Genomic DNA, 60,948 nt, shown 5'->3' with positions numbered 1-60,948 from the left:
TTTCTGACTCTTTTATAATAACATTTACCTTAAAATACATGTTACAGCTCTATATTCTTTCTTCATATCCTTATTCTATAAGCTTTATTCTATTACTTTTTTAACTTTTAAAACTTTAAAAAAATACTAAGGCACAAATGCACACATTAGCCTAGGTCTACATACGGTCAGGATCATCCATGTCTGATAGGGTATAACTGTGTCCCCACCCAAGTCTCATCTTGAATTGTAGCTCCCATAATCCCCATGTGTTGTGGGAGGGACCTGGTGGGAGGCCGTTGAATCGTGGGGGTGGATCTTTCCCATGCTGTTCTTGTCACAGTGAATCAGTCTCATGAGATCTGGTGGTTTTATAAAGGGAAGCTCCCCTGCACACGCTCTCTTGCCTGCCACCATGTAAGATGTGTCTTGCTTCCCCTTCGCTCTCCACCATGATTGTGAGGCCTCCCCAGCCATGTGGAACTGTGAGTCCATTAAACCTCTTTCCTTTATGAATTACCCGGTCTCGGGTATGTCTTTATTAGCAGCATGAGGACAGACTAATATGACGTCACTGTCTTCCACCTCCACCTCTTGTCCCACTGGAAGGTCTTCAGGAGCAGTAGCACACATGGGATTGTTCTCCCCTGTGGTAATGATGCCTTCTTCTGGATACCTCCTGAAGGACTTACCTGAGGCTGTTTTACAGGTATCTATTTTTTTTTATAAGTAGGAGGAGTACACTCCAAAATTATGATAAAAAGTATAGTGTACTAAAAATATAATCCAGAAATATCGTCAGTTATTTTCATCAGTATTATGTACTGTACATAATTGCATGTGCTAGACTTATATATGACTGGCACACAGTAGGTTTGCTTACACCAGCCTCATCACAGACAAGCTATGACATATGCTGGCTACCGTGTCACTAGGGGATAGGATTTCTTCAGCTTCATTATAGTCTCATGGGACCACTGTAGCATATTTGGTCTGTTGTTGACTGAAGCATTGTATGCTAGTTTTTTCTGTTTATTGCTGAGCTCACATTACCAGTGTACCACAGTTTGTTTAACCATTCACCCATTGAAGGAAATTGACATCGTTTCCAGATTTTGACAATTATGAATAAAGCCGCTATGAACATTGATATACAAGTTTTTGTGTAGACAGAAAGTTTCATTCCTCTGGCGTAAACGCCCAGAAGTGTAATTGCTGGATCGTAGGGTAAGTGTATGTTTAATTTTTTATCAGAGACTCCAAAATGTTTCCCAGAGTGGGGTACCACCTTACATTCCCACCAATGATGTGTGAAGGACACAATCTCTCAGCATCCTCGTCAGGATTTGGTGTGGTCTCTATTTTTAATTTTAGTTGCTCTGAAAGATGTATAGTGATATTTCATTGTGGTCTTCATTTCTCTAGTGACTGGTGATGTTAACATGTTTTCATGTGCTAGTCTGTATATCCTCTTTGTGAAATATCTGTTCATGTCTTTTGCACATTTTCTAACTGGACTGAGCTGATCATTGTTGAGATTTGAGACCTTCTTTATGGATTTCAGATTTTGTCCTCTGCCAGGTGATCTCCCACTTTGTAGCTTGTCTTTTTATTCTGTCACTAGGGCTTTTCACAGAGCAAAAACTTAAATTTGCATGAGGTCCAATTTTATGTATATTTTTTAATTGATAATACTTTACGAGTCAAGTCTTAAGAATTCTTCACCTAACCCTAGATCTCAAAGATGACCTTCTCTGTTGTTTTCTGCAAGTTTAGTAGTTTTACACTTTACATTTAAGTCTGTGGTCCATTGTGAGTTAATTTTTGTACATAAAGGGAGACTTAGGTCGCAGTTCATTTCTTTTGCCAATGGATGTTCACTCACTCCAGCACCATTTATTTTTAGAAAGACTATCCCTTCCCCATTGAATTGCTTTTGCACCTTTGTCAAACATCAATTGGAAGTACTTGTATGGATCTGTTTCTAGGTTCTTTATTCTGTTCTCTTTTCTCTCTGTTTCTCTATAGTCTTGATTACCGTAATGATGGAGTAAAAATTAAAATCAGGTAGAGTGATTCCTCCCACATTTTTCTTCTTTTTCAAAATTTGTTTAAGCTAGTCTACTTTATTTTCCTTTCCATATAAAATATAAGATATGCTTATTCACATCTGCAGATTTCTGCTAGGATTTTAATAGGAACTACACTAAGACTATAGATGAATTTAGGGAGAATTGAGTTTTCCAATTCATGAACGTGATATTTCTCTCCATCTATTTAGATCTTATTTTACTTATCTCATTAACATTTTGTAGTTTTCAACATACAGATCCTGCACATGGCACGTTTATTTATACATAGGTAATTTTTTGAGTTATTGTAAATACACTGCATTGTATTTTTAATTTCAGTTTCTATGGGCTCATTGCTATTATACAGAAATACAATAATTTTTATGTGCGTTGTTCTTGTATCCTGCAGCCTTGATGAACACGCATTAGTTCTAAGAATTTTAAAATAATTGAGGGGAGATAATTTCTATGTATACCATCATGTCATCTGCAAATAAGAAGAGTTTTTCTTTATTTTTTTCCAATCTCTATGCCATTTGTTTTCCTTTCTTGACTTACTACTCTAGTTAGGATTTTTGGTCCTACATTGAATAGGAGTGGTAATAGTAGACATCTCCAACTTCTTAATGATATTCAGGATCCGAGTCTTTTATCATTAAGTGTTATGTTAGCTGTGATTTCTTTTTTTTGGTAAATGTTCTTTATCGAGTTGAGGAAGTTCCTCTCTCTACCTGTTTGCCGAGAGGTTTTTTTTAACATCATAAATGAGTGGGTTGACTTTTGTCAAGTACATTTTCTACATCATCAATTGATATGATAATGTGAGTTTTTCTTCCTTACCTGTTTACCTGTTGATGGTGTATTATATTATTTTCAATGAACCCTACTTTGCATTCCTGCAATAAAACCCACTTGATTGTGGGGTATGATTCTTTTTTTAATGTGATGTTTGATTGAATTTGCTAGTGTTTTGCTGGGGATGTTTGTATCTAAGTTCATGAAGGATATTGATATTTTTCATTTTTGTGCTTTCTTTTTCAGGTTTTTATTAAGGTAATACCAGTCGCATAAAATGAAAAAGGATATGCTTTTTTTCTTTTATTTTCTGGAAGAGACTGTGTATAATTGGCACTAATTCCTCTTTGAATGTTTGGTAGAATTCTCCACTGATACCACCTGGGCATGGAGACTTTTAAAGAAGCTTTTAAATTAAAGATTAAATGCATTTTATATTGGATGAGGTGTAGTTTTCAAGTAATTGATCCATGTCATCTAAGTTGTGAAATTTATGTGTGCAGTAATGTTTGTAATATTTGCTCCTTTTAATGGCTACAGGGTCTGTAGTAATATCACCTGTTTCATTTCCAGCATTGGTAATTTGTGTCTTCTCTCTTTTTCCTTTGTCTGTCTTGCTAGAGGTTTATTAATTTTATTGATATTTTCATGGAAACAAGTTTTTATTTTCTTGATTTCCCTTATTTTTCTGTTTTCAATTTCATTGATTTCTGCTTTTTAATTTTCTTTTTCTTTTTTTTCTTGCTCTGTGTTTATTGTGCCCTTTTTCCTAGCTTATTTGTGTAGGAATTCAGATTATCTTGGCACTTAAATTATTGATTTGGGACTCTTCCTCTTTTCTAATGTAAGCATTTAATACGCACCCCACAAATTTTGATGTGTGTGTTTTTATTTATATTTTTTCTGTATTATTTACTTTTCTTCTAGGATATTTCTTGAACCCATGTATTATTTATAAATCTGTTGTTTAATTTTCAAGTGCTTTGAGATACTCCTGTTATCTTTTTGTTATTGATTTCTTCTTTGGTTTCCTTATGGTCAGAGAACATATTTTGTATGGTTTCAGTTTTTTTTATGAACCAGGATATGGTCTATTTGGGGAATTTTTCATAGGAATAGAATGTATATTTTGCAGTTTGAAGTGCAGCAGTCTAGAATATTAGATACTTTTGTTTGATAGTGCTCAGTTTTTATGCATCTTTGCTGATTTTGTGTCTAGCAGTTGTATTGCTGAGAGAAGGGTATTGAAGTCTACAACTTTATTTGTGGATTTGTCTATTTCTACTTTCAGTTTTTGTGTTATGTATTATGAAGCTGTGTTGCTCAGTGGCTATGTATTTTGGATTGCTGTGTCTTCTTGCATATTGACCCTTTCATCATGATGTATGTAATGGCCTCTTTTGTCCCTGGTAATTTTCTTTGCTCTGACACCTACTTTATCTGATAACGTATATAGCTACTCATACTTCTCTTCTTTTAAGCCAACATCTGCCTCCATCCTTTACTTCTAATTTACCAGACTTTGATGTTCTTGAGCCCTGGCAATGCCAGTTGCTCCTTGGTTTGCAGCCTCATGGTAATCATTGTCCTTTCTACTTTGCAAAGGTGTGGTATACGTACCCTACCATCTTACCTGCTGGCACACTGCACACCTGTGATGGGGCCGGGGATTCTTAGGGTGCTTACAGCTCCAGGATGACACCTGGGGTGGAAACCCACTTCACTCTCCCTCAGTCTGCCTCATCAATTTTAAACCAGGTGTCCCTGGAATCATAGCTGTCATATCATGTTGGTACAGGGGCTGGGATGAGCCCAAGGACCAAGGCATTGTGGTGTAGGAAAGTCAACCTGATGGACGACAGTGGTAACGGCAATGCCCAGCCTCTGGTTTTTCCCAGGTGGCACCGCCTCTATCCCCTGAGAAGTCATTGTCCTGTCTAGAGGAACACATGGTCACTATCCGAGAAAGACATCCATGTGTGGGAGAAAGACCTGTCTCTGTGTACCTGTCATGGAAGGTGGAGGTAGGGCATGGTCTGTGAGTGCTCCTCTCTGTCCTGGGGTCCCTGATGCCTTGGCCTGCAGCTCACTGCCTGCCTTGAGCCCCTCTGAGACTGGGTGGTGGCATCGAGGGCTCCCAGGCTGCCCAGCCATAGTCAGCAGAAAGGCAGACTGTGGGGTTGGCCAGCTGAGGTGCCTAGCTGCCTTTCAGCACAGAATCCAAGTCACCCAAAGATAACTGGCCACTCCAGAGCAGAAGTGGGTATAAAGACAAAGGGACACTCAGGACATTTAGCAGCAAGGTAGGAAAAGCTCATTTAGGGGCAACTGCTTATAATTGAGGGGAAAATGGAAGGAAGGGAGGAAGGGAGGAAGGAAGGAAACAAGCAAGGAAGGAAGGAAAGAAGGAAGGGAGGGAGGGAGGGAAGAAGGGAAGGAAGGAAAGAAGGAAGGAGGGAGGGAGGGAAAGAAGGAGGAAAGGAGGGAGGGAGGGGAGGAGGAAAGGAAAGAAGGAAGGAAGGACAGAACAATGGAGGAAAGGAGAAAAGGAAGGAGAGAGGGAAGGAGGGAGGGAAGAGGGTGAGGAGGATGGACCTGCGCAAAGAGCCAGCAGAGTCCCGTCCCCACCCTGCCCCCAGATCTGGCTGAGCCTGGTTCCGTGAGGCCTCACCCAGAGGGAACTGGAGCTCCATCCATAGAACCTCACTAATGCCTGACCCGGCCTCATCCCGGGTCTCCTCGGCCTGGCCTTACAAGGGGATTGTAAAATGCGCCAATCAGTGCTCTGTAGTAGCAAGAGGTTTGTAAAATGCACCAATCAGTGCTCTGTAAAAACACACCAATCAGTGCCCTGTAGCTAGCAAGAGGTTTGTAAAATGGATCAATCAGTGCTCTGTAAAATGGACCAATCAGTGCTCTGTAAAATGGACCAATCAGCAGGGATCCTAAAAGTAACCAATCACGGGGAAGATTGAAAAAAGGGCACTCTGATAGGACAGAAATGGAACATGGGCAGGGACAAATAAGGGAATAAAAGCTGACCACCCAAACCAGTAGCTGCAACCTGCTTGGGTTCCTTTCCATGCTGTAGAAGCGTTGTTCTTTCCTTCTCCACTCTTTGGGTCAGTGCCACCTTTAAGAGCTATAACACTCACGGCAAAGGTCCGCGGCTTTGTTCTTGAAGTCAGTGAGACCACAAACCTACCAGAAGGAACCAGCTCTGGACACAGCAGGGTTGGGCCCAATGAGGTGCAGCTCACTCGCCTACCTACACGGCTCATGCCCCGGTTCCTGCAGGTTGTGACCTGCCCTAAAGTTTCCTTAGGTTCGAGCCACCATATTGATTTGCAAATAATATTGGTTGATTGACAAACTATCACACAGTCCTGTGGGACAGGGGCTCTGGCTCTTGGTTGCTCTGTCCACAGAACCCTGTGGCTGTGTGGAAGATGCTACTTCCTGGACAATCATCTCTAGGCATTCAGCCTTCCCCAGGATACCTGAGGAGAGACAGGAGAAACCTGCCCACCTGGGGAGACTCAGAGGGGTTGCCCAAGGATTAAAGGGGGCAGCCAATGACCAGGCACCTCAGACGACCCCACCCCTCCGCCTTCTAGGAACTGTGCTCATCTGCATCTGCCAGTCTTTCTTTCAATAGCAGGTGTGGCTGGGGCTGATTCTGCAGAAAAACCAAGAAACAAAACCACAGCGCCTCCATCGCTGTCACGCAAAAGGCCTGGGAGCCCTTCCCTTAAAGGCCACGTCCCTTCCTTTACCTTCAGAGTTGCTTCCTTCCAGAAACTGTGTGGAGCAGTTGGATGTTGGGCTCTAGGGAAGTTAAGGAGACGGAGACACAGCTCCTTTTGGCAAGTGGGGATGCTATTTAAGGACTCCCGTTCTCAATTTTTAGCTTAGGAGAAAACACTTTAAAAATAGTCTGCGGCTCCAGCCCCAAACTGGCTGTCTGGCTGCTGAAGCCTTTTGATTATCGCCCCCTCGGATGCTCCTGTCCCTGGGGCCTCAGCCTCCAGGATCTGCCCCAGGACGGGGCTGAGCAGGCACTGTGCCCAGTCCCCATGGCAAGGGGACCTTATCCACGTGTCAGTCTGGGCTGCTGTACAAACTGCTGCTGATGGGATGTCTCAAAGGACGTTCCGTTCTCAGCTCTGCAGGATGGCAGTTCCAGGTCAGGGTGCTGAGGTGTTCTGTTCCTGGGGAGGGCCCTCTCCCCACCTTCCTGCTGAACCCTCACACGGGGTTGGAGAGAGAGGAAGCAGCATTCTGCTGTCCCAGTCCCATCATGGGGCCCCACCCTGTGACCCCACTGAACCCTGACCACCCCTCAAAGGCCCCACCTCCAAATCCCATTATGCTGGGACCAGGGCTTCAACATATGAATGGGGGGGAAGCACCCTGGGAGCAGGGTGAGGGGGCCCCCAATCTCACAGGTGCTGGGGCACACACAGTACTGCACCTTAATTTCAGGCCTTGGACCGTGGCTATACTGATGGGGAAGGACTGGCGTAGGCAGGGGCACCGGCCTCCTTGCCTCCCTATGGCAGAGCTGGGCGGCCCCACCCCTCCTTCCGTAGGGGCCGTGTCTTCCCCCACGTTCTCTCCAAATGGCAGGAGAACTCAGAGTTCATGGAAGATGTGTTCAGGGAGGGGTGAAGTGTGGAGAGAGGCTGCAGGTGGAGAAGCCCTTTGGAAAACGAGGTATTCTCAGGGATGGTTTTGTTTGTGTGTCAGGTTTTCTGAGAATGTGATCCTCTTAGGATGGGGCCTCAGTTTCACAGGAATTACTTGGATTACTGTAGGAAGAATGCTAAAATCACCCATAACCCCACACCCAGTGGCGGGCACTGCAGGTGTTTTGGTGAATCTGTTTCTGTATGAGCCTTAAGGCTACGTTTGGTTATTCCTTCACTCACCCCGTTCCGCATGCCCACTGCGTGTTAGGAATCATCCTGGGAGCTGTAAGTGCATCAGAGAACAAAGCCGTGAGGACGCCCCTGCCCTCGAGGAGCCAGCATTCTAGAAGGAGACAGAAGTAGGCTAGTTGAGTAATTCAAGGAGCCATGAAGGTCAGGGAGGGGCAGAGAGTGAGGAGGGAGGGGTGATTTCAAGCAGGGGTGGGAGGCCCCAGTGCAAAGGGGGCATGAGACAAACCAGGAGAAACAAACCATCAAGAGAAAACAGCCCGAAGAGGGGCAGGGCTGCTGTTGTCAGTGGCTCCAGAGCTGCATGCTGTCTATGCCACCGAAGGTCCACATGGTGGCTGGAGCAGGGACTGGAGTCCTGATCTGGCTTCCTCCTCAGCAGTGGGTGTCAGTCTGTCCCACCTCGGCCCCTCTGCTGCCTCCCAAGATGGTGCTCAGACCTGGAGAGAGAAGTGCCACCTCCCATCCCTGCTGTCTTCAGATCTTGTCAGGAGTCTGCCCTTCATGGGGTGGAAGCATCCGGTTACTGTGTCCCTGCCGTTGGCCTCCCACCTGCCGTGAGTGGGGACGGGAAGACGGACACTGGATGAGCAGGAGGAGGGTGAACTCCATCAGAGGCAGCTGGACCCAGACCTGGAGGAGACCCTGCCACACGGGCCACCCCTTCCTGAACTGGCTGTGTCCTTGGCAAGCCCTCAGCGTGGAGAGCGAGGACACAGGGGTGGGAGCTGACGTGGGTAACCAGTCATCATGCGTGGTCCCAATGCTGGATTTCCATCTTTGTTCTGTGAGGGTGAGGCACCAACTCCACCCCTACCCACACCTGGGAATAAAGTGGAGGAGAGAGAACTTGTGAATGGTGGAGAGCTGTTCTCCAGAGCTGGGGGCTTTCTTAGGGTCTGTGGATGAGGCTGCCACTGCAGGAGGGGAGGGAACTAAGGTATGAGATTGTGTTCATGGGTGGGAAAGTGATTTTGCCAAGTCAGGTTTTCCTTGGCCTCTGTGTCAGGGTCTGTCCTGGGGAGACAGGATTGGGTTAGCACCGGGGTGGAGGGGCTCAAGAGGAAGTCTCCGCTGGTACTGAGTGCCAGGCCTGGCGTGCGGGGGCACCTGAGGAGGCCTCGGGTTCAAGGCTCCTACAAGGGTGGGCTTCCTGAGAGCAAGGGTGATGGGGCGCATGTATGTCCTGTGTCCAGTCCTCCTTGGTGAGGGCCTCCCTGGCCTGTTGCTGCCCAGGGCTGTGGGACCTCAGTGGAGAATACCCAATGGTGGGTTTTCCTGGCAACATGGCAGGTGCTGGCCATGTGCCAGAGCATGCATGGTCCATCTGTGGCACCCTCCTTGATGCAGAGGGTCCCTCAGGCCCCAGAGCAGGTCCAAGGAGGGCAGAGATCCCATAATTCAGGCCCAGGCAGCAGAGACAGAGGCCCTTCCCCTGAGGACCAGGAGCAGGCCACCTGGACAGCCCAGGCCTCCTCTCCCCACCTGGAGTCCAGGGCTGCTGGGCTGCCGCCACACCGTGACTGGCCCTGTGGCTCCCATTCTGCACCGCAGCCCAGGGCTGGGGGTGCTGCTCCTCTGCTGAAACCTTCTCAGGGCTCACATGTCACTGGTACCTGCCATAGCTGCCATCTTCCCAGAGGGGCTCTTGTTGTGGGAATCAGGAGGATGAGAGAGACCTTGGGGTAAAGCAGGAGGATCTTTACTGAGTGCATTCAGAGCCAGCGGACTTAACATCTGGAAAACTGGGCCTGGAACAAAGACAGCACATGACTTTTATATACACTTCAGAAAGGGGGTGGGCTAGCTTGAAGCAGGCTTACAGTTACAGTGGTGTGGAAGCAAGGATACAGAGGCAAAACAATTAGTCAAATTGTGACAGGTTCATAACTCAGGATTACACATGACTGTTGCTATGCAACCCAGATGTCTGTTATCTAGGTTTTTCTCTTGTGCCTAGCACGGCTTATTCCATGACCTTCACTGTGGTGTCCAGGTGGCTGGATCTCAGGCCTGCCCAGATAGTTTATGATCTTCACTCCACTGCTTAGATAAAACAGAATGCTTGAAGTTACTAGTTACAGAGAACAGGAATCTATAAACTCATACCATAAGAGACAGGAAAATTTGTTTTTTTTCTCCCTATGTTGAGGGAGTGCTGGGAGAGTCTTCAGAGCACATTCCTTTTTGTCCTAGCTTCTTAAGACAGTGTTTATCAGACTTTTCATGGGTGTGGGCCTTGGAGCACATTCCTTTTTGTCCTAGCTTCTTAGACAGTGTTTATCAAGACTTTTCATGGGTGTGGGCCTTGCCTGCTACTGCCTTTGGGATGAGTCAGCCTAATCCAGGAAAGCCTACTTCTTTCTCTCTTTAATTTTATTTTTATTTATTTATTTAATTTCCCACCTCACTCTGGCTTCCTGGACCCTTCCCTTCCTTGGTGCTCAGTGTCAGCCCCTCCCTGGCCTAACCTGAGACCCCACCCCCAGGCATTCCTGCCTGGATGTGCTCAGGGCCTCACTCTGGCTGGCGACTGTGACAGGTGTGTGTGTCTCTCTGGGTGTGAGCACACTGGAGCAAGTGTTATGTCCACAGTGTTTCATGTCTGCCCTGTAATGCTGGAGCCTGGGATGGTGCCAGCACCCCATGGCTCCTGGTCAGATCTTGGGCATCAAGTCTGAGTCTGACCCCAGGGGTTGAGACACAATGGCCAAAGGGATGGTGCAAAAAGGTGGGGCCACCAAGAGCTGGTGAGGCCATGAGGGCTGCTCCTCCTGAGGGAATCAAGGCTCTCGTGAAGGCGGCTCACACAGCGCCTGTTCCGCGCCTGTCCCTCACCTTCCACCCCAGAGGTCGCAGCACAAGGTGCCATCCTGGGAGCAGAGAGCAGCCCTCGCAGACACCAAACCTGCTGGCGCCTGCACCCTGGACTTCTCAGCCTCTGGAATGGGGAGGAAATAAATGTTTGCTCTTTATCACTTGTGCAGCGTTGGTATTTTGTTAGCTGCATATGCAGATGAGGATGTGGTCTTTGCTGGATCTGGAGATGTCAGGGAACTGAGCTTGGCCTGTGACGGGCATTTGGGCTCTTCCTGCAGGATTCAGTGTGGTGCATCTCTGTGTCTCTGTGTGTGTCTGGCTGTGTCTGTGTCTGTGTGTGTGCACTACTGTGTGTGTTTGTATGTGTGTCAGTGTGTGTGTATCTGCATGTCTGTGTATGTGTGTCTGTGTGTGTTCTGTGCATGTGTGTATGTTTGTGTATCTCTGTGTCTGTATATTTGTATCTGTGTATGTGTGTGTGTTTGTGTGTGTGTGTATCTCTGTGTGTCTGTTTGTATCTGTATATTTGTGTGTGTCTGAGTATGTGTGTGTGTATGTATGTGTGTGTTCTGTATGTTTGTGTGAGTATCTCTGTGTGTCTCTCTGTGTGTGTCTGTATATTTGTGTGTGTTCTGTATGTTTGTGTGAGTATCTCTGTGTGTCTCTCTGTGTGTGTCTGTATATTTGTGTGTGTCTATGTATGTGTGTGTTCTCTGTCTCTCTGTGTGTATCTGTATATTTGTGTGTGTCTATGTATGTATGTGTTCTGTGTGTGTGTATGTTTGTGTATCTCTGTGTGTCTCTCTATGTGTCTGTATATTTGTGTGTATCTGTGTATGGATGTGTGTTGTGTGTGTGTATGTCCGTGTATCTCTGTGTGTCTCTCTGTGTCTGTCTGTGTATGTGTGTGTGCTGCGTGTGTATGTGTATCTCTGTGTGTCTGTGTGTGTCTGTATATTTGTGTGTGCCTGTGTATGTGTGTGTATCTCTGTGTGTCTCTCTGTGTGTATTTGTATATTTCTGTGTGTCTGAGTATATATTTGTGTGTTCTGTGTGTGTATGTGTGAGTATCTCTGTGTGTCTCTCTGTGTGTATTTGTATATTTCTGTGTGTCTGAGTATATATTTGTGTGTTCTGTGTGTGTATGTGTGAGTATCTCTGTGTGTCTCTGTATATTTGTGTGTCTGTGTATGTATGTGTGTGTTCTGTGTGTGTATATGTTTGTGTGTGCATCTCTGTGTGTCTCTGTGTGTGTGTCTGTATATTTGTGTGTGTCTGTGTATGTGTGTGTTCTGTGTGTATGTGTATCTCTGTCTCTGTGTGTGTGTCTGTATATTTGTGTGTCTGTGTATGTGTGTGTTCTCTGTGTGTGTATGTTTGTGTATCTCTGTGTGTGTCTGTATATTTGTGTGTGTGTATGTGTATCTCTGTCTCTGTGTGTGTGTCTGTATATTTGTGTGTGTCTGTGTATGTGTGTGTTCTGTGTGTATGTTTGTGTATCTCTATCTCTGTGTGTGTCTGTATATTTGTGTGTGTCTGAGTATGTCTTTGTTCTCTGTGTGTGTGTATGTATCTCTCTGTGTGTCTCTATGTGTCTGTATATTTGTGTGTGTCTGTGTATGTGTGTGTGTATGTTTATCTCTGTCTGTGTGTGTCTGTATATTTGTGTGTGTCTGTGTATGTGTGTGTGTTGTGTGTGTATGTGTATCTGTGTCTCTCTGTGTCTGTATATTTGTGTGTGTCTGTATACGTGTGTGTTCTGTGTGTGTGTATGTTTATCTCTGTCTCTGTGTGTGTGTCTGTATATTTGTGTGTGTCTGTGTATGTGTGTGTTCTGTGTGTGTGTTTATGTTTGTGTATCTCTGTGTGTCTGTGTGTGTCTATATATTTGTGTGTGTCTGTGTGTGTGTTCTGTGTGTATGTGTATCTCTGTGTCTCTCTTTGTATCTGTATATTTGTGTGTGTCTGAGTATGTATGTGTGTGTACGTGTGAGTATCTCTGTATGTCTCTGTGTGTGTCTGTATATTTGTGTGTGTCTGTGTATGTATGTGTGTGTTCTGTGTGTGTGTATGTGTATCTGTGTGTCTCTGTGTGTCTGTATATTTGTGTGTGTCTGTGTATGTGTGTTCTCTGTGTGTGTATGTGTATCTCTGTGTCTGTATATTTGTGTGTCTGTGTATGTATGTGTGTGTTCTCTGTGTGTGTGTATGTATATCTCTGTGTCTTTGTGTGTCTGTATATTTGTGTGTCTGTGTATGTATGTGTGTGTTCTGTGTGTATGTTTGTGTATCTCTGTGTGTGTCTGTATATTTGTGTGTCTGTGTATGTATGTGTGTGTTCTCTGTGTGTGTGTATGTATGTGTATCTCTGTGTCTTTGTGTGTCTGTATATTTGTGTGTCTGTGTATGTATGTGTGTGTTCTGTGTGTATGTTTGTGTATCTCTGTGTGTGTCTGTATATTTGTGTGTGTCTGTGTGTGTGTATGTTTGTGTGTGTATCTCTGTGTCTCTGTGTGTATCTGTATATTTGTGTGTGTCTGTGTATGTATGTGTGTGTTCTGTGTGTGTATGTGTATCTCTGTGTGTCTGTATATTTGTGTGTGTCTGTATATGTATGTGTTCTGTGTGTGTGTGTTGAGTATCTCTGTGTGTCTATATTTGTGTGTGTCTGTGTATGTATGTGTGTGTTCTGTGTGTGTGTATGTTTGTGTATCTCTGTCTCTGTGTGTGTCTGTATATTTGTGTGTGTCTGTGTATGTGTGTGTTCTGTGTGTGTGTGTATCTCTGTGTATCTCTGTGTGTGTATCTGTATATTTGTGTGTGTCTGTGTGTGTTGCCTGTGAACTCCGTTTCTCCTGCTGGTCTGGGGAAGTGAAGGTTTCTCAGATCTTGCCAAGCCCAGAGTTTTGTGCTGTCCTATGCTAAGTCCACGTCCGCCTCAGTTCCTGGATAACGTTGGTGTTAGTGAGAGAAGACAAATGCCCTCCTTGCTTAATATAAGGCAGGCGGGGGGAATGCCTCTTCCACCTGCGGGCCCCTGCCCACCCTTGTTCCACCTGCTGGAAAGGGGAGCTGCTGAGCAAACTGACCAGAGAGTGGGAGAAGCTGAAGAGGCCACACATGTGGATGACAACAGGACGCTCTTGGCCGCGTCCTCCTGCACGCCGAGGTGATGCCCCTTTCTGGCATCTGCACACATGTGCACAGACACTGGCCTTTGCTTCAGGTGCTGGAACATGCAGCCTGCCAGATGGGGTGGGATCCCAAACTGCATCCGGTTGAGCTCGGGGACTCTGCAGTGTTGACAGATCAAACATGGTTGAATACTACAATTTTCCGGTTCAGCCTGTAGTGTTACAGCAACAGGAGGCAGAAGGCCTGCACAGACGTGAGCCTGACGCATACATGCAGGAAAGGACCCTGCCCCTTGGGCCGTGTGGCCCAGAGCTCCCCGCAGTATTGAGATGTCTGCGGTGGTGGCAGACAGCCCCAGGGGGAGAATCACGTGGAGGCGTCTGAGGTGCAGAGCAAGGCCACGCCACCCACCCAGCATGTGTGCTGAGCCCCTTAGAGATGAAGCTCTTGGCCAGGGTTCACCACGTGACCACAAGGCCAGCCCGCCCATCGTGGCAGAGTCCTGTAGGACCCGTCATGTCCTCAGGTTGCGTGGGCCGAGCAACAAGCCCGCACAAGATGGAAGTGGTGCGCCTAGGCCAGCGTCCTCGGAGGAAGGGAGTAAGCTAAGCACGAGTGGCCTCACCCCCAGCCAGCTACGTCTCCCACCTGGGTCACTCCCCACGGAGGGCAGTCTTGGCTCAAGGTACAGCCCCACAGAGGGCAGTCTCTTTCAACCAGCTGGCAGAGGAGGAAGAAGGCTGGGGCATGGTTCAGGGATGGGTCAGCTTAATCAGTGGATGCAAGCCAAACGTGGGCTGGTGGTTATCCTACAGCCCCACTCAGCAGTGGCCCCGAGTGGCAGAGGTGGGGTAAATCCTGCCCGTGCCAGAGCTTTGGGCAGGGCACCAGCCACTTGCTTTCCATAGAAGGAAAGGAGCTGGAGGAGAATACGCACATTGACTCGGGCAGCTGGGAACAGCTTGGCTGGCTGGACCAAGGCTTGGAGAGACTCGGGAATTGGAAGATCAGGGACAAGGAGGTCTGGGGTTGAGGCAGCACGTGGACCCGATGGAGTGACCTGAATGTGAAGATCTATGGATGGACAATGACACCCAGGTAGACAGGATGACCTGGCCAGTTGACCACCACCAGCCTCTGTCACCTGTGTCCTCAGTGTGACACAATGGGCTCCTGGGCGGAGAGGTGGTGGTGGCAGGGATAGGGGTATGTGTGGCCCCAGCATTGTGGGCCCCAACTCATGGAGGCTGATCCACCTACTGCCAGATGTCCAGCCTACGAGCAACAGACACCAATGCTGAGCCCCTACGTGGCACCACCCCTGGGAAAGGCTGGCCAGCCGCTCAGTGGCAAGTTAATTGCATCAAGGGCATTCTGCCCAGGAGAGACCCCAGAAGGGTGAGCAGCTACTCTCGCCTGGCTCCAGCATGTGTTCTGGGTACAAGTGTGTCTTTTCTGCCCTCAGGGTCTGGCCAGCACCACCAAGTAGGAGCTGACCCAGCGTTGGCAGGGGCGGCAGGAGGATGACTATCAGCTACAGCCTGGAGGCCAGCTGCAGCTCGGCCCCACGAATCCGCTTCCCACCCTTCCTCTGCCCAGGATGGGAGCCTAGCCAGAATCCTGGAGGAGATGTTCCCAGGTAGGCAGCCTTATTCTATGGAGCCAGGGGAGCCCAGCAGGACCAGAGGTGGGTGCAAAGTGCTGGGTGCTCTGTGTGCCGCCCAGACCCTCCTTCAGGACTGAGGCCTGAATGTTCCAGCTACAGGAGTATTGGCTTTGGATGGTTCATGCCTGAGTCCTTTAGAAAGTTCTGTGGGCACGAGGGGTGTGCCTCCAGCGAGTGAGCAAAGCTGCGCCTCCTCTCTGGGGCAACATGCAGCTGGTGCCTGCTAGACGCATGGTCCCAGCAGCTGCCCTTGTACACAATCCCAGGAAACCCCCCAGGGCTGTTCCAGATTCAGAGCTGCCAGTGGGGTCCCACTGGAGTCGGTGCCTCCCCCACTTCCTTGAAGCTGTGATTCTTGTCTCAGTCTGTTTCTGGGGAATCTGGCCTGAAACTGCTGGTCACCGAGGGCGTGGACTGGGATTTCTGGGTGGTGTGTGGTGTGTGTGTGCACAAGAGAGAGACTGGGGGATGGGCTGGGGGAAGGAAGAGAGGAAAGGGGAGAGAAGGAGCAACAGGGAGTAGGACACACACACACACACACACTCGTCTCTCATGTTTTGGTGTCTGGGCTGGGCTGGCTTTGTAAGTGTTTTTGGGTGCTTTTATGCTTTGTCTAACCTTGGAAAGGTTTGAATCATGCCAGCAGCTCTGCCGTACTGAAACTGTGAAGGAATTAACCAGTGGAAGGCTCAGGGTGTGACCCTTTTCGGGGTATGTTGAGCAAGGCTGGAGGATGTACCTCTCAGGCAACTTCTCCTTTCTTGGTTTAAGCAAAACCTCTCTTGTTAGATGAATGTGCATGCCCCAGTCCCCCAGGGTTTGCAGAGCTGGTGGCAGGGAGAGAGGGCTCCTCATTCTACACAGAGGAAGGGGAGCCTGCTGGAAAAGAGCAAGAAAGAGTCGCCCGCCGCCCTGGGGGACGCAAATTTCCTGCAGCAGCCTAGGGGCTGGGATAGTCCTGAGCCCCTTCTCCCAGGTCAGGGTGTGAGCCAGGATTACACACACAACTCCCTCCAGGGAGGGGGGGACAGTAGTACGTGGTGTTGCTTGGAGAACTGGAGGACACACAGAACCCATTCCAAGGGGACTTGAGTTTCTGGCAGGAACGAGGCCCCAGCGTGGTGTGACTACGGCTGAGTGCCCTCTGCCCAGCAGACCCACTAGGGTGTGTGTGGTGGGTCGAGACCGCTGGAGGTGCTCTGGGGAAGCACGCAGTGTGACTGTGGTGGGGTGGCTGGGCTGCAGCCTCCTCTCTGCCGGGCACTTGGAAATAGGACTCTCTGCTCAGGACGGAGCGGCCTCTGCCTCCAACGGAGCTGTTGGACAGCTCACGAGGAGGAGCCGGGGCCTCCAGAAGGAAATACTGGACTTCCTGCCATGGTGGGCAAGGTGGCTTAAGTGATTGCTTTTGGAAAAGGCTGATATCAACATTTGTCTCTCAAGCTAGTGACACTGGTCATCTCGGTCACATGATTATTTTTTCTTCCACTTTCATTTTGAGTTCAGGGGTACAGGTGCGGGGCGTGTGGGTTTGTTGCATAGGTAAACGTGTGTCATGGTGGTTTGCTGTACAGATCATCCCATCACCCAAGTACTAAGCCCAGCATCCATAGCTACTCTTCCTGATCCTCTCCCTTCCTCAACACCCCCCAGCAGGCCCCAGTGTGTGTTGTTCCCCCGATGTGTCCGTGTTCTCATCATTCAGCTCCTACTTACAAGTCAGAACATGTGGTGTTTGGTTTTCTGTTCCTGCATTAGCTTGACTGAGGATGATGGCTTCCAGCCCCATCCATGTCCCTGCAAAGGACATGAGCTCATTTCTTTTTATGGCTGCATAGTATTCCATGGTGTATATGTGCCACATTTTCTTTACCCAGTCTATCATTGATGGGCATTTAGGTTGATTCCATGTTTTTGCTATTGTGAATAGTGCTGCAATGAACATACACGTGCATGTGTCTTTATAATAGAATGATTTATAATCCTTTGAGTATATATCCAGTAATAGGATTGCTGGGTCAAATGGTATTTCTGCTTCTGGATCTTTGAGGAATCGCCACACTGTCTTCCACGATGGTTGAACTAATTTACATTCCCACCAACAGTGTCAAAGCATTCCTTTTACTCTGCAACCTTGCCAGCATCTGTGTCTTTTGACTTTTTACTAATAGTCATTCTGACTGGCATGAGATGATATCTCATTGTGGTTTTGATTTGCATTTCTCTAATGACCAGTGATGTTGAGCTTTTTTTTTTTTTTCATATGTTTGCTGGCTGCATGTTTGTCTTCTTTTGTTTGCCTTTCTTCTTGCATATTTGTTCAAGTTGCTTGTAGACTCGATATTAGATCTTTGTCGGATGGGTAGATTGCAAAATTTTTCTCCCACTCTGTAGGTTGCCTGTTCACTCTGATGATAGATAGTTTCTTTTGCTGCGCAGAAGCTCTTTAGTTTACTTAGATTCCATTTGTCAATTTTTGCTTTTGTTGCAATTGCTTTTGGCATTTTTTAATCATGAAATCTTTGCCCATGCCTATGTCCTGAATAATATTGCCTAGATTTTCTTGTAGGGTTTTTTTGTTTTGTTTTGCTTTTGTTTTTGAGATGGAGTCTTGCTCTGTTGCCCAGGCTGGAGTGCAGTGGTGCGATCTCGGCTCACTCCAACCTCTGCCTCCTGGGTTCAAGCAATTCCCCTGCCTCAGCCTCCTGCGTAGCTGGGATTACAGGCACATGCCACCATGCCTGGCTAACTTTTTTGTATGTTTAGTAGAGACGGGGTTTCACTATGTTGGCCAGACTGGTCTCGAACTCCTGACCTCATGATCTGCCTGCCTCGGCCTCCTGAAGTGCTGAGATTACAGGCGTGAGCTGCCATGCCTGGCCTAGGGATTTTTTAAAAATGGTTTTTGGTTTTACATTTAAGTCTTTAATCCTTCTTGAGTTAATTTTTGTATAGGGTGTAAGGAAGGGGTCCAGTTTCAATTTTCTGCATCTCTGTCACATGAATATTAAGAGCCCACTTTGGTTTTGTTTGATTTTTCTAGGGTCCATCTGTTTTGGTTTGGATTTTCTCAGAAGCAGCCCCTAAGCCAAGGATTCTAATGCAAGAACTGTTATTTCTTTGGGAGGCGCTGGAGGAGGCAGTGGGGTGACACGAGGAAGAGACCAGCCAACAGAGGGCATGTCATTAAGTCAGAGTCAGCCAGCGGGGAGCTTGGGAGCCGGCTCAGACCACACCTTGGAGTTAGCTGCCCAGAGAGGATGCGGGAGCTGGGGCACCAATCCACTGACTCTGGGCACTTGGTGCTTGGGGGCTCCTCCTGGGGCAGGGACTGACCCTTGTCACTCCAGGTTTCCAACAGGGAGGTAGGTGCAGGTGCCACGATGGCTGTCGTGGTGTGCAACCCCGTGGGAAGGTGGGCTGTGGAGGGCACTGAGGGCCTGGCCCCTTCTCTAACTGAGACCTCTCACGCTCACTTTCTTTTCAGTGTACCTCATGTATTGCGAATAAGGGAGTGATCTCTGTTAACGGTAAGTTTATCCCATTTTCTTGTCCTTTCCTAACAGCGCATTGGTGGACATTCTGCCATCTTATTTAAGGTTTGCTGAATTAAAGGCCTGCCTGCTATTTCTTTGTGAAAGTCACAAAGCAAGTCAGGGAGCCCTCAATCCCCATGGGACAGGACGGGAGCTGCCTTAGCAATGGGTGGCACTGTCAGGCTGGGGTGGGGCCCTGACTCTCAAGTCTGGGAGCACCGTGCCCAGGGGCAGGGCCTGCAGTCTCCAGGACACCTTTTCTTTTTCTTTTTCTTTTGTTTTTTTTAATTATGCTTTAAGTTCTAGGGTACATGTGCACAACGTGCAGGTTTGTTACGTATGTATACATGTGCCATGTTGGTGTGCTGCACCTGTTAATTTGTCATTTACATTAGGTATATCTCCTAATGCTATCCCTCCCCTCTCCCCCCACCCCATGACAGGCCCCGGTGTGTGATGTTCCCCACCCTGTGTCCAAGTGTTCTCATTGTTCAATTCCCACCTATGAGTGAGAACATGCAGTGTGGTTTTCTGTCCTTGTGATAGTTTGCTCAGAATGATGGTTTCTAGCTTCATCCATGTCCCTACAAAGGACATGAACTCATCCTTTTTTTGTGGCTGCATAGTATTCTATGGTGTATATGTGCCACATTTTCTTAATCCAGTCTATCATTGATGGACATTTGGGTTGGTTCCAAGTCTTTGCTATTGTGAATAGTGCCGCAATAAACATACGTGTGCATGTGTCTTTATAGCAGCATGATTTATATTCCTTTGGGTATATGCCCAGTAATGGGATGGCTGGGTCAAATGGTATTTCTAGTTCTAGATCCCTGAGGAATCGCCACACTGTCTTCCACAATGGTTGAACTAGTTTACAGTCCCACCAACAGTGTAAAAGCGCTCCTATTTCTCCACATCCTCTCCAGCACCTGTTGTTTCCTGACTTTTTAATGATCGCCATTCTAACTGGTGTGAGATGGTATCTCATTGTGGTTTTGATTTGCATTTCTCTGATGGCCAGTGATGATGAGCATTTTTTCATGTGTCTGTTGGCTGCATAAATGTCTTCTTTTGAGAAGTGTCTGTTTATATCCTTCGCCCACTTTTTGATGGGGTTGTTTGATTTTTTCTTGTAAATTTGTTTAAGTTCTTTGTAGATTCTGGATATTAGCCCTTTGTTAGATGGGCAGATTGTAAAAATTTTCTCCCATTCTCTAGGTTGCCTGTTCACTCTGATGGTAGTTTCTTTTGCTGTGCAGAAGCTCTTTAGTTTAATTAGATCCCATTTGTCAATTTTGGCTTTTGTTGCCATTGCTTTTGGTGTTTTAGTCATGAAGTCCTTGCCCATGCCTATGGCCTGAATGATGTTGCCTAGGTTTTCTTCAGTTTTAGGTCTAACATTTAAGTCTTTAATCCATCTTGAATTAATTTTTGTATAAGGTGTAAGGAAGAGATCCAGTTTCAGCTTTCTACATACGGCTAGCCAGTTTTCCCAGCACCATTTATTAAATAGGGAATCCTTTCCCCATTTCTTGTTTTTGTCAGGTTTGTCACAGATTGGATGGTTGTAGATGTGTGGTATTGTTTCTAAGGGCTCTGTTCTGTTCCATTGACCTATATCTCTGTTTTGGCAGCAGCACCATGCTGTTTTGATTACTGTAGCCTTGTAGTATAGTTTGAAGTCAGGTAGTGTGATGCCTCCAGCTTTGTTCTTTTGGCTTAGGATTGACTTGGCAATGTGGGCTCTTTCTTGGTTCCATATGAACTTTAAAGTAGTTTTTTCCAATTTTGTGAAGAAAGTCATTGGTAGCTTGGTGGGAATGGCATTGAATCTATAAATTACCTTGTGCAGTATGGCCATTTTCACAATATTGATTCTTCCTATCCATGAGCATGGAATATTCTTCCATTTGTTTGTGTCCTCTTTTATTTCATTGAGCGGTGGTTTGTAGTACTCCTTGAAGAGGCAGCACACCTTTTCATCAAGAAGAAAGGAGGAGGCACCTTTAGGGTTGGGTGCAGGGCAAAGCGTCTGGGCCAGCATTCTGGGGGCAGCTGGTTGGCTCTTGCCATCCATGGGGTGCACTGCCATTTTCTCTAAATCTTGGGCTGTTCTCTGTGTTTTAGCAACAGGTCCTCTTCATGTTGTCCCGCCTGCCTTAGCAATGGGAGGCACTATAAGTGCGGGGACTCCATGAATTGGTGTGGGGGCCCCTGTCTGGTGTTCTCAAGGCTTGGGGTGCTTCAGGAGCCCTTGTTGCTCTGATTTCAAGGGTCAGCTGGGGTGCTGAGGTGAAGGTGCCCTGAGTATCCCAGAAAATGGCCTTGGCGTCTATCAACAGGGTGTGGTCAGTGACTAGACAGTCAGCAAGGCACAACTGAAGCCACAGTTTTGCTAAGAGCTTGAACAGTAGATGATTAAATGACTTTTAATTATATACTGACTTCCTTCCGGGTAATATTTCCAACCACCTGGAGGGCCGGGGGTTCTTGTTAAAAGGTGTGCTGGAGTGTGAAATATCTAGGCACAGAGCAGGGCCCGCCCAGAGCCCCCGAAGGTCATGAGCTCTGCACACATCTGTGGCCAGGGCTGCTTCAAGGTCCCCTGAGCACCTTGGAGGTATCACCCCTCAGGGCTCCAGGAATTCCTTAGGGGAATTCTGATCCCACCACAGGAGGCCAGGCCTTCTGCGCATGGGACAGGACGGGGCTGCGATCTCTTTTTGCAGCATAGGGGAAGCCGGCCTCCACTTGGGAGGAGACCTCCTCTCCCACCTGGACTGCTTCCTCCCCTCCCGTCCCCTCCCAGGCTGCTCCCCTCCCCTCCCCTCCCAGTCTGCTCCCCTCCCGTCCCCTCCCAGGCTGCTCCCCTCCCCTCCCCTCCCAGTCTGCTCCCCTCCCTTCCCCTCCCCTCCCCTCCCCTCCTCTCCCCACTTCTTCTTCTTCAGAGATAATTAGCCTCATCCCTTGGCAGATCTGCAAATGCCTTCTGTCCTCTGTCCTGGGCCTACCTCTCCTCGGAAGCTCTGCCTCTGATGGGGCTTGTGTCCAGGATCCAGGTCTGTTAACAGATGGGACCACGCAAAACAAGGGGAAGAGCAAGGAAATCCGACTGACCTCAGGCTTTGCTGCGAAAACCCCCAGATGCGGCAGCATCCCGTGAAGAACATGTCAATCAGCATTGCTCAGTGCGGAACCGACAGCAGGTGCTGTTGGCCTCACACGCGTGTAGACGCACATACCCCCCCCACCACACACACATATGCACGCCCTGCTCCACCTCGGTAGCCGAGAGTCCCGGTGCAAATCTTCGAGGCTGCTGAGGAGCCCAGGAGCACATGTGGCGCCTGAAAATCCCCGGAACCTTAGACGCCCTTTGAGCCGGGAGGACCAAGAACGCCCACTGGAAGCGCTGCCCCTCCTCTGTCCTCTGTGAGACTCAAAGGGTTGTCCTTCCATGTGGTGGCCGAGGAAGCCCCCTTCCCACACTGTGCGGTTAGAGGGGGTCTTCACACTGCATGGGGTAGACGGGACCCCAACAGGCCCGGGCACACATTGCGTTCAACCCCCTGGGCTGGGAGGGATCCAGTGAGTTTATACCCAGCAGAGAGGGTAGAACAGCAGTTTCCAAAGATACCCTAACCTCTGGAGCTTGTGAATGGGAACTTATTTGGAAAAAGGGTCTTTGTAGCTCAGTTAAAGCTTTTGAGATGAGACCCCCCTGGATTAGGGCTTCCCAGTGACAGGTGTCTATATAAGAGGCGGAAGAGCAGAAGGCACAGACACGGTGAGACGCCGGTGTGAATGCAGAGGCGGGATCAGAGCCATTCCACCACAAGCCAAGGAAGCCTGGAGTCACCAGACACTGGACGAGGCAGGAGGGACCCTCCCCTAGAAGTCTCCGGGAGAAGACAGCCGTGTGGACACCCTGACTTCGGACTTCAGCCTCAGAGCTAAGATAGTGTGTCTGCTGTTGTAAGCGCCCCGCCTGATGTGTGGCCAGGTGTTATGGTGGCCCCAGGACACTGATGCACCAGGCTGGGGTGGGGCCCTGGCTCTCAGGTCTGAGGGCACCGTGCCTAGGGCAGGGCCTGCAGTCTCTAGGGCGCCTTCTCAACAAGAAGAAAGCAGGGGCTGGGCATGGTGGCTCACACCTGTAATCCCAGCACTTTGGGAGGCTGAGGCAGGCAGATCGCTTGAGGTCAGGAGTTCGAGACCAGCCTGGCCAACATGGCGAAACCCCAACTCTACTAAAAATACAAATATTAGCTGGACATGGCGTGTGCCTGTAATCCCAGCTACTCAGGAGGCTGAGGCAGGATAATCGCTTGAACCCAGGAGGCGGAGGTTGCAGTGAGCCAGAATCACACCACTACACTCCAACCTGGGTGACAGAGAGAGACTACGTCTAAAAAATATGTATAACGAATAAATAATAAATAACTAAAAAGAAAAAAGAAGAAGAAGAAAGGAGGAGGCACCTTTAGGGTTGGGTACGGGGCGAAGTTTCAGGGCCAGTGTCCCCCGGGGCACACTGGAAGGTTCTGGCCATCTCTGGGGTGTACCACCACTTTCTCTAAAGCCTGAATTTCTCTGAGATAGGCCCCCACCCCTCCTCCTCTTGCCCCCTTTGCCTGGCCTCCTGTAGTTCTGTGTTCCTGGAGTGACCCCATGCGCTCAGGACAGCTTGGGCTCCCTGGGATGGGCAGACGCCTGCATCATCCAGGGCGTCTGGACTCTGTGCTGCCCCTCTGTTACCGTTGCCCGCCCCTGATTCTCTGCAGCCCTGAGGCCAGGCGGCCCCTGCCCCACCTGATCTCAATGACACAAAGTTCTCCCCTGCATGGAAGAGCTGTGGGACCTTCCCTACCCCACTCTCAGCCCAAAGTCATTCTGTTCCAGCAGGGCCCGGTTAGAAACCGGCAGCTGCCAACAAAAAGGACCCATCTGTGAGAAGGGAAGAAACTGGCTTTTAGAATATCTTGACAATGGGGAAGGAAATAGCAGGAAATGGGAAGAAATGGCAGAGCCAGGACACATTTTCCAAACTGCAAAGATTTTCTGAATATACATATAATAGGTATAATTGACATTCTTTTCCTTATAAAATGCTTCCAGATATCTCCTTTCCCCTTTTCAACAGGGCAGCGTCCAGCCTTATTTGTCAGGCATGCTCACGCCTTATGTCTGGCCTTAGAGAAAAACAGACTTTCACCCAGAGCCTCACTCCAGAAGCATCAGGAGCTGCCCTGTCCTGGGACATGCAGAGTAGCCCAGGGAGGGCAGGGACTGTGGGATCATTCTGTCCATCGCGACTGCAGGTTGGCTGGGCTGAGGTGGCCAAGGCCCTTCCTGGTCACCTCCAGGTAAAATGCAGAAGGAGCCTCCTCGCCCTGAGCTCAACGTAATATACAAGCCCCCCGTGCTGACGTTCTATGGCCACATTCCTGAAAGGTGTTTTAGGGTCCAAAGCACTCATGAGAAGTCTGGTTTTCTAGAGAAATGTTCCTCAGTGGGGAAGGAGCGCACGTCTCACCAGCTGCCCTGTGTCATGTCCAGCTGTGAGCCTGGGAAGCCTCGGAGCCTCAGGGTGACCTCACCAAGCAGGGGTGAGGTGAGCTGGGTCAGACAAGAGCGTGCTCGCGTGCTCTGGATTTCCACCACAGCCACTCATTGCCCATGTGAATTCCGGGCCTGCGTTTCCACGTCTGTGAAACAGGCACGTGTCTGACATGAAAGGGTGTTGTATGGATTGAGTGCAATGGCCAACTGCAGCCCAAATATCGGCTGGGCTCCTGCTGTCTCTTAGTTTTAATTAAAATCAAGTCAAATCTGCATTCAGGGGAGCAGGAGCCCAGCCCCCTTCCGCAGGAATCCTGGCTGTTTCCAAGGAGTGGCTCTCAGGGCCGCTTTGGGTCTGGACTGCAGGTCCGGGTGCTTTGTTTGCCTCAGGAACCACCCTGTCGCTAAACGGTGTCACCAAATTACCTTTGCCTAAGGTCCCACAAACAGCGCACACCAGGCATGCACAGAACAAGGCCGTTCCCCCTCAGGATGAGCAATGTATTTTAGAGCACAAGCCCAGTCCTGTGGACACAGAGTGTACAAGTGTGTACAGACATACCTTTGGGGTATTGCGGGTTAAGTTCCAGACCACTGCAACAAAGTGAATATTGCAAAAAAGTAAGTTGCACAGATGTTTTGGTTTTCCAGGGCATATAAAAGTTATATTTATACTGTACTATAGTCTACTCAGTGTGCAAATAGTATTATGTCTCACAAAAACAATGTGCATACCTCACCTTAAAAATACTTTATTGCTAAAAAATGCAAACAATCATCAGAGCCTTCCGCAAGTTGTAATCATTTCACTGCTGGAGGGCTTTGTCTGGACTTGGTGGCTGCTGACTGCATAGGGTAGTGGCTGCTGAAGATTGGGGTGGCCGTGGCAACTTCTTAAAATAAGACAACAGTGAAGTTTGCTGCATCTATTGACACTTTCTTTCGTGAAAGATTTCTCTGTTGCTTGAGATTCTATTTGATAGCATTTTATCCATAGTAGAACTTCTTTTAAAATTAAAATTTTAAATTTTAACATTGAGAGTAAATCTCCCTGCCACTGCTTTATTAACGAAGTTTATGTAATATTCAGAATCCTTTGTTGTCATTTCAACAACGGTCACGACATCTTCACCAGGAGTAGGCTCCATTTCATGAAACCACTTTCTCCGCTCATCCACAAGAAGCAATTCCTCATTCACTCAAATTTTCTCCTGAGATTGCAGCAGTTCCGTCCCATCTTCAGGCTCCACTTCTGATTCTAGCTCCCTTGTCATTTCCACTACATCTGCAGTTGCTTCCTCCACTGAAGTCTTGAACCCCTTAAGTCACCTATGAGGGTTGGAATCAACTTCTTTTAAACTCTTGTTAATGTTGACATTTTGACTTCCTCCCATGAATCAAAAATGTTCTTACTGGCATCTAGAATGACGAAGCCTTTCCAGAAGGTTTTCAATTGACTTTGCCCAGATCCATCAGAGGAACCACTATCTATGTCAGCTATAGCCTTACAAAATGTGTTTCTTCAATAATGAAACTTGAAAGTCAGATCACCCCTCAGTTCCTGGGCTGAAGAATAGATGTTGTATTAGCAGCTTTGAAAACAACGTGAACCTCCTTATGCCTCTCCATCAGAGCTCTTGGGGGACAGGTGCATTGTCAGTGAGCGGTAGCATTTTCAGGGGAATCTTTTTTTTCTGAGCAGTAGGTCACAACAGTGGGCTTAAAATACTTCGTGAATCATGCTATAAAGAGATGTGCTGTCATCCAGGCTTTCTTATTCCATTTATTACTAGTATTATTTTGGGGACAAGGTCTCACTCTGTCTCCCAGCCAGTGGCGTGATCATAGCTCACTGCAGCCTCAAACTCCTGGGCTTAAGCGATCCTTCTGCCTCCCAAAGTGCTGGGATTACAGATGCGAGCCACTGCCACCCAGCCATTGTTGTTTCATTTGTAGAGCATGGCGGAGTCTATGTAGCATAATTTTTAAGGGTCCTAGGATTTTTCAGAATGGAAAAGAGTGTTGGCTTCAGTTTGAAGGCACAGTGTAATGCCCCTAACCAGAGAGTCAGCTTGTCCTTTGAAGCCCTGCATTGACTTCTCTCTAGCTATGAAAGTCCTAGATGGCATCTTTTTCCAACAGAAAGCTGTTTCTTCTACATTGCAAGTCTGTTGTTTAGTGTAACCACCTACATCCATGATCTCAGCTAGATCTTCTGTATAACTTGCTGCAGCGTCTCCATCAGCACTTGCTACTTCACCTTGCACCTTTATGTGATAAAGATGGCTTCTTTCCTTCAGCCTCCTGAGTCAACCTCTGCTGGCTCCAGGCTTTGCTTCTGCAACTTCCTTCTCTAGCTTTACCGTCACAGAATTGAAGAGAGTGAGGGCCTTGCTCTGGATTAGGCTTTGGCTTCAGGGAATGTGGTGGCTGGTTTGATCTTCTAGCCAGACCACTTCTCCATATCGGCAATGCCAGGGGATCTGACAAGGTTCTACACCCACCCATCAGTGTCACTCAGCTTTGCTGGGCTATGTGGGTGACTTCCCCACCCCAGCCCACACACATGGGTTTTTTTTTTCCTATGGAAGAAAAGACCACCCAATGAGAAAAGCACAGGTTACCTACTCAGAGCTTGCTGTAGCAGGGGAGGCAGCCATTATCACCTGCATTTGGCAGAGACAAAGATAAGCAGAGGAGTGGGGAACTTCATGGTAGGAAAACGGGGAGGCTCAGGTGTGCCCTGGCTAGAGGCCTGTATTAGTCAAGGTTCTCCAGAGGGACAGAACTAATAGGATAAATAAATATATATATATATGAAGCGGAGTTTATTAAGGAGTATTGACTCACACGATCACAAGGTGAAGTCCCACAATAGTCTGCCTGCAAGCTGAGAAGCAAGGAAGCCAGTCCAAGTCCCAAAACCTCAAAAGTAGGGAAGCCAACAGTACAGCCTTCAGTCTGTGGCTGAAGGCCCGAGACCCCCTGGCAAACCACTGATGTAAGTCCAAGAGTCCAAAAGCTGAAGAACTTGGAGTCTGATGTTCAGGGGCAGGAAGCATCCACCACGGGAGAAAGATGAAGGCTGGAAGACTCAGCAAGTCTGCTCATTCCACTTTCTTCTGCTTGCTTTATTCTAGCCTCTCTGGGAGCTGATTAGATGGTGCCCACCCAGATAATGGGAAGATAACTTCCCAGGCTAGCGACTTTGTAAGATGGGTGGGCTTCCTGGCCTACTGACTGTGGATGATTGGTGGGCTTCCCGGCTGGTGACTGTGGATGATGGGTGGGCTTTCTGGGCTGGTGACTGTGGATGATGATGGGTTTTGTGTGCTGGATGCTGCAGGTCGTGGAATTCTGTTTTTACATCTGGGCTGGACATTGTCCATTCAGCCTCTCACTCCCTTAAGTGTTGCATTGAGGCCCAGGAGCTTCTCTACCCTCAGGGATGTGCAGGGTGGCCCAGTGGCTCATTGCTTTGGCTCTGATGTCCACCTGCCTTACTAACTGACTTTGTTGAGTTGGAGACTTGTTTTGCCTAGAATAAAAATAACTATCAACCATTTTCCAGGTACCTGGCCTGGAAGCTCTAGTGGCGCAGTTTTCTGTTTCATCCTGGCAATTGTGGAAGTGACCATCACACCCCTCCATCACACCTCTCCATCACACCCCTCCGTCACACCCCTCCATCACAACCCTCCACATTCCTCCATCACACCCCTCCATCACACCTCTGCATCATACCTCTCCACCACACCCCTCCACACCCCTCCATCACACTCCTCCATCACACCCCTCCATCACACCCCTCCTTTACACCCCTCCATGACTCCCCTCCATCACACCTCTCCATCACACCTCTCCATCATACCTCTTCATCACACCCTGCCACACCCCTCCACACTCCTCCATCACACCCCTCCATCACAACCTTCCATCACACCCCTCCATCACAACCCTCGATCACACCCCTGCATCACACCCCTCCATCACATCTCTCCATTACACCCCTCCATCACACCCCTCCTTTACACCCCTCCATGACTCCCCTCCATCACACCTCTCCATCACACCTCTCCATCATACCTCTTCATCACACCCTGCCACACCCCTCCACACTCCATCACACCCTGCCACACCCCTCCGCACTCCATCACAACCTTCCATCACACCCCTCCATCACAACCCTCGATCACACCCCTCCATCACGTGTCTCCATTGCACCCCTCCATCACACCTCTCCATCATACTTCTCCATCACACCCTGCCACACCCCTCCACACCCCTCTGTCACACCCCTCCATCACAACCTTCCATCACACCCCTCCATCACAACCCTTGATCACACCCCTGCATCACACCCCTCCATCACATCCCTCCATCACACCCTTCCACACCCCTCCATCACACCCCTTCACACCCGTCTATCACACTCCTCCATCACACCTCCATCCCACCCCTCCACACCCTTCCATCACACCCCTCCACACCCCTCCATCCCATCCTTCCATCACACCCCTCCTTCACACCCCTTTACATGTGGAGAGAAGGAGACAGGCCTGGCATGCTGTAAGCTCAGAAAAATGCTTGCTGTGCTTTCGTGTGATGACAGTTATTCTTCTGTGGTCCTTGCCCCATCTATGTAGGACTTCGTTTTGCACTCGTGAATGTGGTTTCCAAGATGATGCAGAGTTGACACCTGCATCTTGCTCTTCTCACCTTGCCTGTGATGCAGTGGCACTAAGTAGCAGGAACCTGCAATCACAGGACATGTCCACATGCTCACCAGTGCAAGAGAGGGAAGGAGAGGAAGGAGAGGCGTTCCTTGCCTGCCCCTGCTGGTGCCCTCTTTGGGTCTGATCTCTTCTGGGGTTGGAAGCCCCAGGGTTCAACCTCACCAGGAGCAAAGCCCGTAAATATGGCATCAGCTCCCAGTCCTGGGAATTCACTTGTGGGCCGGGGGCTGGCAAAAGAGGAGAGTGTGTAGGCAGCTCCCTCGGGGCCACCTTCCTGACTCTGGAGGCTGGCAGGCAGGGGCAGCGCCTCCTCCAAACAGCCCCGGGCGCAGGCTGAGCGCCTCCTGAGTGCCGTAAGGGACTTGGCTTTCTAGGTGCTGTAGGAAATGCCACTGTAGACTTCAGAGGAACACTTTCCCTCATTTTATAACCTCCTTGGTATAAACATCGTGATTTTATTGCAGAGTATTGGGAAGTGGAGGAGAAATGCCCATGACTGCGTAACCCTGAACAGTCCTGACTCCATTTGTGAGCTGGGCCCTGGGTGGTTCTGAACAGTCCTTGCTCCGTCTGTGAGCTGGGCCCTGGGTGGTTCTGAACAGTCCTTGCTCCATCTGTGAGCTGGGCCCCGGTTGGTTCCTGCAGTTCCGTTTTCTCACAGAGCAGGCAGCCTGGCTCTATATTCCAGCTTAGCCAGACACCAAAGCCATTCCAGTTGTCTTGGTAGGGATGGTTCCTTCTCTCAGTATCCTGCTGATGAAAGGAAGAGGGATCCCAGAAGGGAAGGAACTGAAGGGATGCAGGAAGGGGCTGTGTGCCTCAGGGGATGCGTGTACTTCTGGAGCTGAGGCTGGGATGGCAGAGGGAGGGGTGAACCTGGCTCACTCCCACTACCGGCCTGGGTGCTGCAGTCTCTGGGGGCTGAGTGACCTCCAGGGCGGCCATCAGTCTTCAGGGCCTCCCAACAGGAGGGTTTGGTGGCTTTAGGCCTGGGGACAGGCAGGTAAGAAGAAGAGGAGGAGGAGGAGGGCCCAGGAGAGGAACTGAATTCAGAGGGAAGCTGCCGGCCTGGAATCCGGAAGCCTGGGACGCTCTTCGGCCCTCCAGCACTTCATCAAGTATGGATGCTTTTCAAAATATAACGGACACTTGTCAATAACAACAACAAAAATAGTCAGCTTTTCCCCCTTTGGTTTTATGAATCTGAGGCCATATTTAGGCAAATCCAATCTACTCCTGTGTCTAAACTTGTCTCTAATTTACATGTGTGTGGTACGTGCATGTTAATTTTTTTTTTCACTTCAAGAAAAAGTATGATCTAAAAATGTATTTTTTCCCTAAAGAGTCATGGGAAGAATCAATTTATCACCAATAATTTTAGTGATAGAATTTCTAATAAAAATAGGATTTTTCTTGAATTTTTACTAAATAAAAACTTGAATAATTAGCTACTGCAATGTATAGAGTTACATCTTCAAGAAAGAACATTATAGTGTGTCCTACATGCTGGGAAATTTTCCATATTGCTCGAAGAAATGAAAAGAAGGGATACGAAGTTGAGATAAAAAGTGATTTCCATGCCAAAGCTCTCATGTGTGGATCATAGTTCAGTCTTCATTAACTGCTTACTAATTTATTGCAAAATAAGGTAATTCAGTGTTGAAAATATAATTCCTTATAAACTAAAAGAAAATATTTGTTTAAGGAATACATAATAAGTACACACACATACACACATACATATGTTATTTTCCTTCTTTCTGTTATAGAACATTTAAAAAACTTTTTAAAAAGTAGAATAAAATGATGAACCTCTGAGATTCAAACATTTTCAATATTTTGCCAATCTTGTGCCAACTATTCCCCTGCTGTTTTTTTCTAAAATACATCAAATCCCAAACATCTTGTCCTTTGACTTACAGATGACTTGGTCTGCATCTTTCACGGATCGAGCATTTTCCCCACGTGACCACGACACATACGACTATCCTTCACACTAAGAAGACTTCCTTTACCTCTATAGCATCAAATACAAGTTCATATCCAAGTTTCCCTAATTATCCAGAGATGTGTTTTTACAGTTGGTTTGTTTGAATTAGGAGCCAAACAAGTTCGCATTTCCGATGATGGAACCTGTTTCAGCCTCTTTCCTCCCTTCTGTGGCCCCACTGGCTGGTTGCAGTGTCTGGGTCATTGGCTGCAGTGCCCCCAACCCTGGATTTGCTGTGTCCTTGTGGTGGTGTTTAACATGCTCCTCTACCCTTGAATTTCCTGTCAATTGCAGTTAAGATGAGGGTACTGCCAGCTTCACAGGTGTGCAATCTCATGGGGCCTTGCACTTAAGAAGGGCTCTGTGCTGGGCTTAATGCTCGGCCAGGTCTGCCCTGAATCTTGATACCTTTGCCTTTGAACTTGTGTTTTGGAAGCACTGCACAGCAGGGGCAGGAGCACAGGAGATGTGCATGATATGCACGTCTGCCATTCCTTGCCTCTCCATTCACACGCGGCATTGGTGACACAGCACAGAATTCCAGTGACCCTAGGATGCACGGGAGACCAGCAGGACTCGAGGCCAGGAACAGGTCACTGTGTGTGTTTGCCACTGAGTCTGTGGGAAAGCCACACCTTCCACATGAGTCCACTTCAAATGTAGAAAGAAGGCAGTGGCCTTGTGAATAACACCAACCACCAAGGACCCTATTGTACTTTTTCTTACTTATTCTACTTTCGTGTATTAGCCAAGCACTTACACTGAAAACAATGCATGGACGGAAAGAAGACGGGAAAAGCCACAGTTCCTTCTTTCAGTTCTTCCATTTTCACCGGTAAGCTGCAGGCAGTGTCAAGAAGGCAGTAGCACGGCCAGTATCGAGAAGTGAAATCAAAACCCTTGGTTTAGTTTTGCACAGCACTTCCACTGTTCAGGTAAAAATTAAATATACATACATATGTGAGCTACAAAATAGGAATCGTGTAATCTCTGTGTTTCTGCATGGGGATCTAATGCTTTTATATTTGTATTTAAAACTGACATTGCACAATATAAAATGAACAGTAAAATTCAGCTAAAACATAAAAATTGAAATTTTCTTTACTTAGGATGACCTTAATTAGCAAATAACAATGGTAAATTATTAGAGAGAACAGAGGAAAAGGAAAAGTTTTGTTTTTTAACACTGTTAAGAGCAGTTTTCCCTGTTTTGTGAACAAGGGACTGTGTGTTTTCATTTTATAGTTTCTCCCCTAACCTATCACTTTTGAAGTTGCTGCCCTGGCTTCAGAACCTATGAGTGTGGAGTAAAGCCCCACCTACACCTGCACAGAGCTCGGGCTCCCCTCCTCACTCATATGCTCTGTGGTCACTGTCCTCTTCGTCTCTAGGTCCCAGCAGACCAGGAGCACAGATGGGTCAGCCTACTCAGTTCTCCACGGGGCTCCCTGTTCTCAGAATGGTCTGTGCTTGGAGAAGGCTCCTAAGTGCCTGGGAATAGGTAAGTGAGTTGGGGCAGAGGCCTGGCAGGCATCCTGGAGAGGGAGGATGTGACGTGGACTGGGTCAGTGATGGATGGTGGGGATAAGGAAGAGAGGGTGAAGGCAAGATTCTTCTCTACAGGGCACTGAAAGCCAGTGCCTGGCTAAGATAGATGTGGGGGTGAAGGAGAGACTGGGAAACGGTTCTGGGTTTCTGGTTTGGGCGACTGGGTGGATGGGGTGTCTTTACCTGAGCTGCTTCCTGAAGAAGGGGTCAGGGTTGTGGGAAGAGACTTCGTGTTCCACTTGGGACCTGCTAAATTTGAGGTGCCTCAGGATCGTGCCTGTAGCCATGTTCATCATGGAAGAGGGCTCCTGATTTGGGAGTTGGTGGCTCATATATTTCAGCCATAAAAAGATATGACATTATCAAAAGACAGCCATGGTGAGAGAAGAGGCGAGGGTCAAGGAGAGAATGTTGGTGAGGGAGAAAAGGGGACTCCACAGAGAAGGTCAGAAGGGACAGCCACAAAGACCGAGGAATGCAGGAGGGGGCATTGGCAGTAGAAGCTGGCGTGGGGACTGTTGACAGAGCAACAAGGCAGAGAACAAGAGGAGCCAAGTCCTGAAATGGCCCACTGGGACAAGGAAGAGGACACAGGCTGGAGAGCTGTGGAGGAGGCAGAAGAGACAGATCTTACTGACAGATCCAGTGTTGGGGACTGATGAGAGGGAGATCCAGAGGAGGTGGCAGGAAACTTGCAAGGCTCTCATCCTGGGGAGGAGGTGGAAGCAGAGGACGGGAGGCAGGGAGAAGGAATGAGGCTGGGATGATGGAGCTGAGGACGGGAGGCAGGGAGAAGGAATGAGGCTGGAATGATGCAGCTGAGGACGGGAGGCAGAGAGAAGGAATGAGGCTGGGATGGAGCTGAGGATGGGAGGCAGGGAGGAGGAGTGAGGCTGGGATGGTGGAGCTCAGGACCACCTGACTTTATCTAGGCACCTTCCCTGCCGTGCTCCCCACCCCCACTGCGTGGTTTGAATGATGTGTGTCCCCTCAAAATTCGTGTTGAAACTTAACCCCCAATGCAGCAGTGTTAAGAAGTGGGGCCTTTAGGAGGTGATCAGGTCCTCATGAATGGATTAGTGCCTTATGGAAGGGCTTGAGCAGGGCACTTCCACCCCTTCCATCTCTTCTGCCACGTGGAGACACAGCAGTTCTCCCCTCTGGAGGACGCAGCCATAAGGCTGCAGAGAGCAGCCCTGACCAGACACCAGACCTACCCTGATCTTGGACTTCCTACCTCCAGAGCTTTGAAAAATAATGTTCTATTTTTTTTCTATAATCTATCTAGTCTGTAGTATTTTGTTACAGCAACACAGATGGACTAAGACACATCCCAACAGCCACATTCATGGCAGGGCTGCCGTATTGGCACAGACTCCTCCCCCAGGCTCTCTGATTGGCTCAGAGGTGGGCACATGGTCCATGCTGGGCCAATCAGAGCCCTTCTGTGCACATACTTCCGGTCCTCTCTGCAGATCATGATCCAGTTCTCTACTGTGTTCTCTGCTGTGCACCCTGCGCTGCTGCTGGCCTGATTGAGCCGCATCAGCCCACCCCCTGCCCTGGCTTCCTTTTGGGTTTGCCTGGTGGGGAATCTCAGCAGGGGATCAGAAGGGCAGAGAGTACTGCCAGGGCAGGGTACTTACTCCTGGCTTCATCCCAACTAGTTTCCTGTTGCTGGCTACAACCCCCAGTGAGGGTCCCGGCTCCCCAAGGCAGCCTCTCCACGTAGGCGTTCAGGGCCAGGCTCTCTGCCCTCGTTCCTTCAGGTGAGGGGGGCTAACAGCCTCACCGTTGCTGGCCTCCAGAAATGATGCTGTCCACTGTGGTTTCCTTGCCCGCTGCCTACACATTTGTACATAGTCTCTTTACCAATTCCTCCTGGGATAAACCTGACTCAACTGTGCCAGCTGGTTTCTGCCGGAACCATGGTCTCCCCCTTGGCATTGGAAACAAAGCTGAGAAAGAGAAGTCATGTTTTGCTTGGGTGGTGGAACTAAGGACATGTCCACTGTGTGGCATAGGTGGGCTGTGTGTGAAGCGGATGAAGGCGATACAGAGCGAGGACGTGGCCTGAAACCGAGAGCAGCATTCTCCCTTCCCTGCTTCCATCCGTTCCTGGTCTGTGTCCCAGCCCTGGTACGTAAGGCTGTCCCAGAGCCCCTGTAAATTCACTTTCCTGTTAAATGATTCCGGATCATTCGGTTATGTGCAACCAGAAGTCCTCACCCATCCGTCATCATACAGCATTAAAGCTTCAGGCGACTTGGGTATGTTTTTAAAACAAAAACGTAAGAATTGTTTTCTTCCTTCTAGCTACCAACTTACTCACAAACCCAGCACTCTATAAAATGTTGATTTCAGGTACTGTTAGAGAAAGGTGGTCGTTAGCAGAACTTAGCAGGGATGACTCAGGCCACGCACCCTGGGCACTGGGGAAGCATCATCCTGTGAAGGAATCCAGACATTCGAAGAGTTTACAGAGAGAAAAATCGATGACGGGACCACAGCCATGCCGTCACGTATCTGAGCCACAGGCATTTTAGCAGAATTTCTAGAGACCATCTAGAAATTCTCCCTGCTTATCCTTTCACTCGCCTGACCATCTGACATCCATCCTGGGCCACTAGGTCCTGCTGGTGTCTGAACCGGTCCAGCCTTGTTTGGAAGGCATTGATGCTTAGTGCTGGAGCACACAGGAAGGACTGTGAATGAGAAAACTATAGTCATGCATCACTTAATGACAAGAATATGTTCTGCAAAATGCATTGTTAGGCAATTTCATAATTATACAAACATCATAGAGTGTGCCTGCAGCTCCCCTAGGTGGTATAGCCTATTACACACCAAGGCTGCATGCTGGATGGAGCCTATTGCTCCTAAGCTGCAGACCTGTACAGCATGTGACTGTGCTGAATACTACAGGCAACTGTGACACAATGCTAAGTATTTGTGTATCTAAACATATCTCAACATAGAAAAGGTGTAGTAAAAATGTAATATGACAATCTTATATGGAACTGCCACCGTATATGTGGTTCTCGTTGCCTAAAATGTCATCCTGCAGCACAGGACTGTACTTCTGTGGGTCAGCTTTACTCTGAAATGTCTGTGTCTTAACCTGTAACATTCAACCTGGACAGTGAAGAACTTAGTACAAGATATGGTGCACATAGTTTTGTCCTGGCCAAACTTTGTTTTTCAGGTACACAGAGGCCATTGAGAATGTTGAATAATAACTGAAGTTATGCTTCCTGTGGAGATGGTACTAAGAAATGCTGTATTCCAACACTAATATTTGTGTATCATTGCAAGGGGGTCCTGGACCCTAAGCCAAGGACCCTGTTTTGATCAGTTTCTTCATGTGAGGGCTGACTGTGGGGCCACACATTGTGATGGATCAGGAATATCTTTTTTTTTTTTTTTCTTTTGAGACAGTTTCACTCATTCAGGCTGGAGTGCAATGGCGGGATCTCGACTCACGGCAACCTCCGCCTCCCGGGTTCAAGCAATTCTCCTGCCTCAGTCTCCCCAGTAGCTGGGATTACAGGCACCCACGACCACGCCTGGTTAATTTTTGTATTTTTAGTAGAGATGGGATTTCACCACGTTGGCCAGGCCGATCTCAAACTCCTGACCTCAGGTGATCCACCTGCCTTGGCCTCCCAAAGTGCTGGGATTACAGGCATGAGCCACCATGCCTGGCCAGGAACTCTACTAAAAATACAAAAAATTAGCCAGGCGTGGTGGCGGGTGCCTGTGGTCCCAGCTACTCAGGAGGCTGAGGCAGGAGAATGGCATGAACCCGGGAGGTGGAGCTTGCAGTGAGCCGAGATCGCACCGCTGCACTCCAGCCTGGGTGACAGAACTAGACTCCGTCTCAAAAAAAAAAAAAAAAAAATTGTGTATTTATCTTATAAGCAACAATCAAACATGTGTTACTGCTTTTTTAAAATGTTAAATGAGAACTCAGCAAAACTTCTCCACTCTGAGGTGTTCCAGATCGACTCTGGAGTCTAAAAGCTCTGACCTAGAGAGACACCTTGAGTCAACAGAGACCGTAGGCATCGCAGTGGGCTACAGAGAAGGCCAGGTGTCCTAAACAAACACATTTGCCAAGCCACCTGTTTGCTTGTGAGCACCAGGAGCAAGAGAGGAGCAGGGATACCCCAAAGTTCTGCTATGGCTTCATCCCTCTGCTTTATTTAAATGCAGTGGGGTTCGGCATGGCTGTTAAACACTAGGTGATTTTAGAAGTAATGCAACATCCGCTTGTTCCTCCAAATCAGAGCTGTGATCCTGCTCGCCCACTGACTGTATTTCAGCTGCCCAGGTGTCAGCTTATCATCTTTTTCCACAGCCTTGTCATCATTCTCAGTGAATTCCAACATCTCCTTTTTACCACGATTCACTGAAATCACAAGGCGCATGCTAGTTCTCAGTGTCAAATCCTCCATCTTCCACAGAAGTGCCCCTTTCTTCCATTCTTCTTATGCAAATGTAACATTCTCTTCCAGTTCATTTTTCTAACAGTAACGTTTGTTTAATTCACAAATTAATTCTTGTAGACATGGCTGTTGAATGACCCCGATTGGAAGTGACTTGTCTTGCTTTATGTCCTAAGACCATCTTTTTGGCCTCTATCCATCTGAAGGCAGCTGCATCAGGCCTTTCCTTTCGTATTCCGAATGGGAAGCTGCGGCCCCACTCTCTCCAGACTGTCTGCGCCGCCCGCTCCCTGTTGGCTAGCACATTGGAGAGGGCAGCCAGGCCCAGGGCAGCTGTGACTGCAGCCGTCTTGCCCTCCCATCTGCTTCAGCAGAGCCCATGCTGGCTTGGAACACAGGACGGACAGCTTCTCCTGGACCCTGGTTCCTGCCCCTGACCTTGGGATGTCACCATCAGCAAATCCCCAAAGGCTCAGATTGACAACTCCTATTAGGATTCCATCTGCTCATGCTTTAATGTTTTTGACCTGGGAGAGATGAAGGCTTGTTTTTCCTGTGTCCACTGTGGGGACATCAGTGGGGAGCTGGCCCCAGCCCAAGCCTGTGTTCTCCATTGCTATTATTTGCAAGTTAATATAATGATTTGAGCCAAAATAAACTCAAGACAGGCTGCAGAAATTCTGCAAGTTATCTAAGCAAGTGTGTGAGGTGCATCTGATCAAGCCCTTACTGAGAAGGGTGGGTGCCCAAATCCTGCCATTTCCCACTCCTGCTTGGGGAAGGAGCCCTTATGGGTCACTGTGGGGATGGAGTGGGACCGGGGGATTTCTGCCAGGGGCTGCTAATGGTGCGAGGGGTAGGGGCTCTGATTTGTCCTGCCAGAGTCCACCGGAGAAAGCTACACTTTCAGCGTTTGAGGGGCAGGATTCTGACCCTAAGGAAGGTGAGACAAGGCAGGAGTCAGGGTTGGGATCCTTCCAGCAGGCGTTCAGGGCCAGGCAGACACGTCCAGTGTGAGGCCAGGTCAGACATTACTGAGATGCCAGCCATCCAGTGGGTGGGTGAATGGGCTGTCTTTTACATGGGTGTCCTGTGAAGCCAGGATCATCCAGCCTTTGGGTGAGATGGAGCTGGGCATGTTTTGATCTTCGCTAGGGTTATCAGAATTCCAGACCAAATTACAGCCAATGCTCAGCACCTGATGGGTATTATTGTTTGCTACCCAGGCTAATCTCATGTTTCTACGGTTACTTTCCATTCTCCTCTGTTTCATTGTAGGAATCTCGATAAGCTTTTTAAATTTTTTTCAGGCATAAGTTATTTTCCCATTGATGTGTTGCTGTGCTCATTAGGCTAACTCTTTTTTTTTTTTTTTGAGTCAGAGTTTCACTCTTGTCGCCCAGGCTGGAGTGCAGTGGTGTGATCTTGGCTCACTGCAACCTCCACCTTCTGGGTTCAAGCGATTCTTCTGCCTCAGCCTCTTGAGTAGCTGGGATTACAGGCATGTGTCACCACACCCAGCTTATTTTGTATTTTTAGTAGAGATGGGGTTTCACCACGTTGATCAGGCTAGTCTCGAACTCCTGATCTCAGGTGATCTGCCCGCCTCAGCCTCCCAAAGTGCTGGGATTACAGGCATGAGGGCTCTTTTTGTATGTTTTATTTAAGTGTCCAACTCAATGGTTCTTAACACATTCAGAGATAAATGCAACTGTCTTCGTCTTTTTGTGCTGCTGTAACAAAGTACCACAGGCTGGATAATTTATAATGGACAGAACTTTACCAGCTGACAGTTCTGGAGGCTGGAAAGTTCAGTTTCAAGGTGCTGTCAGCCTTGATATCTGGTGAGGGCCCCAGTCTGTGCTGCCAGGTTGGTGCCTTGAACACTGTGTCTTCCAGAGGAAAGAAACACTGTTCTCACATGGCAGAAGAGTGAAAGAGCCAGGAGAGAAGTCACTTCTGAAATACCTTTTATTAAGGCGTCACACTCACCCATGAGGGGACATGCTTATGACCTAATCACCTCTTAAAGGCCCCACCACCCAAACCATTACATTGGCAGTTAATTTTCAACATGAATTGTGGAGCAGACAAACATTCAAAGCATAGCAGCAACCATCACCCATTTCTAGAAAATTGTAAGAAATCCTATGCCCTTTAGTATCGACCTCACTATTTTCCCCTCCCCTCACTAAGCAACTGCTAATCTACTTATAGATATTTCTTTGGGAGTGGATTTTTTTTCGCTTAGCATGATGTTTTCAAGGTTCACCCGTGTCGTGTTAGTACTTCTTTCCTTTCCGTGGCCAAACAGCACTCCATTTTATGGGTATATCACATTTTGTTTATTCATTTATCAGCTGAGAGGCATTGCTCCCTCCACCTTTTGGCTGTTGTAAGTAATGCTGCTATGAACATTAATACATGAGTTCCTGCATGGACATGTTCTCATTTCTCTGGGGTATTTACCTAGGAGTGACATTGCTGTGTCATATGGTAATTCTCCGTTTAAGTGTTTGAGGAAGTGTTGTGCTATATTCTAAAGTGGCAGCACCATTGTCCATTTCCACCAGCAATCGTAAAGGTTCCAGTCTCTCCACATCCTTGCCAACACTTGCCATCCTTTATAAATCCTTTTTATTTCTGTAAGATCAGTAGTAATATGTCTCCTTTATATTTCTGATTATAGTAGTTTGAGCCTCTTCTCTTTCTCTCTCTCTATATTTTTTTTTGGTCAGTCTAGCTAAGGGTTTGTAATTTTTGTTGATCTTTGCAAGGAAACTGGTTTTGGTTTCACTGATTTTTTTCTATTATTTTTAAATTTTATATTCCACTAAATCCCAATCTAGTCTGTATTATTTCCTTCCCATTGCTTCCATAGGTTTTGTATGTACTTTTTCCAGTGTCTTAAGATGTTAGAAAAATTCGAGATATTACTACTTTTTAAATACAGTCACAGTCATAAATTTCTAAGTACTGTTTTAACTGTTTGAACCCCATTAGTTTTGATATGTTGTGTCTTCATTTTCATTTATCTCAAAGTATTTTTATAATTTACCTTTTGATTTCTTCTTTTACTCTTTAGTTGTTTAAAAGCATTTTATTTAATTAATACATATTTGCAAGTTTCACAAGTTTTCTCTCCATTCTTGACTTCAATTCCATCAGGATCACAGAATATACTATCCTTTCCATGCTTTAAAATTCTTTGAGATTTGTTTATGGCCTAGCATATACTCTCTCCTAAAAAATGTTCCATGTGCACTCAAGAAGAATGTATGGTTTACTGTTGTTGGGTGTGGTGTTATATTGAAGTCTGCTAGATCTAGTTGGTTTATTGCGCCGTTTAAATCTATTTCCTTGTTTATCTTCTACCTAGCTGTTATATCTATTGTTGGAAATGAGGATACTAAAATATCCAACTATTATTGTTGAATTGTCTAATTTGCCCTTCATTCCTGTCAGTTTTTGCTTTGTGTATTTTAGTGGTATAGTGCTAGGTGCATATATGTGTATAATTGTTGTACCTTCTTAATGGATTGAGCCTTTTATTGTTACTATTTATCCCTAGAAACACTATTGTTTTAAAGTCTGTTTTGTCTGATATTAGTATAGCCACTCGAACTTTCTTGTGGTGCTGTTTGCATAATATGTCTTTTTCCATCCTTTTCCTTTCAATCTATATCCTTGACCTAAAGTCTGCCCTATGTGGACAGCATATTATTGCTAGATCTCTTTTTTTCTTTTTGTAATCATCTGACCATCTCTGCCTTTTGAATGAGTTGTTTAATCCATTCAAATTTACTGTTGTAATTAATATGGTTGGATTTATGTCTACCATTTTAATTTTTGTTTTGTATATTTTATGTATTTTTTGTTCTTCATTTTCTCTGTACTGCGTTCTTTTTCATATATATGTGACTATTTTCATACATACGTGACTTTATGTATATGTGACTTTTTTCTAATGTAACATTTACATTTTTAATCTTTTTTTCTATAGTTTTAAATGTTGTTTTCTTAGTGGTTGCCATAAGTCTTACCATATACATCTTATCAGAGTCACCTTTAAATTTACAGTAGCTTAATTCCAATTAGATGTAGAAACATTTCTCTCTCTCTCTCTCTTTTTCTTTTTAAGACAGGATCTCACTCTGTCACGCAGGCTGGAGTGCAGTGGGTTAATTATGGCTCACTGCAGCCTTGACCTTCTGAGCTCAAGCAATCCTCCCACATCAGCCTCCCAAGTAGCTGGGACTACAGGTGTGTGCCATCATGCCCAGCTAATTTTTGTATTTTTTGTGGAGATGGTTTTTTGCCATGTTGCCCAGGCTGGTCGTGAACTCCTGGGCTCAAGCGATTACCTGCCTCAGCCTCCCAAAGTGCTGGGATTATAGGTGAGAGCCACCGTGCTTGGCCAGAACACTACTCATATATATTATATTTTTCCTTTTTTGTGGTATTATTTTCATGCAGATTACATCTATAAATGTTACTAACCCAACGATATGCATTGTTGTTATTATCTTATACAATTTTATGTTTCTTAATAAAGCTGAGAGGGAAGTAGAGTGAGTATGTATTTATAGCTTTTGTTATATTAACTTCTATTTACTGTTTCTGGTACTCTTCATTTGTTCCTATGGATTCAAGTTACTCTCTGGAGTAATTTCTTTAGCCCAATACAGCTTTGTTCCCACCCACCTCTTTTGTCCTGTTATTGACAAGTATATTACATTTCCATATGTTATGCACCCCAAAATACATTATATACATACCATTTTATACAATAGCTCTTTTGTTTTTTAAAGAAAGTTATCAGGAAGAATATACAATTACCTTTTAAATCATTTAAGATAAGAAAGGAGAAGTAGCATGCATTTTACTGTCTTTTATAGTTGCATAATTGTATTTACTGGTGCTTTTTTTTAAAATGTGAATTTGAATTACCAACTGGGGTCACTCGCTTTTAGCCTGAAGAACTTTCTTTAGTATTTCTTGGGTATGCTACCAATAAATTCTTCCAGTTTTACTCATTTGGGAATGTCCTTATTTCATTTTAATTTTTGAAAGATAGCTTTGCTGCATATATAATTTCTGGGTGACAGTTTATTTCCTTGAGAATTTTAAATATATCATCCCATCACCTTCAGTCCTCTATTGTTTCTGATGAGAAGTCAGCTGTTAGTCTTATTGTGGTTCCTCTGTAAGTGATAAGTGGCTTTTCTTTTGTTGCTTTTTCAAGATTGTCTTATTTTCTTTGACTTTCCGCATTTTTACTATGATGTGTTCATTTGTGGATCTCTTTGTGTTTCTTTTACTTGCAGTTTGTTGAGCTTTTGGATGTATAGATTGATGTTTGTCAATATATTTGGGATTTTTTTGTTATTATTTCTTCGAATCTTTTTTCTGTTCCTCTCTTTCTCTGTCTCTCCTTCCCCATCTCTGCCCTACCCCTAGTTTCTGTTACTCTAATTATGCATATGTTGGTGCACCTAATGGTCTTATACATTTCTCTGAGGATCTGTTTTACTTCATTCTTTTTTCTCTTTGATCTTCATTTTGCATAATCTCAATAGACCTATCTTCTTCAAATTTGTGATTTTTTTCTTCTCCCAGTTTAAATCTACTGTTGAGACCCTCTACTGACTTTTTTAATATCAGTTTTTATACTTTTCAGAATTTCCATTTGGCTCTTTTATTAAAAAAAATTTCTATCTATTGATATTCTCTCTTTAATGCAACATTGTTCTTATACCTTTATTTTCTTTTTGCTCATCACCAACCTGGGAGCTAGCCCAGGCTAGGCCAGGTGCATGTGTAATAACCAAGTGGAGTAATGTACACTCCCCAGATCTTGGTAGCTTAGCATGCAGTGTAATATTTGCAGGCACACAGTCTACTGCTGGTCCAGCTGAGAGTCCCAGGCTCTGTCCCCACATGGAAGCTCCTCATGGTGGGGGCCTGGCCACTGCTGGCTGTGGCTCCTCTGCTCCTGCCTTTGGAGAGTCTCTTCCCATCACTGTGGGAAGAGACAGCTGGAGGGAGAGCTGCAGCTCCTCAGTGCTTTCTCCCAGAAGCCACACGTGCCTCTCCTTTCCATGGCCCTGTGGCCAGGGTTAGCAGCCAGCAGCATGGTCTGCAGAGGCTGGCGCGGAGGGACTCAGTCTCCATGTGCCTGAGGGAAGGAACTGGACACTTGGAACACTGTCTGCATCCACTGCACTGACACTGGGCATCACCATGGTAGGCCCCCAAGTCTGGACACAGCCTTCTTGAACCCCCCTCTTTCTATGTAATGATGAAGCCAGGCTCTTCATGCTGAATTCTCCCTGCTCAGGACAGTGCCTCTCTCCTGGTGACTGCCAGCAGGGCAGAGGGTGGTGTCTGTTCTATTGTGGGGAAATACTTTTGCTTAGCATTGCAGTGGGAGTGGGTTTTTACAGCCTGGTGGGGCAGCTGGTGGGCGATCATCCTAGAGATCTTGTTGTAAAATCATCTTCACACCAGCACCACCTCCCTGCTTAGCCTTGATGACTGCACAAGGGGCTTTCCTCACTTCCAGCATGTGCTGCTGTGAACCCGCCTGGTCCTCTGTGTGGCTGCCACCCTCAGTGGGGTTGGGGTCCTGGGTTGGGGCTGTGTGTCCAGCTCTGGGGAGGCTCCCAAAGCAGGGATGGACTCCCAGGCAAAGAGCTTGCCCTGGCAAATTGGACAGTAAATGTGACCGGGTACTGGGTGTCCATCCTACTTCAGATGCCCCCGATCCAGGGCTGCTGACCAGGGAGGAACTGGACTATCAGGGAACAGACACAGTGGCAGGAGCCCCTCTGTCGGTTGCCACACCCTGCTGGCCCCACAATCCATGGAGCACCGAGCCTCTGCTGGTCCCCCAGGCTCTGTCCCACCCAGGTCCTGAGCCTCTTTGTTCCTGGCTGCACACGGAGGGGCATTGCCAAGAAGCCCTGGGATGCCCGAGAGGCAGGTTTGTGTGCCATATGGAGGGGGCAGCAGTGTCAGGCCTGTCATGCGTCTGTCATACATGTGTGTTACTCATGGAGTCACAGAGCTGGGGAGGGGGGCCCTAGAGTTCTTCTTGTCTATCTGCCCCTTCTGCAGCTGAGGATACTGAGGCTCAGCACAGGGACGTGCACCTCAGAGTGACTCAGGTGAGAAGACGTTGATCCCGGGTACCGGGTATGTTGGTGGGCTCCAGGCATCACCAGCAGCACCTGCTCCTCAGATAAGGCCCCAGCCTGAGGGCAGAGTTGACCTCCCCCAATCCCACCAGCACTTAGTGGGCCTCCTGCCAGCCCTTGTCACAATCTGCTCATCCAATGGTCCTCCACAGAGTATGAGAAACAGAGCTTGGCTCGATGCCATCTTGCCTAGACCTCAGAGGACCCAGTGGTCCAGAGTGGATATTGTGGGCTCCCAGGATAGCAGAGCCACCTCCCACCCTCTTCCAATTGACCCCAAGCTCTTGTTTCAATCCTTCAGGAGACAGGAAGCTCTCTGCCTGCAAGTCTTACAGTTCACGTGCTGGAAAACGCTGATTAAAACCTTCTACTCAGCTGCTGTCTGACACTCAGACCCCAGCCCACAGCCCCTCTTTGGATTGCCAGCACATAGTGCCTGGACCAGGGCAGGCTCTCGGAAATAGTGGTTGAATGATGCACCTGGAAAAAACCATCGTGGTCTGTGGTCATGCCCAGCCCTCAGCTCCCTGCAGTTCCTCAGCCTTCCTTCCTGGATGGGTCCCTGCAGGACGGGCCTTCAAGAAGGAGCCCACAGGTGCACACCTGCCACCTTGACTTGGAAGATGCTCCTGAAGTCGCCACCAGATGGAGCCCCTGTTGGAGTCTGAAACGTCTCCCGCTCATCCCTATGCTTTGGGTCAACAGTGACTTCAGCATTGACTCAGTAAAGAAGAGGATGACCTGTTTCTGGGCCAAACAGGGATCCAAAGACTCACAGATTTCATTTTTTTCCAGTAACCAAGTATCTCACACACAGAGACAAGTGCGGAAGGTAGACGTCACTCACCTGTGCTCACCCCCGACAACTAACCAGACTCGCAGTTCAGGGAGTGCTCTGGCCACCCCTGTGCTATGAGGCTTGGAGGCTTTCCCAGGCGGTGGTGGGGTGACCTCCAAGTGCAGGTGCCCACAGCTGAGCACTGTCCCCGCCCCCTTCTCCGGCTGTCTTGGGACACAGGGATCCGGCCTGAGGGAGCCTCGTGTGTTTCTCCACTTCCTTGGTGCGGGACCTGCGGAAACAACAAGGCTGAGCACCCGCCTCTGTGCCAGCTGCTGCTGTTCCTTTTGTTTTTGGTTGTTTTTGTTTGTTTGCTGTGGCTTGCCTGGCTGTTTAGGGAGACTATTGGCATTCGCTCCAGGAAATCCTCTCTGGGATGGAAGTACTTATTCACGCAGGCGGCTGGATCGAGGGAAGCACAGTTTCCAGCAACTCCGCTTGGTTATGATTAATGGAGATAAATCTGCCCAAGAGAAGCTAAATTTAGCCAAAAGTTGAGCCCCCTGCTTCCGCACTCCGCCCTCAGGCACAGGCAGAGTGTGTGTTGCTGTTGGCCAGAGCCCAGATAACATCAAGAGGTGGAAAACAATCCCCAGAAATCTGAAAAATGTAGAACAAGGAAAGAAAATGTTCAATCCATCAAAACAAACAGAGATACAATCTCACCCCCCTTGGTTTTTGTACCACTGGGTTTAGGGGAAAAGAAAACAAAAGACTGAATTAGAGAGATACGCATTAAAAACACAAAAAGATTGAAGACAGGAACAGAGTGCTCCCGCACAGGGTCACAGGGCTTGAGAGACCCCGGACCCTCAAGTGCAAGGCCCTGGTGGGGCAGGGCAGTGGGCAGGAGGGAGGCCGGGTTCCCCAGGGTGCACGCCAGGTGTCCCTCAGCCCTGGCTTCCCTCCCTCCATGCGTTGCGTGCTTACCTTTTTCTCTTCCCGACCCTGGCTGTTTCGATAATCTTCAGGCTTTGAGAGTGAATTCATTACTCCTGTCATTTATCCCACAAAGATGTACTGTGCTGGGCACAGGCAGGGCCTGGGCCTGCAAAGAGGAATAAGATGGTCCCTGATCCCCAGGACTCGAGATTGCTGGGAGGGCGGCCCAGATGGAGGTGGGAAAGCTGGAGGTGGCGTCTGGGCTGCCCTCTGGGTCTCCAAGCAGGTTCTGGGGTTGCAGGGCTCTGTGAGCTAGGGGAACCCTGCTGGCATGCTGCTTGTTAGGATCATGCTTCTGGTGGCTTCTGTGTCTGGTTGGAATGCTGGGGGGCGGGCACTGGGGAAGCATTAGAGCCCACGATTTGGGCCCTTCTTCTTTTGATTTTGGGTAGTACACCCTTAGGAAACACTTTGGGAGCCACAAGCACCCTACAGATGAAGTATTTTATTATTTTTAATAACTGATCATGAATTCAGGGACCATGAACCATCCGCCTGAAGAGTCAGTATTGCAGAAAGTTTGAAGCATTGAACTCACATTTCAGGAGTGCTGGGTCACTGTGATGGGCTCTGGGGAGTGACCGGTGAGTAGCAGAGGGGCACAGTGAGAGGTGACGAGTTCCTGAAGGTCCCTCTCCCCAGGGGCACTTGGGGCCTCTTGGTGGGTGCTCCAGTAGGGCCCTGGGGGGACACACTGATGTCCCCTTGCTGGTGGGGTGGAAATTGTCCCTTCAGGGTGTGCAGGGCAGATGCATCCCTCTCTTAATAAATGGTGATGTGGCAAAGCTCCAGGGTGAGGCACTGAGGGATGCTGACTTCTAGAAGGATTTGTGTTTGGAGAGTTCAGAGCTAGGCCTGAAAAAATCTGCTGTCACTCCAAGACATTGCACCTATGCCAGGAGTTGCGGCTCCCTGAGAGCTGGTGTCTGACCCAGCAGGTCACCTAACCCCCAGGGGACCACAGGTGAGGGGTGCAGGAGCAGCAGGGGCCCCCAGCTCATGGCCCCACTCCTGGAAATCAGTGCATGGGGTGGGGGGGTGGGGCTGCTCTTCTCTTGTGTTTATCACATCACAGCTGCCTTTAAAATAGAGGAAAATATCTCCTCCAAGCAGGAAGAGTAACTTTCCACTGATTGGCCGTTCTCTCTGCTCTCTCCCTTTGCACAAGCTCTGCCTGTGGGTTTCAGTGAGTTCTCTGTTCCTGAACAAAAATGCAGCTCAGAGTGACCTTCCTTTCTCTTGTAGAAAGTTTAATCTTTTTACACATTTATGGTAGGCAGAATTCTAAAGTGGCCCAAAGATTTCCACCCCCCGTTGTACCTGCCTTGGATGATTTCCTCCCCTGGGATGTGGCAGACCCTGTGTGATACATGACATGGCAGTGAAGATTTTTCACAAATGTAATTAAAGTCACTAATCAGCTGGCTTCGAGTTCACCACGAGGGCAACTATTTGGGTGCTGATTGAAATCGCCTGAACCCTTCACATCTGATTTGAGGGGTGAGAGACGGGAAAGGAGGGACTCAGAGTCAGAGACTTGTGCTCCTGCAGCCTGGAGGAAGCTGCGCTGTGGCCTGTAATAAAAGAAAAACTTCAGCCAAATTAAATTTAAAAGAGTTTAATTGAGCAATGAACAATTTGCAGATCGGGCGGCCCCCAGAATCACAGCAGATTCACAGAGACTCCCTCGCAGCCACGTGGTGGAAGATTTATAGACAAAAAAAGGGAAATGACGTACAGAAATTTGTAGTGAGGTGCAGAACGGCTGGACTGGTTGTAGCTCATTGTTTGCATTATTTGAACACAGTTTGAACACTCAGCAGTCTATGAAGTGTGGCCGCTGGGATTGGCCAAGACTCAGCTATTGTTACAGGCAGGCATATACTCCTAAATTAAGTTTTCAATCTTGTCTGACTTTTTTTTTTTTTTTTTTTTTTTTGAGACGGAGTCTTGCTCTGTCGCCCAGGCTGGAGTGCAGTGCAGTGGCGCGATCTTGGCTCACTGCAACCTTTGCCTCCCAGGCTCACGCCATTCTCCTGCCTCAGCCTCCCGAGTAGCTGGGACTACAGGCACCTGCCACCACGCCCGGCTAATTTTTGTATTTTTTAGTAGAGATGGGGTTTCACCATGTTAGGCAGGATGCTCTCCATCTTTTGACCTCGTGATCTGCCCGTCTTGGCCTCCCAAAATGCTGGGATTACAGGCCTGAGCCACTGCATCCAGCCTTTTGTCTGACTTTTAAGCCAGGTTACAGTTCATTCACAAGGACTCAAATATAGAAGTGCGGAGTCCATCACAGGCCATATTTAGTTTGCTTTAACACCTGGCGAAGGAGACCATGAGCCGAGAAGCTGCAGGCAGCCTCCACAGATCAGAAGCAGCCCCAGCTGACAGCAAGCAAGAAACGGGACCTCAGTCAAACAGACACAAGGCAACAAATGACCAACATCCCTAATGAGACGGACAGGGATTCTGCCCCAAACCTCCTCACAGAAGGCAGCCCTGCCACATCTTGATTTTGGCTTGTGAGACCCTAAGCAAAGAGCCCGGCCATGTGGTGCAGAATTTCTGACCCATAACACTGTGAGCTAATGAGTGTTGATTAAGATGCTAAGCATGTGATCATTTATCACTTGGTAATGGGTGACTGTTACAAAAAGCAATGCAAATCTATGGCACCCAAATTAGAAAAATCAGACAGGAAAAAAAAAGAAAGAAAGTGCAAACCACTAGTAATGAACCATCTAGACATGACTATTGTTAATATTTTGCTGCATAGTCCTCCAAATATGTCGTATGTTTAATTTTCTCTCCCCCACTACGTATCACAGAATTATGGAGCTACAATTGACATGAATAAACCGCATGTTTTAGCATTGTACAGTTTGGTAAATGTGCTGTGTGTTTACACCCACGCAGCCTTCACTGCACAGGATGACGACCATGTCCACCACCCCAGGAAGTCTCCTCACACTGCTCTGAAGTCTCTTTCTCCCACCCTGTCCATCTTTCTGTCACTATCCATTAGGTCGCACATCCAAGAATTGTATATCAGTGCAGTCACACAGCATGCACGCCTTTCTTTATTTGTTAGTCTTAAAAATCTTTGTGTTTCATTGTGGATGGTTTCTATTGCTGCCTTTAGGTGCAGTAATCTTTTCACCTGCAACCTTAAATCTTCTATGGATCCCGTTCTGTGTACTTTTCATATCAAACATTGCAGTTTTCATCTCTAGAATTTTGATTTTGGGCCTTTTTAGTGTCTTTAATGCTCTATTTAATGGAACCATCTTTCCCCTCACCCCTTGGACATATGGAGCTGTAAACAAAATATAAAATTCCAAGCCCCCCACCTGACGAATGGACCCTCCCTCCCCTTGGCCAATGGAATTCCCAAGTTAACCTGAAAAATTAGTTCAGGCTGTGGTGGGAAGGTGGGGGTCAGGCATGCCTCCTTCTACCCTCCTCCCATTTTAATTCAGGCACAGCTGACCAGCATTAACATTAAAACAGAGACCTTCAGATTTCAGATCTTAAGACGAAACAGACTCTGTAGCAGTAAGATACCAAATTCCAGCCCGACTCTAGTATAGCATCACTTGACAGATTGCAGGCCCTGGAAGAAATGGAAGTATTTTACCCCAAAATATATTTCTTTGACATATTTTGAAACGGCCCTGCAAAGCTGTCTCTCGTGGGGAAAGTCTACATTCTGTAGAGAATCCTCATTCTTTTCTAGGTCTTTTCCCTGATCGGGGAGAAAACCAACAGGCTGGCACCGTTTTAGGTCTGCTAAGAGCTCTGAAGCCTGCTACCTGGAGGCTTCATCTGCATGACACAACCTTGGTCTCCACAACCCCTTATCCTAACCCAGACTTTCCTTTTGATTGATTCCAGGTCTTTAGCTAATGACTCTCAACCAATTGCCAATCAGAAAATCTTTGAATCTGCCCCTGCTTCCAGTTATCCCTCCTTTCCACACCAAATCAGTGTACATCTTACATGTGTTAATTGATGTCTTATGTCTCCCTAAAATGTATAAAACTGAGCTGAGACCCGACCACCTTGGGTGCGTGTTCTCAGGCTCTCCGGGTGCCATGTCACCAACCATTGGTCACTCATATTTAGCTCAGAAAAAAATCTTTTCACAACTTACAGAGTTCGAATCTTCTTGTCAACAGAGCAATGTCGTACAACTACCTCAGTGTCCTTGAATCCCGACCCCACGATTCGTGTCCACTAAGGTCAGGTTCCATTGACTTTTCTCATCATGAGAGATCACATTTTCCTTCTTCCTGACAGGACTGGGCATTTTTAATTGGATCCAGACATAATGAATCTTACCTTGTCGGGTGCTAGGTATTTTTGCATTCCTATAAATATTGGTTTGTTCACACATGCTCTGATCTCTGCACTACCGAACCCTCGAGTGGGTCCCTTCATGGAACCTGGCGTTGAACTCTGTGCAGCTCTCTCCTCTGTCATAATACAGCCCCCTCCTCAGATGTTAGACTCTGCCTTCTCAACCCAGGGAGTCCTGCAGGCCGGGCCCTCTCCAGGCAGTAAGCAGGGCCGTGACGGGGCTCAGCTCATCTTTGTTTTCTATTTCTCAAGCATAACGTCCTTAATTTCCTCATATCCAGAGTCCTGAAAAGTGTTCTTTCCTATATTGTGTCTGTTTTTTTGTTGTTGATTCAGACAGACGGGTAACTCAGGTTCCTGTTATCCCATCTCAGCCACAGCAGAAATATTGACATATGTTTTGAAAGAGGTAGACTCATACCAGGCTTCATGTTTTGAAATCTGACCACGATGCCTGGAAATTCAGTTTTTGCTCCTTTAAGGGTTATAAGGTCAAATCAACAAACCCGTGTTCTCGGCAAAGCTCTGTTCCTCACCTGTGACCAGGAGTGAGGCAGGAAGTTGCCTGCACTGAGTGTGAGAAGTGGCTCCGGCTCTGATAACGGCGGTCCCAGATGGTAAGATGAGTTCCTTGCACGGGGCGCAGACCAGGAATGGCCTGGGGAGCCCTCCGGAGTCCCAGCTGCTATCACAGCAGAGGTGTCCCCAGGGGCTTTTATTTCCAACAACACTTCGGTTTTCCTCTCACATTTGTTCTTACAGGTGAGCTCCAAGATCTCCAAAATGCCTTTCCAACTCCAGGAAGAATCCTCCTCCTAGGATTGACAAGGGGTCACACTCTCTGCTTATAGTTAGCCCAAAGCCTCCCCACCCTTCCCTGCCTCCTCCGCAGGGCTGCCCTGTCATCCACACTCCAGGCGTTGCTGCCCAGCCCCTCCTCAGCCCTGCATCGACCTATGTCCTGATCTGTCTCTCTCTCTTTTTTCTTTTCTTTTCTTTCTTTTTTTTTTTTTTTTTTTTGAGCTGAAGTCTCGCTCTGTTGCCCAAGCTGGAGTGCAGTGGCATGATCTCGGCTCACTGCAACCTCCACTTCCTGGGTTCAAGTGATTCTCCTGCATCAGCCTCCCGAGTAACTGGGATTACAGGCGCCCACCACCACGCTTGGCTAATTTTTGTATTTTTAGTAGAGACGGGGTTTCCCCATGTTGGCCAGGCTGGTCTTGAACTCCTGACCTCAGGTGATCTGCCTGCCTCGGCCTCCCAGAGTGCTGGGATTACAGGCGTGAGCCACCGCGCCTGGCTGCTCTGTCTCTTGAATGGGACGATGGCGTGCCTCAGACCTGCACACACCTGGCCCTGGCTGTGCCCACTGGGGACAGCCCTTCTCAGCGAGAGATGCTTACCCTTTCACTCCATGAAGAGTCCTTGCACTCTGAGCAGTGTGAAGCAGTCAGCAGCTCAAACCCAGGCAGAACAGTTTTCAGAGATGGGAAAGTGAGTGGGATTTGGGGGCAGAGGTCCTAGAATCAATGTCATTAACTTAGTGGGTGGTGAGTTAAAAAGGCACCCCATGGGCTTACCACGACTTCGTTTCATATAACCTGTGCAACAACCCTCATCTGTGTTCTGGACAAGGGTGTCAGGGGATGAAGGGCTAAATATCAGAGGCACACAGCTGGGAAGCATCAGACCTGAGATTCGGTCCTGGGCTGTCAACCAACCTCTCTAGGGTGGGACTTTGGGCCTCAGTTTCCCCATCTCTAAATGTAAGCCTGCCCTGGAGGGCAGCCGTAGAGGATTCCCTGGGATGGACCGGAGATGGTGTGGCATTTATGTGGAAATCTGTTTTGTGAGTTGCAGACCCCACAAAAACTAGTGACCACACCTGGGGATGGGTTTGTACATTCCTGCCTCCACTGGGGATCATCCAGGCCACTGAAGTGACCCAGTTCCACGAGGTCCAGCGGCATTTCCTTCAACACAACAGCCTCCAATCCTTGCTGCTTCCCACCGTGGGCAGCAGCCAGTTCTCTTCCTGCATCCCCTGCCTCTTGCTACAACCTTGGCTTCTCCAGCAGTGTTAATGACCTCCATCAACGGGAGACTTGAGACTCACTGCCATAGACAGAACCCAGACAAGAGGCTGGCATGGAAGCTAGGACAGTCGTGGTCCTCAGGGAACATGCCGGCAAGGGGAGCAAGTGGGCCCAAGGTGGGCTCCATGGATCACAGGGTGAGGGGCTGCGCAGGAGGCCTGGAGAGCCGCACTCGGGTGTGGGCAGGTCTGAGAGCTCAGGGGCCTTCCCCTGGTTCCCCTGTTCATTCCCTCATTCCCCAAATCCTTGATGAGCGACTGTCACGTGCTAGGCAAGAGAGGGGTCAGTAGGGAAGGGAGAAACCTCTGCCCCTGAGACCTTGCGTTGCAGAGGGTCATGCAGACAGAACACAGGAGCGCATAGGAAATAAAATGACTCTAGAACTGAGTGCCGTGAAGCAGGAAGGAGGGCAGTGGGGCGGGGAGGCAGGCAGGGAGCACACCATGCAGCTGCAGTGGCCAGGAGAGGCCACTGACAGGGGACCCGAGTCCGAATCCAAATGGCGGGGAGGAGGCAGCTGCACACGGCTGTGGGAAAAGCCTTCCGGGCAGAGGGAGGAGCAATGTGAAGAGTCAGGAGTGAGACCAAGATGGTGATGGGACAGAAGGAAGTTCTGTGGCCAGACGGGAGGGCCCAGGCAGAGGCAGGTGGGTCAGCAGGAGGGAGCAGAGACCTGAGGCTCAGGGTGGTTGGAGGCCCTGGGGGCTCTGTGAGCAGCGAGGTCGCATGCTGTCGTTCACGGTTTTAAAAGTTCGCTGTGGCTGCAAGGTTACCAGGGGAGACGAGGCAGAGAGAGGGGCACCCTCACATACCTGATGCAACAGAGGGGACGGGTGCTTTGTTCTGACACTGTTTCCCAAACTCTTTTGTAATGAAAATGAAGTGAGTTGAACATATTAGTCTCATAACTAGAGTGAACCTGTCTCATGGCCACAGAAGAAACCTCGCTTTTACATCTCTCCAGGTTCTGGACAGCGCATCGAAAACCCTCTCTGAAGTTCCTGCTGCCGACCTAGACAGCCGGCCACACCCAAAGCCACCCACACACACGGCACCTGCTGTGGTCCCACCATCCTTTCCCTGTGCTGTCCAGAACAGAAGGAAACAGCACACCCAGGAAATCTTCCAAATGAGCTTCATTTATAACTCACTGTGCTAAAAACTGGAATTCTCTCCAGCTTCAATTCGAGCAATTGTGTAATCACTTAACTACAGCAGTGAAATCAAATGAGAGAAAATTCAATATTAGCTCTTAAGAGAGATGGAAATTGGGTTTCTGGATCAATAGGAGACACTCTTTAAATCACAGTGACAAAAATATTCTACTTGCACTGTCTGGAAATCAAATAAGATGTGACAATTTAGTAATAAGATTCACACATTATATAATATACATTTATAAAACACTGTCCTAAAAATCATCATCTTATTAAGTCTCCATTTGAGATATTGTGTAATCACTTACATAATAGGAATAGAACTAAAAGAGAAAAAAATCAAATTTAGAAGTCAAAATTCTGGCTATGTTTCTGGGTTATTTTAGTGAGTTTATTAGCAATAATAAAGATACCGTAATTACGCTAGTTATAAATAGGATAAAATGTAAGTAACTCACATAAGTTAAAGTTATAGAACATTATCTCGGAATTAGAATATGAGCAGTTTCCACTTTAGCCATTGAATAGTCACTTAATAGCAATAAAATTAAAAAAGAAAAAAAAACAGCCGGGGGCGGTGGCTCACGCCTGTAATCCCAGCACTTTGGGAGGCTGAGGCGGGCAGATCACAAGGTCAGGAGATCGAGACCATCCTGGCTAACACCGTGAGACCCCCGTCTCTACAAAAAAAAAATACAAAAAAATCAGCTGGGCGTGGTGGCAGGTGCCTGTAGTCCCAGCTGCTCCGGAGACTGAGGCAGGAGAATGGCGTGAACCCAGGAGGCGGAGCTTGCAGTGAGCCGAGATCGGGCCACTGCACTCCAGCCTGGGCGACAGAGCGAGACTCCGTCTCAAAAACAACAAACAAACAAACAAACAAAAACAGGCTGGGTGCGGCAGTTGCTCCCTCCTATAATCCCAGCACTTTGGGAGGCTGAGATGAGAGGATCCCTTGAACCCAGGAGTTAGAGACCAGCCTGGGCAACACAGCCAGACCTCATCTTTCCAAAAACATTTTTAAAAATTAGCTGTGTGTAGTGTTGCACACCTGTCGTCCCAGCTACTCAGGAGGCAGAGGTGGGAGGATTGCTTGGGCTCAGGAAGTGGAAGGCTGCAGTGAGCCATGATTGTGCCACTGTGCTCCAACCTGGGAAGCAGAGCAAGACCCTATCTCAAAAAAAAAAAGAAAAAAAAATACAAGAGGAAAAATAAGAATTACTTTACAGAGAGCAACGCGTCTTGCCATAGTTCTGGATCTTAGAAGTGGGCACGCTGGAAGTGGGGTCACTGGAAGGTGACTCACCTCTGCTGAGACACATTTCTCTGCTCCCCAGTGGAGGAGGTTCTGGGCCAGGGACATCCTTTCGGGGAGATACTCGTGGTGGGTGTCTTCCCCGTCTTCTGGAATCGGGGGAAGGATAGAGTCTTCTTCCCAAGAGCTGCCCCCCGGGGACTCTCAGGACGCTCTGATATCTGACAAGAGAGGATGGAGCTGGGTCAGTGGCACCCCTTTCCTGCAGGACAGTTGGATCAGAGCAGCCCAGGGCAACCCCCAATCCCATGGGAGGCGTTGGATCAGGGCAGCCCAGAGACACCCCGGTCCTGTGGGAGGGTTGGGTCAGGGCAGCCTAGCTGAGGGGCATGGGAGCTGAGGCTTGCCATCTGGTGCAGGCTCTGAGTAGGGCTGGCGGGGGTCTGGTGGAGGCTCTTGTTCTTGGGCCTGATCCTGGGAGGGGCTACACCTTAAACCCTGGGCCCTGACCACCCCACCCACTGGGGCCTGGTGCTCCTGCTCCTCTGGGTCCTATCATCCCCATGGTTCTCTGCTGAAAGCCCCACAGCAGCATCAGGGATGTGAGGATGCCTCAGGAGCCCCTCGATCCTTCCTCCATAATGTATCTCAGAGCGCATTCTCTTTCTTAGGCTGTGCAGGTGTGTCTCAGCCAAAAGTGCCCTCAACTCATTCGCATGAGCTTTTCTCGCAGGGAAACTAATCTGCCTTCCATGATGGCCAGGGATTCTCTCTAGGGTTTCTGGAGGATTTGGATGGCATGTTATGCATCCAGCTTTTCCCAGTGCGGTGATCTTGCCATGTGCCCTGGAGAGTCCCCTCTGTCCTCACAGGGCAGACGCTCTCCATCAGTATCTGCCAAACACTCTTTTCCTTGGTGCAGGTTGGGGGTCGGGGAGGGAGATGGGGGGATGGGTTTTCCTTGGTGCAGGTCGGGGATGGGGAGGGGGATGGGGGGATGGGGGGATGGGGACATGAGTCTTCCCGGGTGCTGAGCCTCTCCCTTCTGACAGTGATTTTCTGAGTGTGGCAAAGCAGTCAGAAGCATGGGGATTTCTCATGTGATCTTCTAAGGACGTCGATTTTATTTTCTACAGTTAATTCCTTCTTCCTCGAGAGTTTCAAATCAGTATTTAGCTCAGCTGCACCAACTGTGTCTTCGGAACTCCTTTTGATTTATCTTCCACGTGGTCTCTGTTCCCATGAATTTGTTCCGTGCCATCCTGAGCTCCCGTCCCCAGGCCACGAGGTCCCCTCTGTCTCTTGTCTTCCCTCGGGGTGCACCCAGGGCTTGCTCTGTCCGCTTTAGAGGTTGCAGTGTTCTCTCCACCACACAGCACATTTATTCCCTCTCCCCTCCGCTCCTTCAGCCCCCCAGGGAAGCAGCTTCAGGCTTCCCTGAAGAGGGGGATTTTCTCCTAAAGCGACGGGCAGAGCTGCCTGAAACTGTTCCTCATTCTTGTGACCGATCTTCAAGGATGCTATGGTGTCAGCTACTTGATCCTCATGGGTCTGGCCACATTGGATCTTTCCGGAAATGTCAGCCATCAGTGCGGGTTGCCCTAAATGCTGAGAATTGTCTTCTCGTTTTCCTTTGTGGAAGGCATCCATTTTATGCCCAAGGGGCGAGCTGGACCTTTCTGGCTCCTGGATGAAAGCCTCCAGTTTTCATAGTTTGATGCTGGCTTCTCTAACCTGGGTGTGATGAGCTAGGGAGCAGGGCCTGGCTGGGCCGAGTTGTCCCTCCAGGCGAGCCTCAGGTAAGCACAGCAAGGGTGAGATGGCGGGATTCTGGGTGTATTTGAAGGTAGGGCATCAGGATCTCTGGGTGGATTGGATCAGAGATGTGAGAGAAGGATGCTGACTCCAGGATGCTCTATCAGAGTGACTGGTGTCCCAGGTAAGCCTATGTGTCCAGGATTCTCCATCAGAGTGACAGGTGTCACAGGTAAGGCTGCATGTCCAGGATTCTCCATCGGAGTGACAGATGTCCCAGGTAAGGCTGCATGTCCAGGATTCTCCATCGGAGTGACAGGTGTCCTGGGTGAGGCTGCGTGCTGCCCTGAAGGTGATGCATATCCTGCAAGTGTGTTTTCAGTGAGCCTGGGCTGCTCAGAGGCATGTCGTCTTTTCTCCAGAAAGGCGGACACTCCGTGGCCTGTTTGCCTCTGTGTGAACCTAGTCAGATCTCACCAGCGAACAGACCAGCAATCGCCATTAACAATGCCATCCCCGGTGCCCTCAGGTCCCTTGGCAGCACGGCCAACACCCGGCAGCACACTCCCAGGACCAGGGTGACCCCGAGCATCACGGGCTCCGTGACCCTCCTAGGTCCTGAGGCCCCATGGACCGGTGGTTTCCCACAGCACGGTGGAGGTCCAGGTGTCAGAGACAGGAAGGGGCTGGACAGGCCTGAGGTGGACTCTGCACATCTGGGGTACCCAGAAAGGCCAGAGCCTCAGACGCCCCTGGCGATGGACAACCTGTGTTGGGGGTTGAGGGGGTGAAGGTGGAGGATGCCTGCACCCCACTGCTATGGAGGCGGGGGCCCCTGATCAGAGCAACCGCTTGGGTCTGGGGCTGGTACGAGTGGCCTGAGTTTGGGGCCAGCTTAAGTCCCCAGGACAGAACACGGCCCAGGCTGGAGGGCATAAATTGAGGACGAGGGCCTTCCAGGGAGCCCTGAGGTCCTGGAGAGCAGCTTTGGAGCAGCAGGGGCCTGTGTGTGCACATGTGTGTGCCTGTGAGTGTGGGTGTGCGTGTGTGTCTGTGGTATGTGTGAGGAGGGATGTGTGTATGATGTGGTATGTAGAGATGTGTGTGTTTGGTCGGCATCTAAGTGTGTGGTGTGTGTATTTGTGCATATGGCATGTGTATGCATGCGTGCAGTGAACATGTGGGTTCATGTGTGTGCATGTGTAGGTATATGTGTGGTGTGTGTGATTTGTGTGGTGTGTGTAGGTATATGTATGTGTACGTATGCGTATGGTGTGTCATGCTTGTGTGTGGTGTGTAGGTATGTGTAATGCATGTGTGTGGTATGTATGTGTATTATGTGTGAATGTGTGTGTAGGTTGTGATGTGTGTAGTGTGTAGGTTATGTATGTGTGTGGTGTATATGAATGTGTATGGTGCGTATGTGTGTGTGTATGGCTGGTGTGTGTATGTATGTGGTGTATGTAGGTGTGTACATGCAATGTGCATGGTGTGTGTCATGTGTGCATGTGTGTGGTGTGTGTATGCATATAATATGTCTGGTGTGTGTGATGTGTGTTGTGGGTAAGTGTGTGTGGATGTGGTGTGTGCAAGTGTGTATGTGCAATGTGTGTGGTGTGTGTCATGTGTACATGTAGATGTGCGTGATGTGTCTGGTGTGTGTGGAGGTGTATGTGGGTGGTGTGTGTGATGTGTGTACTGGTGTGTTCGTGTGATGTGTGTGGTGTGTGTGTGATGTATGTAGTGTGTGTGTATGTGGTGTCTATGATGTATGTAGGTGTGTGATGTGTGTGGTTGGTGTGTAATGTCTGTATATGTGTGGTGCGTATGTATGTAGGTGTGTGTGCATGTGGTATGTGTGATGTGTGTGGTGGATATCTATGTGATGTGTGTGATGTATGTAGGTGTATTTGTGTATGTGGTGTGTATGTGTGATGTATGTGGTGTGTGTGTGATGTGTGTGGTGGGTGTGTATCTGTGTGATGTGTGTGATGTATGTAGGTGTATGTTGTGTGTATGTGTGATGTGTGTGATGTATGTAGGTGTATGTTGTATGTGTGATGTGTGTGGTGGGTGTGCTTATGTGTGGTGCGTATGATGTATGTAGGATGTGTATGTATATGTGTATGTGGTGTGTATGTGTGGTGTGTGTGTTGGTTGTGTATGTGTGATGTGTGTGATGTATGTAGGTGTATGTGTCATGTGGTGGGTATGTGTGATGTGTGTATCTGGTGAGTATGTGTGATGTGTGTGTATATGTGTGGTGCATATGATGTATGTAGGTGTGTGTCTATGTGGTATGTGTGATGTGTGTGGTAGGTGTGTATCTGTGTGATGTGTGTGATGTATGTAGGTGTGTCATGTGTCTATGTGTGGTGTGTATCTGTGTGGTGTGTGTGATGTGTGTGGTATGTGTGATGTGTGTGTGGTGTGTAGGCCTGATGCATGTGGTGTGTATCTGTGTGTATCTATGTGGTGTGTGTGTATGTGGTGTGTAGGTGTGATGTGTGTGTTGTGTATCTGTGATGTGTGTGTATGTGGTGTGTAGGCGTGATGTGTGTGGTATCTGTGTGTGATGTGTGTGGTGTGTAGGTGTGATGTGTGTGGTGTGTGTAATGTATGTAGGTGTATGTGTGTATGTTGTATGTAGGTGTGATGTGTGTTGTGTGCATCTGTGTTGTGTGTGGTGTATTTGTGTGATGTGTGGTGTGTGTGTATGTGTAATGTGTGATGTGTATGGTGTGTGATGTGTGTGGTATGTGTGACGTGTGTGGTGTGTGATGTGTGTGGTATGTATCTGTGTGATGTGTGTGGTGTGTGATGTGTGTGTGATGTGTGTGGTGTGTATCTGTGTGATGTGTGTGGTGTGTGTATCTGTGGTGTGTGATGTGTGTGGTATGTGATGTGTGTGGTATGTATCTGTGTGAAGCGTGTGGTGTGTGATGTGTGTGGTGTGTGTGTGATGTGGTATCTGTGTGATGTGTGTGATGTGTGTATCTGTGGTGTGTGATGTGTGTGGTATGTGATGTGTGTGGTATGTATCTGTGTGATGCGTGTGGTGTGTGTGGTGTGTATCTGTGTGTGGTGTGTATCTGTGTGGTGTGTGTGTATATCTGTGTGGTGTGTGATGTGTGTGGTGTGTGTGGTGTGTATCTGTGTGATGTGTGTGGTATGTGTGTGGTGTGTATCTGTGTGGTGTGTGTGTATCTGTGTGGTGTGTGTGTATCTGTGTGGTGTGTGATGTGTGTGTTGTGTATCTGTGATATGTGTGTATGTGGTGTGTAGGCGTGATGTGTGTGGTATCTCTGTGTGATGTGTGTGGTATGTGTGTGGTGTGTATCTGTGTGGTGTGTGTGGTGTGTATCTGTGTGTGGCGTGTGTGTTATCTGTGTGGCGTGTGTGTATATCTGTGTGGTGTGTGATGTGTGTGGTGTGTGTGATGTTTGTGGTATGTGTGATGTGTGTGTGGTGTGTAGGCCTGATGCATGTGGTGTGTATCTATGTGTATCTATGTGGTGTGTGTGTATGTGGTGTGTAGGTGTGATGTGTGTTTTGTGTATCTGTGATGTGTGTGTATGTGGTGTGTAGGCGTGATGTGTGTGGTATCTGTGTATGATGTGTGTGGTGTGTGGTGTGTATGTGTGATGTGTGTGGTGTGTGTGGTGTGTATCTGTGTGTGGCGTGTGTGTATCTGTGTGGTGTGTGATGTGTGTGGTGTGTGATGTGTGTGGTATGTGATGTGTGTGGTATGTATCTGTGGCGTGTGATGTGTGTGGTATGTGATGTGTGTGGTATGTATCTGTGGTGTGTGATGTGTGTGGTATGTGATGTGTGTGGTGTGTGTGATGTTTGTGTGTCAGGGGTGCAAGGGCTCCCCCGTGTTCTGGATCCACACAACTAAGGAGAGTGGGTTTCAAACCTTTACTTTTATTTTAAACAGGAAATATCCCTGTTGCCACTGAGGCTCACGGGACGCTCACATGATCACACGAGCAGAGAGACGGAGGAAGGAGGGAGGGATGGATTGAGGATGGCGAGTTTCTCCCTCCCTGCCCGAGTCCAGCGGAAGCTCCGGGAGGTGCCCTCCGAGCCGGGTGCTGGACCGCGCGTGGGCAGC

The 60,948-nt window shown here is 48.2% G+C and overlaps 1 long non-coding RNA gene across 3 annotated transcripts; it reads left to right on the top strand.

Moving 5' to 3' along the window:
• Positions 1–9,542: 9,542 nt before the first annotated feature.
• Positions 9,543–55,990, top strand: LOC107973994 (uncharacterized). 3 transcript variants are annotated; one of them, XR_010149967.1, is made up of 6 exons: positions 9,543–15,380; positions 18,451–18,772; positions 18,895–18,937; positions 31,167–32,169; positions 32,626–32,735; positions 34,807–55,990. It is a non-coding gene; the product is annotated as an uncharacterized LOC107973994 (long non-coding RNA). The 3 variants fall into 3 exon arrangements; XR_010149968.1 differs by having other exon boundaries at positions 31,167–32,735; positions 34,807–34,921; positions 44,731–55,990; XR_010149966.1 differs by having other exon boundaries at positions 31,167–32,735.
• The last annotated feature ends 4,958 nt before the right edge of the window (positions 55,991–60,948 follow it).

Source organism: Pan troglodytes, chromosome 13, assembly GCF_028858775.2.
Source record: "Pan troglodytes isolate AG18354 chromosome 13, NHGRI_mPanTro3-v2.0_pri, whole genome shotgun sequence".
Taxonomy (NCBI): Eukaryota; Metazoa; Chordata; class Mammalia; order Primates; family Hominidae; genus Pan; species Pan troglodytes.
The sequence above is the reverse complement of the archived record's forward strand: the minus strand, read 5'-3'. Positions and strand labels throughout refer to the sequence as shown.